Raw genomic sequence first — 72,089 nt, forward strand, 5'->3', positions numbered from 1 at the left:
GAATAAAATTGTATATGGATTCAACAGGTTGCATAACTGAGCCCTTGTGGTTCTCTGACTCAGCTAGGTTTAAGGTTTGACACGTAAAAACATTTGAATCATCTGTGAACTGCTAGTCATTCAAGGTCTGACGAATGAAAACTCATCCTGTGCTATCTGAAGCCTAATAAACTCCTTTCAACGTTGAACTTTGAGCAAATAAGGATCAGTTAGATGTTACAGTTCTTACCTTTAATCGCCTCAAGGCAGATGACACACAAAACTGGACGATCAGTGAACTGAAGGACTTTCACGGCTACTTCAATTTGATGTACACGTGCAGTGCTAGAGATGAATGGTGTGGGCGAAGTCGAAATAGGACTGGAGATCTTATGCAACACAAAAGACAGAATGATAAATTAGCCCACCTCTGTCTTCTGATTGTTATGTTAGTATAACAAGACACGGGATTTGTATCATCAGTGTCATTCTATGAATATTGCTGATGTAACCATGGTAACCATATTAGAACCCGTTCAGTAGCAAGATCGACGGAAAGGGTGACTTCTGTTTTACTACAGGCAGTCCATACTATACTTTAGCACCATGATTAGTTTCAAACAAACAAACAAGCATCGCCAAATTCTATTCCCAATTGTAATCGATCTCAGCAAAGTAAGCGAATTACACATAATTAACCCAGGAGTATCTATAGAATATTTACAATTAAAATCGGGAACCTTTCATGCAATGGGAAGGGGGGGGGGACAAAGGAATACGCATGACAAAGTTACTTTAGAGGCGCGTTTATAGTAAGATGAAATCCAGTGTATTGAGGAAAACCTATCTTTAAAAAGGCACAAAAGTTAAACATTGTATAGGATACGGAGCTTCCTTCTGTTCCTGTCAACGTAAAATTGTCAGTCAGCCCACCTACGACTCTAGTACGAGTGTAGATTTAGCTCCGATGATCAGTGAATGGGATGGCACTTCACCTTATTGTCCTCTCTGCCAGTTCCATCGATTGTCTAGTTTTGTTGATCGGATAAGCGAACAAGTATGACTTACTTACCAATTATCGTATCCGGCCAACATATCGATGTTTCCCAGATTAAAAGACAATGATGTCATGGTTGTTTGCTTAGGAAAGCGACGTGGATGTAAAGAAAGCTGGACGGATTCCGTGTTTATGTCCACAAATATCGAGGCCGTGTTTCCAACAAAGGAGTGTTCCGATTTTTGGCGTTTGGCACAAGAAGTCATTTTTGTGAAGGTCGTGAGGGTTATTGTTCGAATATTCAAATTCGATGGTTTAATAATAGCAGTGGAATGGGTTGGTGATAAAGGGTTCATTGATGTAATTATGTTTTTAAACCATACAGTTAATTTGTTGATCTTAAGACAACAACGATTCACGGGGGCTTTCACACGACACACAAGTAAACTGACATCTTTGTCGATGTAAAGAGAAGCTAATGATGAAAATTACCACAATGATGATTGATGGCGCTTCTTCAATTGAGTGCCAAGACTGATGATGCTATTATCGGCGGTAGCACTTTGCGTCACGGTCCAGTCATGCCATGCATAGCTATAGGTTGCAACTTACAATCTTGGAATTTTTCACATCCATCTTTTCGGGGGTGGCGGCTAATTCTACTGGTTAATACAGACCTACATGAACAGAAACATAAATGTGAAGCGACTACAAAATACAATAATGTTCGTATTAACCTTGGCACAAGATTCAGTGAATTTTGAAATACACCAAAACCTTGGGCCATTATATAAAATCACAAAAGTTTTGTTATGATTGCTTAAGATGTTCCTTCTGGCGGGAAGGAAGGTGGACTTTTTTTAACGATATTTATTTACCCTTGTCCGTTCAGCAAGGTCATAAGTAAAGTGTCGACAAAATTGGTTTGATTAATTCCGCGGAACTAATTGTAACGGGTTAAGGTAACCCAGTGGACTGCGCTTTACCTGTAGGTTGAGTAACAACGCAAGTCATACAGTACTGATGTGCACTGTTTCGTATCCGCATGATACTTATTTGAAATTTTTTGTATGATTTCACGCCTACATAGCAAAAAAGTTAACTATTAATAAGTGTGCATATCAAGACTTAGCAAATATATTATAGGTCTGATGAAGTTAATAGATGAAATGAATCATGGGATAATCTATAAAATGATGTCATTCTCTGTCATTTAATGATGTAACCTTGATTGGTTCTCGACGTTCAACTTAATTAAGCCATGACACAATTACGGCGTGGTGTTGTGTCCCCGTCAAACACATTGATTCATTATCAATTGTTCCCAACGTCTTAATTATGGTGTTCGACAGCTGACAATAAAACTACAAATTACTGAACTATAGTATTACATGAAAGACTGCATATGGTCTCAGTCTCCGTGTTTTAGACAAAACATTTCATCTGAAAAAAAAAATCTGAAGGTATACCGTCATGTTTTCTGTCACTTGCGCACATATAGTCATTTCTGAGTCTTGACGACCATACAATGGTAGTCTATATTGCTACCCGTGGTATCGAACCATCTCTTTCAAGAGAGATTTTGATATTCGATGTGGGTAGCACAAGTTAGGCCGCTATACAATGTATGCATGCGCGTTTCAATGGTATTAAACATTACAACTACTTGCGCTTAATACTTTATATTTTTCAGAGCGGTAAAGAATGCTTCAATATCAACTTTCCATTAACCAAAAGACCGAAAGTCGTAAAAACTAACCACCACCTAAGTATTGTGAGGCATAAAGTAAAATCGAAATTTAAACGAAAGAAGTATTATCAATGACCACTGGTGTCCAAATATTGATAAAAATCATGTCAGTATATGATATTACTCAAGGAAAAAATTTCCGGTTTTAGTAGATACAGACGTCGACGTGCTGGTTTTGAATTATTGAGGACTGGTTCGGATTGTCCTCGCAATAGTATCCTTTTGTAATTGAAATAGCTGGTACATGTGTTGTTCCCACGAGGATCACGAGTTCAGATCGATAGCAGTAAATCGGATCTTGCCCTTGTCTAGGTCGATGCTAACATTACCAATTGCCTTCGAACAAAGCTAAATTCTCTTAGCATTGATGGGGAGGAGTGGAATCCATTCCTGGACGAGGTCAGTAGTAATTAAAAGTCAAAAGTAAACACTTGGTCAGTAGATCTGTTATGGCCATACAATTGTTCAAGAATTGCTTACAATTTATAAAACAACGTACAATCAATGACATTGATGTTAGTGAGTCTTTATATTCAGTTTTGCCATGTGTTAGGGTTTCATATGTTTTTGTTGTCATGGACTGTCATGTCACCAGGATGGTATTTACCATTGGCAAACTAAAAGTGTTCGACGATGTGACGAACCATGCAACCAGTCAACTACCCAGCAAAACAACTGACCAATCATCCAACACGTCAATCATTAAGTGTATACACGCATGCATCCACCGATCCATCCACACACACACACACACACACACACACACACACACGTCACCATTCCATTAAATTCATCTACTCGTCCATCCATGATAGCATCAAGCCATTACCGAATTTCAACCTCCACTCCACCACCCATCTATCGACCTACTACATCTATCAACACGTACATTCATTACAATTCCAGGATGAAAGCCATATTTGTTCTTGCTATTATTTATAAAGTCAAGACTTAACGTTTTCTTCTGTCGAGTTTTAGCAAACTCTACATTCTCAGCAATGTTTACATTCTTTTATCGTCTTCTTTTCAAGGGCAGACTAAGTTAATATAAACTACTGCAACAGTGGTGTGTGCAGAAATTAAAAGACTGTTCTAAATCTTTTACATTTTATCCTTGGAACAGCCATAATTCATTCTTCGAATCACCCAGAAACTGAAGAACTCGTAAATTTGATTACTAAGTACTAAATATAAAGTGTTTGTTTGTTGTAATTCGTCATCACTACTCTACTCAACACATTAAGACTGACCTTCATAGATGATACAAACCATCCAGAAATACCAGTAAGTTATATGTGCATGCACTCGATAAAAATAGCGAGGCCAAGCTAGCTAATTTGTTGCCTTCATTACAATAATACTACTACATTTGCAAATAATACTACTAAATATGCACATAATACTACTAGATATGCAAATTTTCATTTTACGGGTTTGTGCTCATCGTTTTACAATTATTGCTCCTGGCATGGACCTGTAACGGCACAACGGCCTTTTATACTTCAACTCCTCGGAGAACATGCAATCTTTTCCGTCTCTCTAAGTTCATAAAATGAATCCTTTACATGCAAACCGCTATCCTTGCAGGTCAACGTTCTCATTCACACAGCAGTGTGGTAGTTCAAATCTTGCCAATGGGCATTAGACATATCATTCAGAGACAACTAGTAAACGGTGAAGTGAGAACAGATTCTGAGACATGTATTGAATTCTAATTAACCATTTGACCATCATGACTTCTGTATCTATACATTCCCTATCAGACTGGTGAGTATTTAAGTCCCTTCCTCGTTACAGAATATACAGAATCACGCATACAAGTGTTTATTAGGAACAGAATCCTTTTAATTTCTGTTATAAAGAGAACGTGACAAAACAGTTACACAAAGACTGTCGTTATTTTCGTTTGCCATTGTCTTGGACAGCTGACAAATGTACTTGTAAGACAGTAAAGATGTTTGATTTATTTAGAAATAAAAATAACTTCATTTTTCATATAACTATTTAACACGGGTGAAGTTGCACCCACTGTAGTGAACAAAGACGAAGATCTCAATTGGTCGACTTTTATATACTTTTTACATTTTTTATTGTTTGCTTCTATTTAGAATTCGAAAAAAGACACGTTTGTCACATAGCTAGGACTATTTTTGGAGCTCATCTACTGGGAAGTTGTATTACACAGCAATGGTAATTCCTTCAACCTTTTTCTTCAAACTATCCACACTTTTACAAAAAAACAAACTTTTTTGTAATCTTAAATGTTTAACACCCCCCCCCCCCACGCAGTTGGAGTACACTATGTGTAAGAAATGTTATACAAGCTTTATATTTCTCCGAAGATGACCACTCCATGCACCGTATACATGTAGGAACCCACCGTGTCACTGTTAGCGCCCTCACTCATTTATCAGCCCATAGCCTTTGTTTGAACAATGTTTGGGAATGTTTTTTATCTATTCATACATAACTAGAAACACACCAATTTGATAAATAAAAGATACAGGTGAATAACTTTATTTCAATGGTACTTTTCTTTCTTTACCCAGTACCAACTATCTGATGGAAAGTTGCTGTGAAAATACACAAGACATGCTGATTTTCATAAGCTGTCTGTTGTAAAACTGTTTTATTGATGGTGAAACATGTCATTGGCTTTTGTCATACATATATTTACATAATTAAATCCTGTTGTTGATTATAAGGTACAGGATATAATATGACAGATTGATAATTTCCTCCGGGTTGACAGATCACTAAATCTTACCACCAACTAACATGTAAAATTGAGAATTACTGGCCTTGCAGGTATACAGGATTACTTATGCCATATACTAGTATGACATAGAGGGTCTGCAATCTGATACAGTCCCAGCACCCTCTAATGGTACTGTTTATAGAGGGCATGATGCAGCGTCACAATAAACAGCGCCACCTAGTGATGATGTATAGTAAGGACAAACTCTTGGAAATAACTGTGAATGTTGATATCCAGAGATATTTGATTACAGTGATAGCCTCTCCAGAGGGCGCTATTGATAGGAAGGGGTTCCTGCATCTATTCTATTCACAAGGCAAGATTCCATGGAATACATCATCCTAAAATGGCGCAAAATTGAATTTGATACGAACAATGGCAGTTACATATTGACATTTTTTTAAGTTGTAAAATTTTGTACTCATACAAATCAGATAATATGGTCTTCTACAACATAATATAAAAATATTGCAATACACTTTAAATTTGTGCTACAGTCAAAATAACAATAAATAACGGAAAATACTACGACAGAACTCGAAAGTGAAAAACTTGCAATCCGACTGCTTCCACAGAAAAAATGTATATTCCGCCTATCGTTAATGACACAGGAATAACGCTGCTCAGTTTGTTATTTTTAATTTGTAGGAAAAAAAAGTACTTTGTGGTTTCATTTACTGAACACTGCTTCATCAGTACATATTACTGAAATTAACTTCATTTGTCATTACCTCTAAATGCACTATTAATCAATGACATATTTTCATTGCTCTACAAAATTACATCATTAAAATTTGCATAAATAAATTTTGAGGACGACAAAAGCCAGGTATGTTTTAAGCAAAGGGTACCGTGACTTCAAGAAATAACACTTGGCCAACAATTGCTGGGGATTTTGTCTGTTGTCCATACTGACTGACAAAACTTTGGGGGTGGGGGTGGGGGTGGGGGTAGCATATTTTAAATAATAATATGCAAGAAACCTTTTCACACAAAGTTAAAAATACAAAATGGACCCTGAACTGCAGTTCACGACTAAAATACAAAATTGGACCCTGAAGTTCACGACTACGTCATTTTAATGGAGGCAACATGATGTTATACTTCAGTAAGAAATATTTATACATAAACAGGCAAGATTATAATTTGTGGAAAACAAATAGTTGAATGACATCTTCTGACGCTAAATTTTTACAAAAATAAATCATGGAAGTTATCCTTGTTAATAGTTTTACTATAGAATCTGACTGTATTTGTTGCAATTGCTGAGATTCAAGAATGTATCTAACAAACCTGAAAATTACTGGAATATGAAATCTTGTAAAACTTATTTGATTTAGAAAAATGTGAAATGTTAAAAAGAATAATCATATTCATAACTTGACAGATGATGGGTCAAAGTTTTGATTTTACATGATAGCCACCTGAATACCAAAGAAAGGTCAAGACAGCTAGCTATGGTCAAACTTTGATTTTCCAGATAGCATAGTGAATACCTAAGAAAGCTCAATGGTGATGGTTAAGATTTTGAGTTTTATGTTAGCTAAGGAAAAACCTGAAAAAGATCAACATAACTTAGTACTTGATGTCAATCAAGTTATTTGAAACTATAGTGTTTTACACCCTTGGTTGTAATCTTTGTTTATAAAGTTCAGCCAGCATAAGTGCTGTTTGATAAATCATGTCCCTTCGACTGACGCCAGTAAAGGCCACGTGCCAATCAGATTGATGGATGTTTGGAAAATTGTGATGGATTACTTCACCGACTGTAACAGCCAGTCCCGACCATCGAAGGTTGTAATCTGAACTTGTTCTGTCCTGTGCCTGGCTTACATATTCAGAGGCAATTGGTGTGGACTGTGTGAAGGAATCTAGATGGATGTTGTTTAGAGGGTCATCAAGGAGGACATAGCCAATGTCAAACCATCTGTAGTAAAAGTGAGAAAATATGGACAAAACATAAATGAAAGTGCCAATGACACTGAAACACAACTGATTACTAAGTCTCACTTGTATATTATTTGCGGATTTCTACAAATGAATAAATTCTTTGTTGCCTGGTTAATATTTCACTTTTCAACTGTCTAATTCTACATATATTTTGATTCTGGACTTCAAAGTCCTTGTGCATTAAATTTAGTTTGAGATATTCCACAAATATTGGATTTTTCCAGACAAATATGCTTATCATTTAGCCAAAAGTAATATGGCACAAAAATAATTCAGTCATATTTGTCTCTTGTTCTGTATCAACTTGGCCTTGCTTAACTACTACAAGGTATTTCAATATGAAAGAAATGGCTTACTTTGGGCAATTGACTCTGGAGATCAAGTTTTTGCACTGTCATATTTCAGGATAAATGTCGGTCTTTTGTGAGATTAGAAGAGTAATAGAAACAACCCGTGTGATGATGTGAGATGTCGGATCATGTGGAGCACATATTGGTAAACCATGAGTCTGTAATCTATGTATAATTCTAGGTAAATACTGTACCATTCCTAGGTGGGTGTTGTCACATGTATAGTTAGTTCCATCCAAGCAGCTAGACAATAAAGAAGTAGTGAAATGCTCTCTCCCTCTGGAGACCCACCTGAATCAGTGTATAAGCTACCCTGAGAGTCTCTCAGTTCGCAGTTCGAAATGGATAATAAGAACAGTAACATAATATTTATGCATACATGTTCTTTTTTTTCATTTTTTTTTCAACTGACTAACCGCCCCATCATTTTCAGAATGTAAGATGAGAAATAACTTAAAAGAGTTGCCATTATAACAACTTACTTGTCAGGCAGTAATTCAACAATAAAGCTCTCTACAGCTATGCAAGGTTGTTTTTCATGAATTGCTTCACTTCGACGTAGATTTTCAATTCTTTCTTCAGCTCCTTTCACACCTGATGCAAAGCCTTCTGGTTGGGGTGCAATGTTGGGCTGTGATGCCATCCCTGTCACCGTGGCCCTACCAAAAACTTTCTGAAAAGCATCTCTGATTGCTCCCACTTTGACTTCCTTCTCTGATGTCACAATAAAGTCTATCTCTCCACCTGAACCTATCATTACCAAAAAAAACCCAATAAATGAAACAATGACATCCTGACACCGTTATCTCTAACATTTAATGACATATTTGCAATTTACTCAAGACTGTTTCCATGGTTGGATAAGGGTAAAAAATTGTGACTTGTGAAAGAAGCATTACAGTTGAATTAGTCTAGTTCCTATATGAAACGAGTTATAATTACTATGATCATCTCCACCTACTACGTCTAGTCAGTCATTACTCTAGCACAGAAATCTGTGCTACCCCCAGCAGTGTTCATATAAATGTGATGACATTATCACATCGTCACATGATTTTAGTCAAAACAGCTGTACTAATTGAATATTAATGAGCCATTGTCTGAAGTAAGCCTATTAAAACTGCCTATTAATTTGTGATGTAGAACTATTGACATGTGCCGTTTACCCTTCACCCAGCATGGCCAGATTAACAATAAAATGTTTAACTTTGACTAGGCGTAGGGAGTGGAGATGATTGTAGTAATCGTAACTCATATCATATATAGCAACTAGACTACAGTTAAATGAACTACTCCAGATCTCTTTAAATAACTGAAATGCCTATTTTAAAATATACCAAATACATAGAAAATTGAATACTTACGAATAATTGGAGCCATTCCTGGGTCCAGGGTGGTTATCATTGTATCTACTGAACTCTACAACAAAAGATCAAATACTGGCTGTTAGCAACGAGTGGCTAGAAGATTCTGTATTTAAATTAGTAGTGTGTTGTCACACATTAGCTAACAAACATTATTGATGATGTTCTTATCTTTTTTCAAGTACTTCTGTGGTAAATGAGTATAATAACCCCTTCAAGTTCAATCTTGGACTAGTTTTGGGATTTTTCAAAAAAATTTGTTTCAATTTTAACATAATTGGTTCTGTTTTCCTGTGTTTCCCCTTAAGGTGATTGTAACGAAATCAAATTTGTGAACTCAGAAATTACACAGGAACCATGAGAAACATCCTATGTAATTTCTTTGTTCACAGTGTAGGTAATTTCCATGCAGTTGCCATTTTCTACTGCCATTCCTTCCTGAAAGCTGCTCTAGCTGCAACTGGAACTTTTTTTGAAACTGTTTTGTTCGATAATGACTTACTCAAAATATCGTATACCCTGAACATTATTGAATCACTTGTGGGTAAACACATAGTATGGTGCAATATATAAAATCAAATTGATTTTTGGGTCCTGCAGTAATATTTCATATGATGCTAGACAGTTACAATAGTACAAGAAGGTCGACTTATTCTCCCAGCGCCTACAGTTATGCATGTGAAGTGTGTGGACTGGAAGTTATGGTGTCGACCAAGAAATCAAATGTTTTGTTATTTTTATGATGTACCTAGGCAGTAATATGCTATTTCAAGTACTGAGAATTGAAAATAGGGTTTCAGTTGCAAACTGTTCCACTTTATAATCATTTGTGATATACAACTTTTAGTGCTTACCTTTGTTTTTTCTACTACCTTCTGCACAAAAGTGCTTCCTGACAACCATCCCCACATACCACCCCCATCGTCATGACTTTGTTCAGCTGGTTGTGTGTATGGCATACCACCCATGTCAGGGAGCGCTACACTGGATTGATAGGGGGACTGCATGGGAGGAGGTGGCATCTGTAGAAAGAGAAGTCAGAAAAAAATTAGCTCCAGTTTTTACAGCACCCTCTTCAACTTAGTATGAAAAGTCTACCTGTCATATCAGGTTTTCTTTCAACTGGTATCTAATGGGCATTACAATACTTTATCTTACAGACTAATGGGTGGACTTGGCTCCCTTGGTTTATCACTGTGTACATAGGTTCCTTTTTGTTTGATCTGGGGTTGGTGCATGCTCATTCTATTGGGGATTGGATACCCGAACAGCACGACTGATTTTGTTGGTTATAGATGGTCAAACATGGCTGTGGGGAGCAATAAACGTTATCTGAATGTTTATATTTCCGTTATATGTACTTAAATTAGCAAAATAACGTACTTGCATATGAAGCTAAGAGTTGAAATATTAGAGTAGCTGTGCAAGTTTTATATCATCTATTGGGAGAGGTCTCATTTTAATTGGTGAACACTGTTGATACTGTTGCTGAACCCCTAACTTACTTGGTTCTGTCAATGAACCCTAACTTACTCAATATTGATACTGAACCTTTCACTTTCTTACTATTCTTGCTGAACCCCTTACTTACTTGATGATATTTCTGAACCACTAACTTACTTGATGATATTTCTGAACCACTAACTTACTTGATACTGTTGCTGAACCCCTAACTTACTTGATATTGTTGCTGAACCACTAACTTACTTGATATTGTTGCCAAACCACTAACTTACTTGAGATTTGTTGCTGAACCCCTAACTTACTTGATATTGTTGCTGAACCCCTAACGTACTTGATATTGTTGCTGACCCCCTAACTAACTTGACATTGTTGCCGAACCCCTAACTTACTTTATATTGTTGCTGAGCACCACTGCTGATGCCATGATCACTGTCATGACTGACAGGCTGTTGATGGGGACTGTACATCTCAGGCTGTTGTGAAGGTGGGGGAGGGGTGTATATTTGTGGTTGAGTGCCTGGTGCTGACTGTGTCAAGGTGGGTCCACTGGGTATTGTCATTGGTCCTGACAAACTTATAGAAGTCTGGGGGATTGTGTTCACCATTGGTACTGGATAAAGAGTAAAAAGACATGTCATTGATCAGTGTTTAGGTATCAATTATAGATTTTAAAATAAATGTGACAGCAAGAAACAAAACTCTTATATTTTCACAATCTCTGTAAACACTGGATTTATCTGTGAACAAAATGAACAGCTGATGATCACAAATGACAAATAAGGTGGTGATTTTAAAAGTGAAAATCACACTCAAATCATCCAATATGAGACATGTAAAATAGAATATACATTATTAGCAACACTTTCTTACCTTAGGTAGTAAGTAGATAGTTTGAAAATTTTTTGGTGTTTGTGTTAATGCAAATACCTTCTGAACCTAAATGACTTTATACAGGTCTACTAAATGTGTTTTAAACTTGTTTTGTTATTCTTATTATAGGGGTCCTTCTTTCCTAGATGACCCCCTCCCACAGATTTTGATGAACAACTCCATACCTGCATGCCAAGTGTAGTGAATGTTGTGTATGATTCTCAAATAACTTCTACTTGATGTTGAGTCTACATTTCAATTAAAGACAGTAACTTTCAGCAAATATTTGGTGTTGATACTTTCAGATTTTAGTTTCACCATATATGACCAGAACATGTGCACCAATCCATTTTAACACTTGCAAGTAAGTTAGGGAGTTCGAGAAGTGTTCACAAGGGAAAGTGATTAAACATCTCTGTCTTACTGTGATAGGAAGCTAGGACACCTTACAAGTTACAGATCATATTCACATCAATAAATTGTCAAACTTTTTTCCAATTCACCCAAAGGTTACTAAGTATTGTAACCGTTGGGTACATTGGAAAAAGTTTGACAATTTATTCATATGAATGTGATCTGTACGGTGCCCTAGTTTCCTATCACAGTAAGACATAGATGTTTAGTCATATCAGCAAGGTAAATACAAATACATTAAATGTACACACACGCACACACACACACGCGCGCACGCGCGCGCACACATACAACACACATACAAAACAAACACACACACACACTATTACCCCCCCCCCCCCCCCATCCCCAACACACACATAAAACAATCAAAGAAGATACGTTTATGTGGTTGAAGTCAGGATGGTTTCAAAACTGTCCAGGGGTACTCTCCAAGGTCATACCGATAGCATGCTTTCTGTGTCTTGTGTACATGTCAACATGGTTACTAACCTACAACACTTGAATAACTCACCTTCCCCAACTTTGTTGACATCATCCATACTAACCGATGCTAGTGTTGTTGTATCTGACACTGGAGGCACTGGTTGCATGAGTGTAGTCGGGGATGAAGGTTCACTAAACTGTTCCTCCCCACTGCTTGCCTCTTCCATCATCTTGAAAGAATCTTAGACAAACGTTCCAAAAATTTACAAAACTTCCAAACCTAAAATAAAATAAATATACCATTTTTAGCAGACAGTTGAAGACTTACGGGAGGGGTTGAAATTCTGGAGAGAATCAAAATTTCAGTCAATTCTGATGATGTCGAGGAACATTATATACATTTTAGTATCAAATTTTAAAAAAATTTATAAAATTTTACACTGTACACTTCAGTCTTTGTCAACAGACTGACCCACTTTTCAGTACACGTGACCTTAAGGACACACAAACAAAAACCTAATAAAACTGTAGTGTGCAGTCAAAAACTTCAGGTACAGTTTTCAAGTTTAATTCGATAATGTGGTTTATGGGTTATCAGTGGCCGAGTGGTTAAATCACTTGCCTCTTAAGAGTCAGGGTTCGAACTCATTCAGGGTTTGATTAAATTTACCACACTGTAAGAAGAGTAAGACTCAGAGTAAGAAGTGTGTCGTTCAGTTTGACTCTACCACGAACAACACAGGTTTCGCCAGGTACAAGTGCAGTAACACTGAACCCATGAGGGATGGCCCTCACTGGACTTCTTGGGAGACAAGTGTTCATATACTTACAGAACTATCCAGTTTAAATAAAGATTATTATTATTATTATTATTAACTCAGTTGAATTTTCATTTCAAGATATACATTTTAGCTTTCAAGGTAAGGCAGAGTGGGCATCCACATCATCTTTACAACCTAGATGTGACTCTTATGAGTTTTTGTTCTTGTGCTTTTCTTGGGTGTGTTTTTTTTCATTTTGGTATTGTGTCGCAAAGTACAATCATTTCCTATAAAAAGAATAGTGCGCAAAGGTCACGATTGGACTTGGTGGTCTGTACAATAACTTCAATAAGTACTTCGCAATCATTGATCATAGCTTAAGCTGTCTAATCTCAATACAAATATATAACAATAATTATGAGCAAAAATAAATAAGACAAAACAAAAACAAACAAATGACTTTGAAGGGTTATTACCATAGATTGTATTTTGGATACACAGATGGTGGGGGGGGGGGGCTTAAGTCACTGAGTTCAACAAAATCAGTGTTGTGGGTGTTTTATGAGACCATATTGCATGAGTATGAACTGTCAGAACATATGCTATACACCCCATAATCTTTTGCGCTGGCACAGTATGGAAAGCTTCTTGAGATAGTAACACCAACTCCCTGGGCAAAGATATACAGCCTACACAGAGTACTGTCAAACAGCTGTATCTTCACATCCTTAAATATATATAATATTACTCTCTATATAAGTTTATTTGAGTACATGTAATAAAACCCTGGGGAGTTGTTAATGGTACAAAACATAAAATAAAATAATAACAAAACTAATAAACTATCTAAAAGAAGCATTACATAACATAATAAAATCCATGAACTACAAAAGCTATTCAATGAAAAGAAAGAGAAAAATAATGTATGGTACTTAGACAGAATTGTGCATATAATATAATAATAATTGTGCTCACACAACGTACATGCAGTTATTTTCGACATATGTAATTCTTTGTTTTACAGTTGGGTGCCATGGAAATGCTAGTTAAATTATGACTTAATCAAATCAACACTTTCTCCTTCGAAGTTCACGATAAAGTTCATCACATGTTTATTGTGCCGGACTTCGATGATATTATTATTATTGATCAGTGACACAGACAGACCTCGTAAAACTTTTGACAGCATACTGTACGTACTCCCGAACTCCTTTGTATGGAATCGCTATTCTAGCGTGTCTACACGCTATCTGCAAGGTCTTGCATTTTTCGTAAAATTCCACCGATTGTGAACAGCGACAAACTCACCAAAATGACCCGGATTCCTCGTGTGCTGGTAACGACTAGCGTCTAGTCTTAGGCACAGTAAAGTGTCATGATTCGACCGAACGCCTGTGCTCTGACCTTGAGAACTTCTACGTTTCGTATATATATATACTTCGCACAGTGGTGGGTACATTTTGACCTCAGTCGATTAATACAACCCGCATTTGATGAAAATATATAGAAATATATTATTAACTCACCTGCAGCTCTGAAACTGGACCAGATGTAGTAATATGGTCGCCACAGTGTGACGTCACATGCCACGTCTGTCCACAGTTCGCCCTCAACACGTAATGAGGTGTTTCTTTTGTTTTCGAGAATACAGTTGGCAATATATTGGACAAGTTATTAACACTCTCCATAGGCAGCGCCTCCTTCAGGTCATTTCAAGGAAGCGCCGCATATGGAGAGTGCACATACATGTATAAATACATAAATCACCGAGTGTGAAGGGCTCATTCGTGGCATGGATATACCTTAGGCGAAAATATCTAGACACTGGTAGCCGTTTCCTGCCGCAACCAAAGCGGCAATCAAATAATGGTTCATTACTTTCTTCATTTCCTTTTTCGGAGATGGGGTGGGGGAGGGTGGGTGGTTGAAACTATCCTATGTTTATGATTATAATATCTTTTTTGTCATTATTTACGACGGAATGCCCTTAAAAAGCTCATGTGACTTTTAGTAATAAGGGAGCGATCAGTTTTTACGGCCGGGGCTTTTTGTTCATGTTGTTCTTAAAAATAGTGACCCTCCTGCAATTCACCCACAAAACAAACAACCCCCCCCCTGACAAAAAACAAAACAACTAATCCCTCCACAAGAAACATTCTTCTTGTTCTTGCAAAAGACACTCTATTCTCAAAGCATAATACGGCACACTGTATAGTTAATTTTATGATAACATAACATAACATAACATAACATAACATAACATAACATAACATAACATAACATAACATAACATAACATAACATAACATAACATAACATAACATAAAAGAAAAGCAGCAGTTAAACGTTTCATTGGTTAAAGTATTTAAATGAGGGGTGGGGTGGAGCCCAGACGTTGAATTTGCGGTTTTTACTTGAATATTGAAATAACAATTCATTTGAATATCATGGTGAACAAACATGGTTAAAACCACGTGATCACAGCGTGTGCGTCACAGTGTGACTGTACATTAAAATCGACTTTAAAATACGAGATCCCTTGTCTGCCATGAGTTCGAAGTACGCAGTGACAAACAAGTATATGAGCAATTCGATATCTACCAAATTCTTTGCATGGTTTTCTGATTCTGAAATTTAGAGAGAGAGAGAGAGAGAGAGAGAGAGAGAGAGAGAGAGAGAGAGAGAGAGAGAGAGAGAGAGAGAGAGAGAGAGAGAGAGAGAGAGAGAGAGAGTCAGACAGACAGACAGAGACAGACAGACAGACAGACAGACAGACAGACAGACAGACAGACAGACAGACAGACAGACAGACAGACAGACAGACAGACAGACAGACAGACAGACAGACAGACAGACAGAGAATATGAGTAAACTGCGATTATTTGTGCCCTAGTATATAATATGTTTACTCGGTTATCCTGGAGCAGTCGATGTTAAATTCTTCAATTAAGTAAGCGACGCGTGATCAGTTGAAATGCCATAAATCAGTAAAAAAATGCATGGTTACTCACTTGCTCACAGTGGCATTCTTAAAGTAGTTTCTGGTGAATTATGACAAAGCCTATAAACTGAGATCTATCTACGTCTTCGATTATGACGGTGTCTGTAACTAATAGTATCTCTACTTGCTTCTCCACTCGTTTCTGTAATCACATAATATATGTCCAAGAATTTGGAAAGAAACAGACATGTCATGGGCAGGTAAGAAGTCCTGAACATTGATTTAGTTAAACTTGAGCCAGCAGTGGAGTCTCTTTTAGTGCGTGAAAAACACATGTAACACACAGTGGCTAGTGTCTGAGGTTTATTTTCAAATCATGACTGAATGCGTTGACCCTGTATGTCATATTGAAACATAAACGTTCAAAATTTAACCTTGATAATCCTTGATGCTATAAGACCTAGCTATTTCCAAAAATACAAACATCAACAACAACAACAACAACAACAACAACAACAACAACAACAACAACAACAAACCCTCCAAAACATAGTCATAAAATACTTTGATCAGAATCCAGAAATGGTTTATAATATACCGTGTATATCAAGATACTGTGGTGGAGGTTCAACTGAATGACACTACTTTCGAAATGACTCACGTCAAACGACTCGCGATTTATGCAAATTCTCCGAACACACAAAATTACTAATGGTTACCGAGAAGAGGAAAATACAAAAACAAACCTTAGCTTTGATCTGGAGCTATATCGTCCATATATGGTCAGACCAGGGTATTTATTTCGTTTGCGCGACTGTTTACCTTGCTCAACATCTAAGTTTGCGATCGAGGAGAAACATAACTTTGTGCGGTTCTCGAGCTAAGCTATGGGTCGCTACTACACTAGAGAAATGCTTATGGTTTGCATATACCAATGGGTGAAAAGAGCCACAACAAAACTGCTTATGAAGACTTTCTGCGCGGTGAAATTCTGTGCGCATTTTTGGTGCCAGGAGAAAGAAGGTGAGAAAAAAAATGGACTTTTTTTGATAATTGAAGAGCTCCCGACACCAAATTACACAGACGATATAATACTTTTCTTCGAGCTCACGATAAGGCCACAGGCCCAAAAAGCAAACAATAATACAAACGTTCATAGAGGGAAATTCCTCTCTATTTTTCATTGCAAAATAAATAAATGAAGCTAAATTATTTAGATAAGTTATATTATCTGAATTCAAAAGTGAAATGAACTTATCATAGGAAGGGTTTAAACAAAACCACCTTGGTAACATTTCATTACAAAGGTCCTTGTAGGACGGACAAATTGCTAAGAAATGATACTCGTCCTCAATACAGTACAAATCATGTATAATACAGTATTTACAAAATCTTTGGTTAACAGGAACGTTTTCACGTCGTCCCCCTCAATTTGCAAAGGATGCGAAGAGCAGCGAAATCTTGACAGTGCTGTTCTAAATTTACACATTTAAACACAACTTAAATATCTCTCTGGTTCAAGCATTGATTTGAAAGTGTGGTAGGAACGAAGCCTAGGAGATGATTATATCTTCGTGCCAGATCTGACTAGCACAGTCTTTTAACCTTTGAGTGAATTCAGACAAAAACTGACTAGTGGAGCCTGGTTCAACCATGTATGGCCGAATTCAAGATTTACCATTAAAAGGCCAGTAAAAAACTTACAGATATGAACATTACATATTTTAGCATATCATACAGATCGGATAATTAATATATTTTTGATAAAACAATGTAAAGTTTCAATATTAGGCAGTACCAATTACACAAACACAATCCTAATATAAGTATTTTTACATTACTTTAGTTTTACCCTCAGACCACCATTGGTGGTGTGAACTCAGTAAGTTACACAAACTACCCAAGAAAACAGGCCAACTTTCCAGTTACTCATGAAAATACACGATTTGTCCACTACAAATGCAATGCAATACAATACAATACAATACAATACAATACAATACAATACAATACAATACAATACAATACAATACAATACAATACAATACATTACAATACCATACAATGCAATACAATACAATACAATACAATACAATGTAATGCAATGCAATAAAAAATAGACTTACTTAATGGCTTTTCTATTCTTTATGTCCATAAAATAAATTCATAAAATACACACACACACACACACACACACACACACACACACACACACACACACACACACACACACACACACACACACACACACACACACAAAACTACTGCTATTTACATTCGTCATTTGCTTTTGTTGTATGAATTCAAAACGTTTACTGGCAATCCTTCACTAATATTAATCATACTCGTGTATGTATTTTGAATAAATGTTGTGTTGTTTTTTGTTCAACAGGTGACCCTACTACACCTGACAGTTATGGAGCCACCCAGGAGCTTTCAGAATGCATGTCTATCCAGGAGACTCACGAAGTCGAATGTATCAGTGAAACTGGAGAGAGAGAAAGCAACTCATCGAGCCTGGTCACTTTGAGTTTGGTACTTCGGCGACGATAACCGAGAATACTCCAAGGATGACTGTCCAAATCGGCCCCGTACAAGGCAGAGGAATTTACTTTACTGGTACCACACTTTACCAGAATACAGTTGTCGATATGCCATAGGTCATTTGCTTTCACACAAGATGGCATCTGGATTGAATGGAGGCATATGCTTGAATTTTATGATAGTGCTAAAGTGCTAGTTTATGTACAGTAGTTGCCTTTCTAGAAATTAGAGCCATATCATTAACCATAGCTCTCAAGTATGCTTATATATATGTGTTATTTTTATTATTATTGTTTTTTATACTTATCGAAATACACCATTCAAATAGTGTACTTGAATGAATTGGTTTATCTGTTGAGATTGGCATATCGTTGAGATGAACATAACCGTTTACGAAGGAATTAATTGTTGGTAAAGAGGCATAAGTGACAATTTGAAAATATATTGTCGCTTATTGAGTTTTCATTCGCATTGTCGTCATAATTAACCAGAAATCTAGCCCAGAAACTTCCACTTGTCTTGGTGCTACTATCTCAAGAAATTCTCTCCATACTAACACAAAGGCAAGTCTCTGAACTAGCAGAATATCGTGTAAACATTAAACTATTTGCTTGCTTTGAGTTTTACAATCAAGCCAAAACGTCTCCGAAGACTTTGACTATTAACTTTAGTGAAAATATCAAGAATTACGAGTTATACATTGATTTATACGAGTAGTGGTATGGAGTGCACAAGTGGTTTTTATATGTTAGCTTCTCTACCTTAATCTTTTCCAAATCAGTACGCAGCAATTCCAGCTCGAGTACACCTCAAATTCCACAGAAGAGCAAAACACACACACAGTTAATTGTATACAAAAAATAGCCTATCCATCACTCCTCTTTGAAACCCCCTTGTTGTTTACAGTTTTGGATACAGTTCGTAAGAAGAAGAGGAACTTTCCAAAAGGACTATTTTGTCTCTGGTTTTCCCCGTTTCTTATAGAGAACAAATCCATCGCGTGATTTCCACAAGAATTCATTTGGTCTCATGATGTATGCTGTTTATATTTTAAAAAAACGAAGAAGGTTCGTTTGGAAATTTATGTTGGCAAGTGATGCTTACAATAAAATAAGTGGTATCGGATAAAAGAAGGTGAATATTTATATCGTCAACTTTAAAGGGCAGGTCAAAGTTGTCGCTTCTTTCATTTGCCCTCAAGACACATACAATTTTATAGCCTACATGGGTTCTTTCAAAATTAAATGACGCCTTACGTTGACTACTGAAATATATATAGTAAGATAGGTGGTCTGAGATGGCATGTAGAACCTCGTCGGGTTTTCAGGATTGGAAATTCCCTTTGAGTATTTCGCGCGCTTTTAAACGTCACGTGACTGTAACGGCCAATGGCCTTTATCATTTTTACACTCCTTATTTCAAAACAGAAGAAAAAGAATTTCTTAAAATAATAGTTAACCAATTACATAAACTTCATAATGAGAATGTATATGTACATGTATAAGGATACATGATCTTTCTGACAACAGTTTGTATTTCGAGCTCTTGCTGTAATAGATACATACCTTCATATGCAGTCTATTCGATAATTGAATTTGCCTTGCTGTGGAACGAACGCTTATTCATAATGGTCTCTGTCAGTAGTTTGATAATTTACTAGACTTTACTCTCCATCCAGGTAACGTTTAATCCAGTTATACATCCATGATATTATGATCACCCACAATTTTAGACCGCTGACCACGGACCACTATGAGAAGTGGGGTACAACGCTTTTCTCCTACGGATGTACCTCAATTAACACGGCTCACGTGATTGCACTTTCTTACGTGCTATGTACTTACATCTATATTCTGCATTCATTCTGTGAATTATTTATACACATGTATATATGCTCAGGAATTAAGCAAAATTGGTTTTATTGTTAACTTCATGACTGTACTTCTCCTATGTAATATCGTTGCCATCGAATTTTCTTTACAACTGGGGCAAACACCTCCGTGTGCGAGCCTTGGTTTCAGCAGCACAGCTTCTTCTGGGTGATACATTACTACCGAATCTATTAAACTTTCTGTTGTTGGTCGCAAAAAAAATTCATTTGCACAATATTAAGTAGTTGTAACGATAAGGTGCCGGACTTTACATTCTTCATATCTTTTGTACACAGTATACCATTGCCAATAGTAAAGGCAAACTCCATAAACACCTGGAAAAATGGCGTAATTTTCTTTTAAATTAGCTTTTTGTTCCGGTGACAGTATAAAGGAATTAATTTCTGAACTGCGATTATTTTCAGCCAAATATTTCCAGTGAAGTAAATTGTATCTTCTGATTGCAATAAAATCATATCTTTTTTTATATAATTGATGCTAAGGCATATATAATTGATGCTAAGAATGCACGTACACTTCAAATTAAAAATAATTTGGTACATGCGTTAGCCATGACAAAGCGTATATGTTGAAATAAAGTCTGTTGATGTACTTTATAGTTTTAATGAGTGATTTGCATTATTAATTATTTGCCATACTTAAGCTATTTTTTTAATGAATGCACACTTCAAATTCCGCAACATTTGGTACATACGTCAACCATAAAGCACAGATGTTCTAAAAAGCTAGTTGGCATACTTTTTATCTTTAATGGGTAATTTGCATAATTAATCATTTTCAATAATTAAGCTATATCTTAAGACTACACACTTCAAATTCAATATAATTTGGCACTTACATCAACCATGACAAAGCATACACATCCTCTTGACATAGCTTTTACTTTTAATTAATCATTTTGCATAAATTAATGATTTTGGCAATTAGGCTGCAAGCTTCAATATTTCATATAATTTACTACATATATCCATCCTAATAATGCGCACCTGCCATATTAAGTTTGTTGACACAGCTTTTAGTACATAAGTAAATGAGTCACAAATCACTACATTTCGGCAATTAAAATGTATCTGAAGAATGCAAGCTTTAGATTTCATAGTGTATTCATTGATGCTAACAAAGTGGACGTTTGTCATAGTTTTTGATAGTATTAAGTTTGCCGGTGGCATTTAAAGTTGTTTTGGCAATTAGGACTTATACCAAGAAAGACTGCGCCAAATTTGATGAAACTTGCCACCGATATGGATCATACAGAGATATGATAATTCCTAATGAAATTTTGTGCTGTCAATTAATTGCTCATTTGCATAATTAACGAACTTTAGCAATTATGGCCCATTCCAAGAAAGACAGCGATATGTAGCCAGGACTGTACCGAATTCAAGTGAACTTGCTACATATATTGATTACACAAAGGTATGACAGTATAGAAAGACATTTCAAAGTCTCAGCAAAGACATTATCAACATTTGCCCTCACAGGGGAGCATTTTCAGTTCAACTCTAGTTTTTCTAGGCCTAAGTATGGTCAGCCTACCAACAGATCATGTGATACCTTCGTAACCCATGTGATTCAGTCGGGGTCAATACTCTGTCGTGGCCTTATTTGAACTGTTCTATACGATTTTTTTTGTACGTGTGTACGTCCCGCGCATGATGGCATCACAGATGACTTCGTTGTTGTCGTCTCCTACTCACTATCTTCAAAGTCAGGTTGCCTACCTCAGCCACACAGACAGGGCTGAGAAGGTGTACGAGCTATGTTCAACTGAAATTCCCCAAGAAATCATTTCAGGCGCCAAAGGCGACATAGAACAATTCTACTACCTGGGCGTAGGTAGTGGGTCAGGTAGGTGACGTTTTGCGCTGAGTCACAGTCTGGGTAAACCACTTGATTTCGCACGGGTGGTTGGGGGGGGGGGGGGGGGGGGCTGGAGGATTTGAATCCAACATGTTTTTTTTCAACCACCATGACAGCAAGCATTTTTTTGCCTAGTAGGGGTACAGCAATTTTTTTTGGGGAACTTAACTTTGTCACTTCTGTCGGGTCATGGCGTGTCACCTCATGTAGGATATTATTGACAACCCTAGCCCCTACTTGCTAGATCAGGTAGCCATACTTTGCAGTACATGTCCGTTTAATGGCTTGGTTAATAGATTTCGGGATTGTTTGTATGACTGCTACAGCACAGATGTCCTTGTACAGATTTATATTGGTCATGTTAGATGTGCCATAGAAAGACGACATTGAAACTTATATACGAGAACATTTAGAGAGATCTATATGATGTTGATGTACACTAAGAAATGATTGACACTTTGTGAACCCTGCACCATGACGTGTAGTTTTCCTGCGTAATATATAATTGATCAAAGCTAAAATGGATAAATGCCACGCCCACATGAAGTTAAGGAATTATTGATTTACTACACTTTCCAAAGGAGATCGATGGACGCAAAGGGATCGGATAAAATTGGTAAATTGACATTGTGACGTCATCTTTCAGTGTTCACAGCAGAAATAATGTGTTAAGAAAGACAACCCGTTACCTTTTCACTGAGTCCAAGTTTTGTAACAGATTTAAACATTCAATCATAAGCTGACAATACACAAAAATGCTCTCATAGGCTATGATATACATTACATTCTTACGTGCATTCTCTCAATCTTTTATATCCAGGCGAAGCTGATATAAAAGTTCTAATTCAGCTGACAAAGCGATATCCAAAAATCAAAGCAACAATTATGGAGCCTTCACCTGCTATGATATCCAATTTTAAGGAGAATATCACCAAAGTGGGGTCGGCACTGGAGGGAGTAGAGTTTGAATGGAAGACTATGACGTTAGAAGAATACATGGAAGGTGACGATAACAACCAATGCTTTCACTGCATAATTCTCATTGGTGTTACGGCTTACTTTGAGGATATTGAAAAGGCAATGAAGGACCTGTACAAGATATTGGAGAAGAATGCAACTATTGTTATCATTAATAATTCGGGTAATTCTTTATTCACATCTATTATAATAATTATTAGTTGAAGGTTTGATTGGATATTATTCGTAGCAGCTTATTAATGTTTTGTGTGGCGTTATCCTAATACTCAAGACGTCAATACACAAGTTAGTGAAGCTTGCAACACACGACAGCGACTGTAAGATACGTCCTGACGTTCCGCCCTCATCGGCCTGGGAGGAGTTGGCCGATGTGTGAGGGCGCCCCGTCACGGCGTTCCTTGCAGCCTACACAAGGCAATGGTAACACAATGGTCGTCTATATACTTCCTCAAGTCCCTGGGAGCATCACAGGCACTTGTGACCTCCTCCCCTCCCCGTGTGACCCGAAATATATATGTTTCAGAATATAATAAAATATTGACATATTTCAAGTTGGCCGATAATATGTGAAACGGTTAAAATAACGCGCGTTTCTCGGATCGTGTAAGTCCACACACTACGTAATATAGAAAGTTTATGGGATATATTACGCGGTGTGTGGACTTGTAACACGATCCAAGAAATCCGTGTTATTTTTACCCCTTCACATATTTTCGACCACCAAATATGACAATATTATTGATATTTTGTTATATTGGAAACATATCTCGGGTCTGTGGGGAGAGCATTATTATTGCAACAACCCGTCCAATCATCATACATGTGGGTTGACTTGGGCACAATCGTGGTTCAAATCTTGTCATTTTGTCTCATGTTTTGCCGTATTTTCGATAGTAAGATCACATATATATGATTTTGATTGGAGTAACCGACTCACCGTAGGGAAGCTTTGATTTTTGAACTATATGTCTTTTTAGTGTGTGCGTGGGGGGGGGGGGGAAACGATGGGTGCGTGAGGGTGGTTGGGTGGTATACATTAATTCTGTGACTATATATGCATGGTGTTTGCATAATAACATAATGGTGAAAGGGGAAGTAAACAGTTGCCGAGTATAAACCGATTTTTAATAGATGCCCTTAAAAATTGTATTTCTTCTCACAAAGTTGTGTGTGATTACTGTACACACACTACTAATTGACTGTGCATATGTTTTTGTCAACAGAGAAAAACGTCTTTGATGCAATACGACAGAAATTCCCAACCCTCCTCTTTAGTCACAAAAGGGTTCCAACTGACAGATTGGTTGCCGTATTTAATGAAATTGGGGCCAGTGTCAGAGTATCGGATATGGAGGCAGCCATCGACATCACTTTGTGTTTACAGGAGGATTCAGAAATCGGAAACTCGATCTTAGATCTTTTGACCCATGTTCTGAATTTTAGAGAAACGGCGCCTGGAGATTTATTTCGAGACGTTTTCCAGGTTCTTCAAGGTCCAGAACTTATATCACGTAAAAGAAATGATAGTGTATTTATCAATGACAACAAGGATGTAATAATTGTTCAACAGGCCTGATAGTTGTCTTAGGGTACTTTTACCGAGTCTGTATACAAAGTCAGTTGATTCGAGAGAAAAAAAGACAAGCTACTATGGAATGTGTATGAAATGTTTATTGATTATTAATTAACATTAAAAAACATATCGATGAGAAAATACAAATATCAAAGACAAAGTGTAGAAAATTCAAATGTCAAAGAATTAGATTTAAATAAAAACAAAACAAGATTATCAATGGAAAAAAATATCAAAGAGAAAATTTACAGTAAGGGCGATAACATACAAATATACTCTCACAAATACCTGCATCAATTGCGTCAATTCATGGAATTGTCACGTGACTGATGGTCATAACATGGTCAAACAACGGACATATGAGATGTGACTTGTTAAAAAATCGTCTTTTGTAAGCATTATTTCCTTTAGTGAGAATAAACCACCGCCTTTAAGTTGTATTAACAGATGCGTGATTGTGTGTGTGTGTGTGTGTGTGTGTGCGCACGAGTGCATGTATGTGTGTGACTGGCTGTGTGCGTGCTCGTCACGGTGTGAGCAGGGTGCACGCGCGCGCGTGTGTGTATAGATTCAGGAAAATGTTCCTGGCTACAGACGTGTCGCCAAGTCTCACCTAGGCTGCCTCAGTAGGGCCAAATTATCAATAGTCATGCGACAAAAAAGGTAATATGAAAGAAAATCACCACTTCTACCATTTGACTGTTCATTTGACATTTTCAAAAATAATCGGATTTCATTTTCCGTAGCCATGGTGGAAAAATAATGGCACTGGCTTGCAAGGCTGGAAAGGCTGGAAAAGAGCGACTCGTGTAGTGTTAATAAGTTTGGATGAAAAAACAACAACAACTTATTAATTATCACGACGGGCCATTACTTTCGTAAGCGTCAGATTTACAGTTTCAACGAAGTAAATGAGAACTGTTCAAAATTGTTCTCCGACAAACGCTTGCAACATGATGGCTCGTCAGAATGAACGTCTTTTTGGCGGTCAAAATGCATATACGGATAACTTCATCAGGGGGTGTTACATTTTGCTGCAGCATGATGAGAAACAAAATATACTTTTTGAATCGTGGCATTTACATGCTGTCGTTTGATGACTTCGGCCGCTGATTCTGGAGTGCGAGTGAAGTAGGATGTAATTTTGCTGCAATTCATCAAGAACAATTCGGAAGGATTAAGGACTTTAGAATATGAAGGATTAAGATATGTCAAATTTAATCAGATATCTTTTAAATGACTACAAGCACTAATCTGAGAATGAACTCACCTGTTGAACGTGTATAAAGTTATTCTCAGAATCAGAATCAGATTGAACTCACCTGTTGAACGTGTATAAAGTTAGTTTCAGAATCAGAATCAGTTTGAACTCACCTGTTGAACGTGTGTAAAGTTAGTTTCAGAATCAGAATCAGTTTGAACTCACCTGTTGAACCACGGATAACTATTATCTGTGGTTGAACGTGTATAAAGTTATTCTCAGAATCAGAATCAGATTGAACTCACCTGTTGAACGTGTATAAAGTTATTCTCAGAATCAGAATCAGTTTGAACTCACCTGTTGAACGTGTGTAAAGTTAGTTTCAGAATCAGAATCAGTTTGAACTCACCTGTTGAACGTGTATAAAGTTATTCTCAGAATCAGAATCAGATTGAACTCACCTGTTGAACGTGTATAAAGTTAGTTTCAGAATCAGAATCAGTTTGAACTCACCTGTTGAACCACGGATAACTATTATCTGTGGTTGAACGTGTATAAAGTTAGTTTCAGAATCAGAATCAGTTTGAACTCACCTGTTGAACGTGTATAAAGTTAGTCTCAGAATCAGAATCAGATTGGATGCCAGCTTGAGGCTCTCATATATAGTCTCAGATACGGAACATTACAATGATACCGAACAAAGTTAGTTAAACAAAGAGGTAATGTAACTGAGACTTTAGGAAATGGTCTCACTTTCTACCCACCATAAATATGTGTTACTTCTACTATATATTTATAAATAAGATTAAAATACAAGGCAGTGTTACAGGTACATTATTGGAAATAGTGCCTACCAACAAACACACATTAGCTGAACAACTTCAACCTACTACAAATGTCTTTATTATAACGTGCTTTTCTCTCTATTTCTGGTCATTTTTCCCCAATAAAAAATTGTAAGTGCCGAAAAATGTCCTCTTTTGTCAAGTAGGTGAGATACGGGGCCATTCTCTGAAGTCTCAATGGTGTTATTATTTCTTATTTGACTGTTTTGTTGAGTGTTCCGTAGCTGAGAGTATATTACGGCTGAATCTGAGGCTCAATATGAGTATAGATCACCAATTCAAGTGATTCTGAATTTGAATCTGAGTCCAATTTTGCACACGTCCTCTCGATACAATCTCATGTGCATGTGACCTTTTCCACATTTCAGCACACGTCATGTTATAATTTATCATTGAAGTAAGTTACTATGAACAAGAAGTCGTCTGACTGGACAAAAATCTTTCTAATATTACTACATTTTATCACAGACAACTCTATTCTTGTCTGTGATTTTATCGTCTGACTTACCGTGGACGAAAAGGACACTTCTGCACACAGTATGTTTTTGCTATGATCGTATAAATGATTTGACATAGAAATGGTGGCGGGTCTATGATGTGGCAGCGTCGGATAGTTGACTCGTTCCCTCGGTCCTCCCCTTATAATTACTGAAGACTTCCTAAATGAATGGAGAATATAAATGAAGGCTCGAAAATTTGCAAACTTTTGACCTCGGGAAATCCTGTTCAAGTTCAATCCTTCTCGATTTTTGAGTAACCGCCCTCCACCCCGACTTTTAGCTGTGTATTTTTCAATATACACCCTCAGCTGAGATTCCTCCGACCCCCCCCCCCGTCGTAAATAATGACGGCTCCCTAAACCACGACCCATATAAATATTTCTATGTAGATGTTCCTATTCTGTCATTTATAATAGTGTGTCTTTTTTCCAAAGAAATAATGTATGTTGTATTTTTCTGTATGAATTCTTTTTAAAATTGCGTCTTCTCTCCCAACGTACAAGATGTAATGGTTTCGTCCATGAGTCGGCTGTTTGAATATGATAATTATTCATGAAATTATACTACCTGTCGAGCTACGAAGGCTGTGAATGGCGTCCACGCGACCGTGATATATCATGATTCCTATAAATAAACTGGAACCAGCAGACGACACCAAGCTGCCACCATAAGTACAGCAAGGCGGGAAATACAGCTGATATTAGTGTACTGCTTAACATACAGATAAACATGGATGGCCTGGTGTGGACGAAAGTTATAGCCTTGCTTGGTTTACTGTTATTGGTAATAGTCTTTGGTCTATTGCCACTCAAATTAGCCAGCGCATTCTCGACTCGAGATGGAAAAGGGAGGACTGGAGCTCAGAGAATACTGCCGTTACTTAGTTGTTTTGCTGGTGGAGTTTTCCTAACGACTTGTCTTATGGATCTCCTTCCAGAAGTACAGGATCAATTCAGCGAGGTGTTCGAAAAAACGGGCGTGGATATGGACTATCCCATAGCCGAACTTGTTATAACAATCGGATTCCTGTTAATCCTAGCCGTTGAACAGACAGTGCTGGGCTGCAAAGAAAGATCGCCAACAGCGTCTAGGAAGCCATTTAGACGGGACAAAAAACGTGCAATAGATGGATATGAGTCGAGTGACGACGACTTAGACGAAACGAGAACCGAAAACAACTTTGCAACGAGATTACGTTCCTATGCACTGCTAGTAGCATTATCGTTGCATTCTTTATTCGAAGGCTTGGCGATAGGTTTACGCAATGAGAGTGGGGGAGTGTTGAGACTTTTTGCAGCAGTGGCCATACATAAATGTATTTTAGCTTTTAGTCTTGGACTCAAACTAGTACAGAGTAAAATGAAAACGTGGTCGGTCGTAATGTCATGTGTCTGTTTTGCTTTGACCTCGCCACTGGGTGTGTGTTTGGGGATCTTGTGTCAAACAATAGCTTCTGATTTAACTAGTGCGATCATAACAGCCGTACTGCAGGCACTGGCAAATGGCACGTTGCTTTATATCACCTTTCTAGAAGTCCTAGCTCACGAGCTTAATACAGCAGGGGATAGGTTTTGGAAAGTTGTAACGGTCACGATTGGTGTTACGAGTATGGCTGCATTGGTCATAATCAGTGAATGATGTACCTTTAACCCTAACCATGGAGGTAGGAAGGTGTTTCTCCCTCCATTGTCATTATGCCCTAATAGTAAACAACACACGCCTATCTACCTAAACACGTTATATGTCTACGTTTAGTTCTCCATGCCTTTTGTTGGACTTGATACTTGGTCAAATTATACAAACAAAAACAAACCATTTATTTTACTGGGAAGCACACTCTATAATTTTAATCAAATATTGATGGATGATTCCACCCACATGTTTCAGAATTACGTTCTTATCAAATTTCGCAGCATATCTCGTTTTTCTGCAAAATGCACAAATGACAGATGGAAGATTATTATTCACAAAGAGGAAATATTGTCCCAAAAGACAAATGAAATTTGATCATAATGATCACTCTTTTCGTTTTTATTGAATTTGCCATTTATGCAGGTGCGTAGCTTAGGCACTCTCGCTGTTCAAGTTGTTACATGCCACTGCATACTCCGTGGCTATACTAAAATAGCAGGACCACTGGATTGTGACAGTTTAGCAATGATATTTGGAATATAAAGATATACTACATTGTGTTTTGGGGGGATAATATTTTGGGGATAATTCCAATATCTCAATAATGAAATAGTAAACCAAAGCCTGGAATACATGCTACTCTATGAGGCTTTATTTCACGTACTTATTTATAGTTCTACAACGTATCAGCATGCAGCATGGATTCCAGGCCATAGTAAAGATAGCAAATTGACATTTGCCAGAAATTTTAAAATTTTCATTTTCATATCAGCATTACACAGGCATGTATATATATATATATATATATATATATATATATATATATATATATATATATATATATATATATATATAGTTTTGTAAAACTATTACGCTCTACCACTGCGGTATAGAGCACTGTCTTAGCAGATTGATACTCACCGAGTTATATATATATATATATATATATATATATATATATATATATATATATATATATATATATATATATATATATATATATATATATATAATAAAGAAGTCTCACTGGAGAGAACAGTGCCCGATGAAATATTAATAGCCGAGCATTATATAGACGTTATACAAGGAATCAGGAGATCACAAGGAACGCTGAACCTTACGATTATTTATGTTTGACAAGCTAAATTAATCATCTCAAGCGTGAGTCTCCGAGTTTAACGAGTCTTTATATAGCTACACAATTTATCATTGAATATACTGGGATAGGATATCGCATAAATACGTATGTAAGAGAGCAGAACCTTTACGACTGTGTGTCTTGATAAACTGCAATAAACACTAAGTGTGTTTAGTGTACAACATCACGCTGAATGAAGTAAAGCGAAATTAAGTGCATAGATTAAAAATGTATGTAATTACATGTCTATTGTCGAAACTGGAAAAGAATTAAGCGATAGCAATTATTTTAGCATTGTCTCACTTTATTTGAATACACGAAACTTTACATAATAGCAACCATTGTTCCTTTGTATATGACAGATATTGTAATACTGCCAATTTTAGACTGATGCAATATTAAACGAAAACAGAGCCGAGGAGGCAGCTGCCGAATACGGCTATGCATTTACAGCCCAGAGTGATGGTCAATTTACGATGACATATAATCCCTTCTAACGTTTCCATGGCAATATATATTGTATAGAAAGTATGATACAGTTTTGTCAAATGTAATGAATTATTTATAGCCAATTTGGAATGAAATTAAAACAGAAAATGTATACCATGACACCAACTGTGTACGAGACTTTGTACGTTAGGGATGAATGAATAAATAGTCTAATTATATTCATTCCATGCTATCAAAACTCCATTTTTAATTAAATTGTTTGCGGGGGGTCATTAATAAGAAATTAAGTGCTACGTGCATAGTGTTATTAATTTTGATCACGTCAATTTTATTTATTATTTTATTTTTATCATTTCAAATTGTGGCATGTCACGTGTGTATCTGTCATTAAGATCGTGAATTAAACTCTCGACACGTTGCATGGCGGTGTATTAATTCCCTGATCGTTAACAACATTAAATAACATATTTTGATATATTTTTGGAAGCCAGAGGCACTTTATATAAGTGATGATGCGGTATGAATATGTACTCATCAAATATGGTCTATATTTTTAAGATAACAACATCTGCCAACGAGGATAATTAGTTTTGTGATGTGAGTGGGCTGTTGTACAAGTGTTGTGTCAATAGCTGATATTGTCCTGTCAAAATGCTCTATGTATACACAAGTAACACACACACATACACACACGACACACACAAGCTCTTATATAGCGCTTTCTCAGACTCAAAACGCCTTACAATTATTACCCATGTACGGACCAATCGCGGCACAACGGCCCTTCATACAGCACTTCCTCAATTAACTCTCTGTGAGTCATACAATCCATTGCGACCGCCTTTCTATTCGAATAGCACTGCAACTTCTGTCCTAAGAGGTTGCAAAATACACACCTGGATTGACTGGGGCAAAATCATGGTTCAAAAACTTTGCCCGGGGACGTCTTTAGCTTCCCAGAAACAAACGACAACGTACGAAGGGGGGCGAACCTGCAACGTCGTAGATTCAAAGCCAGCCTCTCCAACCGTACCGCCATGGCCATCTTGCCGCCATTTAACGTACATAACAGCCTGTTGGGTAAATTGATGCAGAATGCTAAAAAGAATTTTATTCCCCTGTTATAATATTTGGACCTCAGATAATGTATAAGCTTTAGCTTATAGTAAATTCAATGCCATTTCTTAAACCGGTACGGTATTATTGCATGGAGTTCTTCGACACATATAGAGATTCCCAATCATTGCATCATCAGACTACACACCGTCTGCTAAAAATGTAAATCATTGAAACTCCACGTCTGCTTGCTATTGGGAGACATTTATAGCAATATACGAAATAGACTTAACCTAGCGATTAAACCTCACAGTTTTTACAAAGTATTATTTTCATGTGAATGCAGTATACATTTCGTAGTCATAAAATTAAAAAGTAAATCGTCCTCGTTCAATGCAGTGTTCTCCCCCACTATAGAGAAAGAACGGTGTAAACACCATCCTTCAAAAGCCATCCTTGAGCTTTAGCAATCTTTGAAAGACAAAATCATAATATTTTCACATAAACAGAAATGGCTGATCCTCAATGTACATGTGTGTATGTGTTAAAATAAACATGTCAGAGTTTGTTCCAGTGTTGAAGACATGCATATTATATGCTGATAACTTTGCAAATTACCATGTTATTTATATGTAAATCATTATGCAAATTAGCCGCCATCCTTGTCATCTATCCTTGGGAGAACACTTCAGTGTTAACACACAGTGCTTTGTGGAGTATTTGGAGTAAGCGTCTATTTTAATGTGTTTTGTCTGTTGTTTGTTTTGGTATGGATTATTATTTATAATCTGAAATAAAGTGATGATAATAATAGTAATAATAATACTAATAATATAAAAGTAAATCGTCTTTGTTCAGTGTATATATATATGTATGTATGTCTCTGTTTTGCGAAATACTAGGACGAAAATTCTTTTCCTCCTTTTAATTCTGAATAACACAAACTGCCATGCTGCATGAATATTGTGGTGTACACGACAACTTGTACGGTGGCAGAAATTTGACATTATAGGACGCGACGCAACCATACATTCGGCCAAAAATATACAGGATGATGTTCATTACAAATTTTATAACTACATGAAATTTAATTTACATGTAAATTTAATTTATATGTTAAATGCGGTATTAAATCGCTATCAACAGGTGGGTTAATTCTCAGACAGAAAGACTCTTAATCAGTTTTATTTCCGGTCTATTCTGAAAATACAAAATGTATCTAGTAACTTATATATTCAACTGTGGGAAATACAATGGAAGACTTGGCTTGAAACAAAGTGTCGTGAAAGATTAACATCAATTGCTATATTTTATCGTCTGGCGACAAAAATCTTACTAAAACTGTTTCTTTAATCACTTGGCGGACGCTGAGACGGTATTCCGTCTGCAGTCAAAATGTTGCGCAGTCCAAGGTTTTTGTCGGTGTTTCGTCGCAAAATTATAGACATTGTAACATGCATGTTGGTCGATTAAAATGTAACAAGAGAGTGGGGAGGGGGTGTCTTTTATTCATGATCGGAACTTTTTATTTCCCTTTATTCATGAAAAGATCAAATTTATTTCCACGATTTTCTGTAAGTCGTGACCGAAAACTAGTCTGTAAGGTAAGCCCTGATGGGGCGCCCTCAGAGTCATACATCGGAGAGAGCAGACCGCCGACACGACATGTAACTACGTAAAAAAAGACAGAGCAACATAACGAACTTTATACAGACAATGTTTCCAAGTTAAAATCCTAAATTTAGTGTGTTTATGTACAGTTGTCATTCTGTGAGAGTTAACTAGGATACTAAACATAGAAATAGGATGGGTTGGGGTGTCTCATCATATATGCCTATCTAAGACGCGTTCAATTTGCACAATCATAATCATGATTGGTAATCACAGTAATCATGCCCCGAACCATGATTGATGTGATTACAAGATGGCGGACAACGTAATATCATAAGTGGATCGCGCGCGCGTGGCTGACGGCAAGTTAGAAATGACAGAAAACATGATGTAAATAAATTGTGTTCGCTCAGATTGTAATCATTTTGACGATGTAAAACCATTTAGTTTTAAGAAATGTGTGGAGCTTTTTGAAATGTTTACATGTAAGTAATCATGATCGTTTCCGGAAATGACGTCAGATTAATGACAATCATGATTGCGCAAATCGAACGCGCCCCAGGTCACCCTAGCCAAGAAATTAATGTCATCCAACTATCATACAGCGTACGCTACGAAGTGTTTATGTCTTGGTATCACTCAGACAAAATGGATTTTAGTTTTTACCACTTTTTCTTATATTCAGTAGTGAGACGACACCAGCTTGCAGGTGTACCTGGGTCTTAAATTAAACTTACTGTTTGTACAACTTCAAACCTAATCTGTAAAGTATGCCGTGAAGGGGCGCCCTCACTCATCGGTCAACATATTTCATAAATAGAACAGGTTGTCGAGGAAGGGGGCGACACGACGTATCTTACAGTCTACTTCCAACCTTGATCTAGGAAAAAAATAAAAAAACCGTTGACTTACGTCATGGGCTTGAACTATGACCTACTGTGTTGTGTACTAGGACTTTTAATGTAACGTGATGTAATGCCTTGTAATGTTATGTCATATTTGAGTTATTTCAATGAAGATACGAGTTGAATCTGTATGTGTGCTCATAGCCGTATAAACAAACAAAATCATCCCAAACCAGTGACTTCCAAACATCTTTGTTAAAAATTACTCTGTGTATCCATTTCCATATCTTTGTGTTATCTTAGATCGACTGACGACTTCTACACTATTTGGTTTTCATTTGTAAAAATGTTTTATTTTACCTTTCTCTGTAACTTATGGAGACAACATGAAATGGTAGAAAGACATTCAAATTAGGCAAAAACGTTTACATAAGAAAATCATGAAATGATAATCACAAAAGGTGATCCAGACATCAGACATCACTTTCGATTGACTGTCTTGATACATCGTTGATGGCGCTTTACATGAAGCGCGCCATCAACGACTGTATACGGTTTACGGTCGTTACCGCTTTCACAGCATGTGTAAGTCATGTCAGGACAAAGTCTTATAATGTTAAAGGTTATATAATATATGAATTAATCACCAGGAACGTCAAGTGACATTGATCTCCTCCCACTTGACATTGAATCCCCCCCCCTACGAACCAAAAGTCCCAGTCTCGTGCAACTTAGTAAGGGACCGAAATATGGTTTTATTTATTGCTGAGTGTGATCCCCGTCCATGTGTCTATTGTTTTTTTTTAGTGTGTAGGTTTCTTCTTTTCGTTCTTTTTACTCGTTTGCCCTTTTTGGTTTCATGACTAATTCTTCTGGGTTTTCTGGCTTGAGTTCTAATGAGTAAGGTTTGCATTTTCCCATCTCAAAGTACTCGGCTGGCAATCTGCTCATCTCTTCCTCGGTGAGTGGTGTAAATACTTTATCGAAAGAATCCTTGGAATCCAACCAGAAGTCATACCACTCCTTGCCTGGTTGGAGGTTGGTCTAGAAAGATATGTATAACAAAACAAAAATGAATGACAAAATTGCATTAAAGGGACAAAGTCTGCGACTTAACGAATCTTTATGGTGTGACTTCTGGCGACGCGTATTTTGTCGATGCTACAAGCCTGTGGTCTTACCCCAGGGTACCCCCGAGAAGGTGCAGTGGGATGAGCCGCCCATTGCAAAAGGGGTAGTCAGTTTTTCATGAAAAAAAATAAAATCCTCGTCTGAAAATTCATTAAACGTGTACCTATACCATGCTTATGAAATGCCTCATATCTACCAATAAATGGTAAAATCTCACAAATCGCCAAAAAATGGCATGTGTGTAGCGCCCTCAATAGCTGAAAGGTGATACTTGTCTTACACTATTGATTGCATTGAAAGTATACAGTGTTCAAGGTAGAATGCATCTGGGGATGACTTTCACTGAAAAGCCAAATTTCTTACAATCTTTTCTGGGCCCTAAATTTGGGGTTCGCCGTCTTGTTTTGAAGGAAGAAATGGATGATCTTTTATTTTCCCATATCAAGCGTTTATATTGGATTCAAAAATGGCTTTTAAGTTTGATATCATTTTGATCTCTCTTTCAAACACTGAACGATGACCCCTGATTATTTCTTGATTTTAACTTAGAATGGGTTGAGTTTCATGAACAGATCTAGAGTAATAGCTTATTTCTGATTTACATTTAACGCCAATCGCGTATACGTACAGTTTGCTCGAGAGGGTGTGTTGCCATGTAGAAATCACATCGGAAAATATTAAATCTACTTACACATTTGTTCATGAAGTTTTTGAAGGTTCCCTTATTTTTGTCGGGGTTGTCTTCCGGGAAGTCTTTGACGTCAAATCGCAGTACCAGTGATTCAAGACACCGTGCAGCGTCGACGTATTTACCGTAATTGTAATATGAGAGGACTGGACGCAGGAAAGCTTGGCACTCCGAATCTCCAACGAACGGCCAGTGGACGAAAGATGTGGAATCCTGCCCCCAACGACCAAACCTGGAACAGAGAAAAATACGATAGATTGCGTTAGTCACTATTTGAAAGTAACGTCGTTTTTAGTATCCCAATAACTAATTTAAGTAACTAGTTTTTAAAATGACTTAGTTATCAACGAGCGATCCATTCAGTATTTGTGCACACATAAATATATTCCCTTTGAGGGGATGAGATTTAAGACTTTGATACAATTCCATCGCTGACGATTTCTCCACTGATGATAAGAATCGACACAAGGAGTTGATAATCTAGAGCAATCCTTGTCTGGGATTACATAAAATATCAACTATCATGCACCAGATAAAATTTTCACGTGTCACCATGCACTTTTAGTGTAGCCCAACTATCGTTAACTTTTTAATAAACATCAACAAGTTTTACTTACTTCTCAAAGCCATAGCTCAGGTTCATGATAAATAAATGTTTCTGTTCGGTGAAACGTTTTTGTTCCATGATGTATGCGACGGGTAAATCTTCAAAGTATTGGATCTTTTGACTGCTGTCTTCGGGTACAATAATGGCATCTCCAAGGAATGTATTTACTTGGTAGATACTGGCTGCTGTACTTGCACGTGCTGGAGTCAAAATAGAGAAATATTTCTGTATCATTTTTTTTTGTTTCATGTAAAGAATAAGATATGTTATTTTTGTGGTTACAAACAATGTTCAAAAATTTGTTAATAAAGTGGTTGATGACTCATGTTGCTGGAAGGTTTGCGTTCTACGTCACTCCGATAGATTAGAACTTGGTTCTTTATTTATTCACGGACAGATTGGAAATAGGGTACTGGCTAGTACTAGTAGACTTCAAACGTTATTGTATTCGTCATTTGAATAGTTACCCAGCTGCTGTTCACTGATAAACATTTGAACGTACTTACCGATCATCTTGTCTCCAACTGCATCTATGTCCCTTGGATACTCAATAATTGGAAAGGGTACTTTGTTGTACTTTTCTCTTAACAGATGGAAGAGAATGCGGATGTTGTAACGGAACCCGTGGATGAAGCCTGATGCAGCCTGTCGGTCGTTACTCTGCATAGCTGTACCAAGGTAATACATGTTCTTTACGTTGCCAACTTCCCAATTTGTCTTCAATACGGGGAACTTTCCGTCTTTCTTTGTGTCTATAAAAAGAAAAGCATACAAACAAAATTAGCATTTTCCGTTCACTAACACCTTCTGATTTAAATTGGGGTTTATCTTCTAACACCTGTTTGATAGTTTTGGTGATAGAAACGCAAGATTTCAAATAAAAACCATGGATAACCATTATTTGGTTTTCCGTATTCTCACTTTTAAAAGTGCAAGTTTTGAAAGAGGCAACCAAAACTTAGGATTATGATGTAAAATGTATCACATTTGCCTAGAAAATAAAAAACCCAAAAATAGATCAAAAGGTGTTCCCGTTGTCATCGAAATAGCCATGTAAACATTGAGCCCTTGCTCGAAAATTAATGTTTTCGAAACATTCAAATTGATGTATGCTAAAATGCTTACCTGGACAGATATCTGGTGCGAAAATGGACTTGTCGATGTAGTTCCAGCCAGTGCAGACGATGACTTTATCGTATGGCACGGTAGCACGGAAAACACCAGGTGGTGTCCAGTTAATAACTAAATCACTGAATGAAACATCGATGGCTCCATCGTCTCTCTTTGCCATTTTCTCCACCTTTGTACCGAGGTAAGCATGGAGGGATTTCAGCTGGTACATATCAAGTACTGTGTTGTTGATAGCTCTGATGTCACCTATAAATTAACCAGCAGATAGTCGAAATTACATCACATTCCCCCCTTTCCATTTTCAGAATTTTCCCTCTAATAATCACATATTCAAAGCTTAAGTAAGTAAATAAGTCAGTCAGTCAACAACCAACAAACTAACTAACTAACAAATCAACAAACTAGCCAACAAATTGCATTTGGTCGGTCGGTCGGTCGGTCGGTCGGTCGGTCGGTCGGTCGGTCGGTCGGTCGGTCGGTCGGTCGGTCGGTCGGTCGGTCGGTCGGTCGGTCGGTCGGTCGATCGATCGATCGATCGATCGATCGATCGATCAATCGATCAATCGATCAATCAATCAATCAATCAATCAATCAATCAATCAATCAATCAATCAATCAATCAATCAATCAATCAATCAATCAATCAATCAATCAATCAATCAATCAATCAATCAATCAATCAATCAATCAATCAATCAATCAATCAATCAAGTTATCTTACTTTTGGCGATTGATGATCACACAGACATCATAGTCTACTAATCAAAGAGCCGACACTTTAATTGTTTCGTCTGCACTAAAGTGTACGCTGCTTTCTTAAATAACTAAACACATACTCTTCACGTTCCCATATATAACCTACCTACGAAATGTGTATTCCATGCATATTTAGGTGGCTTCTCAGCATGGATATGGATGATGGAAGCATGTCCTGCAAGGTGATTAGCCACTTCAAGTGCACTGTTGCCACGACCTACTATGGCAACTCTCTTGCCCGCATATTGTTTCCTATCGATGTCATGATAGGCGTACGTGTCTGCTACCTCCACGCCTGGAATATCGGGCAACTTTTCGTTGATGGCCCCGGTTGCCATTAGCAACACTTTACATGTGAATTTCCTACCATCTTTGCCTCTCAAGTGGAAAAGTTCGCTATCGCCGTCTTCGTTCATCTTTTCGATGTATTCGATCTTTGTGTTGTATCGGATACGGATGTTAAGCTTGGCAGCGAAGTCATCTATGTATCGTACCAGTTCGCCGGCATCGGGGAAGAGATCCTCGGAGTAGTTTCTGAACAGGAGAGATGGGTCATCACACAGCAGGGAGTTCCAATCGTGCCTCATGTTATATTCATGTTCGGGAAAGGGATTGAATCGCTTGTTGATGGAGATGAGGAACCGATGACGGGGTTGCCAATGGAAAAATGAACCAGGTCTGTTGGCGCCTTCAATGATCAGATAGTCTGTGTTCGCCTTCTCCATGAAATGCCCCATCTGCAGACCACCTGGTCCTGCTCCGATGATAATGTATTCATGATGCTCTGTAAATGCAAACAATCACACTTTGTTATGAATAATATGATATGTTGTATCGAATTGGGCGATGGAAACAATAAATATGTTATCATTTGCAATTTGAGTATATATATTTATCATAACATGGTCGATGGTGGCGCCATCCACATGAGTCTGAACATAAATATACACTATACAGAAGGTGCAGCGAGCATGTAACTGATTGATGTAATTGATCTATCAATAAATCGATCGATCGATTGATTGATTCTATGATTAAATGATCGATTGAATGATTAATTTTTGTGGTGAGTAGTGAGATAAAACATATTTTTGTGTGATATTGATCAATTGACTGATTTTTGTGGTGACATAAAACTGTTTTTCCTTCTTTCACCAGCTAGTTTTATCTCTTTCAGCTGTATATAATTCACTCTTTAATGACTAAATAAAAACATCAATTGTCCATTCCTCTCCTGTTATCTAAATTAAAACATCCCTAATCTTACAATTACCAAGACACCGGTTGCATTAACATTTTGCTTTATCTCATATCTTCTGGGAAACTATCACATCGAACAAACATTAAGCTATGCACACGTGGCATGCAGCAGATTGTGGCAATGAGTGCATTACGTGAACATGTAGGTACGTTTCATAGGGGAGAATCCCCTGTTGGATGCACAGTGACTTTAGAAAAGAGAAATCCAACAATTGTTACCAGCATAATCGATAAATGGCGGTTTCCCTTTTATAATTGAACTAATATCAAAGTAGTGGATGTCGCAAAGTAATCAAGTCCAGTATGATGCCACTAAAAGTCGAGATCAGATGATCTGTTGTGAAAAGAAGAAGAAGAGAAGAAGAAGAAAAACTTCCGGCGGTACCAAATTTCAATGGAAAATTATACATGTAACGGAATTGAACTTTTAGTCTTGAAGACGAAATCATTATTACCTTTGAGACAATTAGATGCAGTTCAAATGGTAGCTAACCACATGATTAAACACAATGTCGACAGTTATCATTTGGTCAAAACCACTACAATTTTTGTTTTGTTTTTCTCGATAGACAGCGCATTGCTGAGTCTTATCCACACATCCATGTCTACGGTATTCCTTTCATGGAACGAGTGTTTAAGGATGAGATGCTGGGTCGTTGGTGAATTTTGGCCCTTTTTTTCTCAATTTGAAGCTTCATGGTATATGCCATCATTTGGTTAAAAGATTTTTTGAAAATCGTTCATTTTTCCATTAATAAATTTGAAATGAAAACAAATGACATGAACTCTAACACTATGTGTGTTTTATATGGTTTCATTCCTGAATGTTTATGTACAAGGATTTGCATACGTAAAGAAGATTGACAGGAACGTCGATTACAGAAGAGTGTCTTTACATATGCAAATGAGACATAGCTGGTAGGCCTCTGTGCAATGACTGACGTGACATTATCTCTTAGCTGTGTTGTTGTACAAAACCAATCAAACTCGGTAAATTTGGTTGTAACCAATAAAAATTAAAAAATACCTCCTTTGAACCCGGACTTATGCACGTTGATTTTGACCAGTGCATCGGCTAAAAACGTTACAGTAAAGCGGCCTACACTACACTGCAGCCTTCAAGTGTACTCGACGCGACGGCGATGTATTAGATGGCGGTTTTCAAGTACCATGCATGTAAAAAAACATACAAATCTCGAATATTTAACAGTATTGCAGGCTAATTGTTTTAGCCGATCGAAAAAAATTGATGTTTACAAAAATAAAACGATTTAATGAACACGTTGGCGCATCGAAAATGAACCAAGCTATCTTCCAGACTTGAGAGTTCACGTCAGATGCGTGACATTGCATCGGCGATTTCCGGGTATTACATTTCTGTAAGCTTCACAGAACGTGGCCGTAGACTAGCTTTGAACTTTCGCGTTGGTGGATTTTGACAACGTCCTCTTCACATACTATATTATATTATTAGGGTTAAGGTCCTATAAATTGTGGCAACCACACTCTAACGATCGGCTTATCACGGCTCGAATGATCCTTCGTGAACTTTCGAGACACCGAGTCACATGTACTGTAGTAGTGCGTAGCGTTGTTTATTTGCGTGTACGATGACGCTGTCTAAACGTAAACGGTTAGCCCGTCAATAATTTGGCACCGAGCGATCCTCAAGGCTATTAAAGTTATAAAACGGAGATTTTGAAGGTACAAGTAGTTTAAATAAATGAGGTAATGTCTACTACGACTCCGAGTAGCATAAAACGTCACTCGCAGTGGAAGAAAAACTGTTGACGTGAGTTCGTCAAGTACCATTATTTATACCGTAGTTTTGTAACACTCATTACAATTTGTATAAAATTCCCGATGTCGTTCGGTGTCGTGGTGTGGAAATTTAATTTCAGGGAAAAGGTTAACTTTTTTTTATTGTGTATCTTCAACGAAACACCAACAGCAATTGCGTAGCAATGCCTAATACATGAGCAGGGATATGGCTTCAAATCAGAACGTAGCCCATATTCGAGTCAAAACACAAACACCAACTGCGTAGAGCAAGGGCTTCGAATCCAAACCAGAAAGTATACTATGTAATGTCGAGAACGGCACGCGTACCGTATTAAAAGATTAAACCAAAGTCTCCACTCGTAGATGAATAATAGATAACATGACACCTTTATCGCGGGAAACAAACACGTTTCTATCTGTACCATTTCATGACCCTCCTAAAATACCCGATTTTCTTCATGTCTGTCGCAAAGCAACGTACACAACCAAACGGCAAGGATTTAGTAACATATTTGCAAGCCACAGAAAAAATCTGTTGCAATGTCTGTCGAATTTGAAAGCTTTTCAAAGCTTTTGTCGGGCGGAAGGAGTCCAATTGCATTTTTCTGCGTTCTTTATTTTGTATACTGTGTGAAGTTCAAAGCTATTTAACTTTGCGTCAGAACGTCCCAGCTGTGTCAAATTTGGAGACAATACTCGGAGACAGTGTGTCGAAAAAAGTTCCTCCGGATTGTTTAGTTCTTGAGGGAATCAAGAGATATTGCGTTGAGAAGTGTGAAAAGCGGTAATTTATGCAAAAAAACACAAAAATACAACTTTGGATGATTATAACAAGACAATGAGAGACAAAATAAAAATCAGGAGGAACGTTTTTTTTGTTTATGTACATAGCTTTCATTTCAATTCGAAAAGAGGACTATATTCAACTGTTTGTAAAAGTTAAATAGCTTTAAGTGAAAATCGTCGAAAAACACAGTTTTTGGGTATAGATCAATAATATGGTTAAAAATGTAAAAAAAAAAATCACCACAGAAACCACAACTTCATACAAAGACTCGAAAAATTGTATTTATCTTGTCTTTACTGTGAAATGTGATGGAGGAAAAATGAGCTGACGAACCTGCATCTCAACCTTAACTTGTACATTTACACTGGTGATGCAAAATGTAAAGTTGACTAAATTTTTGTAGAGTTTTGGAAATGAGAAAAGCCTTGAAAGAAAACCCCACGTCATTTGAACAATCTGATGAACACATACGAGTTATCATCAAGGTCAACATGCGTTTGCAGCAGCTTTGATTATAGTCACTTTGGGAACTCTAAACCTTGATGTGATGCACATGCAAGTTACTAAGTCTTTAACGATGGTTTCCCGGGTTTACAGCATGCTCACCAGTGGCTTCGATTTCAAACAGTGAAAATGTGATAAGGCCATAAAATGACAAAAACGCCATAAAATGACAAAAACGTATCCAAAATTATTCAAAAACACAACAAATGTTCTCCTTACCAGCCATAGTGGAATTGTCTTGAAAAAATCAACGATTTGGTAGTTCGGTAGTGCGGGAGTCGGCTTTGTGCGAGTAGACACACTGAACAGAGTCTACACAGATTGCCCGGGCTTGAACTCACTAGTGAGGCTGATAAACGTTGAGATCGAATTTTTATAGGCACGTCCTAGATAAATCAAACCACATTATCACCTTACATATACATTATCTGTACCACACGTGCCACAGAGTACCTGAACCAAGAACAACCGCCAATAGGTCAAGGGGCCTTGTGGTCTCATATAATTACTATAAGGACAAGGCAATGTTAATAGATCAATTTGAGGTAAGCTAGCCCGTACCTATAACCCACCTATAACCCACCTCTTCGATTTAAAGTCAGATTAGTTTTGTCATTACACTGTGTTGTTCTACCTATCAGCTAGCATCCATACCTGTACTGAATGGAGCCTTATTTTGTTTTTAGCATTTTGCAACAAGATCTGGTTGCATCTCATCAAATTCAGGTATGCCGCAAAAGGTGTTAAAGTGACGTCAGATTTTTTGCTTATTTATGGTAATTTATTCTAATTTATGTAAGTGATCGAAACACACATTTCGGTCAGTGTCAGGTATCTTATCAAGTACAAATTTAAAGGTGATTCAAAATGCTCACATTCACTATCGCTAATTTGCTAGACGACATGTTTGTGAAACGCATTCTGGTTTTAAAACTTTTAAAAAGCGTCTGTAAACACCTTAAAATGACCTTTTTTCAGTCAGTTCCCTTCGGATTTACTTCGAGAGTTTTCGGGTATTTCCGGTCCCACCTAGACCACGGGATTATATGACGTCATAAGGGGTTCTGGTTAGCACGTAGCCTATGACGAGCGTAGTCAACAGGTGAATAAAACTCAACAGCATTGTGAAAAAAATACATTGCTGGTTGTTGTAATAGACATCAGTAAACAAAAACTACAGTGTACATGTCTTATTAACCAACATTTACCGATATTTACTCACACTTTATGACTAATTATCAGTGTCTGTGGGTATAAATGCAACAATACTGTGTCCTCATATTATGGCAAAATAAATCAAAACGGCTAGACTAGATATACATAAACACTTGTAATGTTGCGTGTTTCACATTAAATGACTTTTATTTGTCTGATTTTTTTTATTATTTACCGACAAGAAGCATTACAATACTTTTGACCCGCATGACACGTCGACAGCATATTTTAGCCCACTTACTCGTACTCGCTGATGTCGCCTTTTGAACGGCCCATTTAGCAACAAAGTAAACACATTTATCTCGAATAAATATACTAGCTATTAGATTACCCATATTATCAGCAATACAATTGTAAAGAATTAAGGAAATTTCGGGAGTTTCGTGTTGTCATTTATATGACTTTAGCAACTCGTCTGGAAGAAAACTTGTATGGTATACATTTCAAAAACATGTCATCTAGCAAAATAGCAATAGTGAATGTGAGCATTTTGAATCACCTTTAACAACTGACAATATTCACCAAGGCAACAAGCATTCTATTTATCAGATGCATAAACTGCCGTGTTTATGTGGTTTATAATCTATATAATGACGCTTGTATGAATTTCTAATCACAGTTCAAGATGAGGCCAAGCTCTTTTCAGCTTGGCATCAATAAGTTGGACGTACCATTAGTACAGTCGTAAAGAGAATGCTGATCGGACTGAACAACACGGTGTACCGTGCAGTCTAATACACCATATACAAGTAAGAGGAGCTGATGCAACCAGAAACTCCAAAATATGAACTTTCTTTTCCTCTTAACTTTTGGCGTCTTGCATTTCAGGCTATTTTCTAGCGATTTGTTCAGGTGTCAAAGTTTGTACAATTTGGTCTTGACATTATAATTCGCCATTTTCTCTTTTAAATGAAAAAAATATGACAAGACGTAACCTTGACATTTTGAATGGGGAATTTTAACCCAAACTGGTTTATGAACCTGATTACAATACCAACATTGATTTTTAGAAAGAAAAATACCAATGTGATTATGATTACCCTAACTTCTATATAAAAGGGGAACCCCACTCCAAGAAATGAAGGCGTTTCATTATATAACTTTAGGTTCTGGAGAGTCATGTCATGGTTTTATGCCACCTATGTCATGCAAAATTTCAGAATAAAACACCAAGTTGAATTTGTTCCCTATTTGAATGTCTTTGCTGTAGGCCACATTGCTCATGATAAAATGTATAAGCTAAGGGTTCATATTATTACCTTCCGTGACGGCAGGTTATATTTTTGTCTGTCTGTCTGTCTGTCTGTCTGTCTGTCTGTCTGTCTGTCTGTCTGTCTGTCTGTCTGTCTGTCTGTCTGTCTGTCTGTCTGTCTGTCTGTCTGTCTGTCTGTCTGTCTGTCTGTCTGTCGGTCGGTCGGTCGGTCGGTCGGTCGGTCTGTCTGTTGACACGATATCACCAAATCTAATGAAACTCTGTACACTTCTTTCTTACACTAATGGCATGAACTGATTGGGTTTGGTAAACACCCTCTGAATATTAATGAGTCATTTGCGTAATTAACGTTTTAGGAATGCAAGCTTCAAATTCCATATACTAAATTGATTACAAAGTACACATGCAATGTAAAGCTTGTAGATGCAGCTTTTAGTAATTAATAATTAATGATATTCGGCAATTAAGCAACATCCTGAGACTTCAAGCTTTGAATTTCATAGTTCAATAATAACAAATTACAGGTGTCCTATAAACTTGTTGATGTAGCTGTTGATTTTTAAGAAACAATTTGCACTTCAAATTCCATATAAGTTTGTACATACTAGTATATTGATAATAACAAAGTGCACATACAGTATAAAGGCTTTAATACAGATGTAACTTTTTGATTTCAGTTAACTGATGATTTTTCATAAAGAATGTATGCTATAAATTTCGTATAATTTGACACATATACATGATGACACATGCTGATTAGTTTTGGTTAGTAGGCAATCTCTTAAGAATGCAATCTATTTTTAAATTATATATTATTTTGTACATACAGTGACAATAACAAAGCACAGTGTAATATAAAGCTTGTTGGCGGAGCTTTCAATTTTAATGAGTAATTTGCATAATTGGTTATTTTTCATAATTAGGCAATATCTTAATGTAAGCTACATATTTCGTATAATTCGACACGTTCATTGATATTGACACAGCGGATCTGCACTAAAAACTTGTTGACATGGCTTTTAATTTTAAATAGTAATTTGCATGATTAATTATGTTTGTCAATTGAGTAATATCTTAAGGATTCAATCTTCAAATGTATAATTTTCTGCATATATTGCACTTTCCCTCTAAAGCTTATTGATGTAGTATGTAATTGTAATTAATCAATTGCATAATTAATGATTTGGTTATTAGGCAGTTTCTTAAGGTTGTAAGCTCTACATTTCATATACTCTGGTATATTCATTGGAGATAATAAAACAAACGTGTCTGATATAGGAAATGATGTATTTTTAAAATACTTGGCAATTTGCATAATTATGAGTTTTGCTTCTTAAGAAATATATCTTGTGAATGCAAGCTCCAAATTCCATGTAATGTGGTACATGCATCGATGTATTTTGAGTCATTTGCATAGTTAATGTACACGTACCTATATCTCCTCAAGTTTTGGCCTTCACACGACGTGTGCATTCCTACAAACTCATACTTTTTTCTGTCTTTGTTCAACACTGTCTTATGTAATCCTGGTGAAGTCTTTGTCGTTTTTCTATAAATTAATTAGCATGCTTGGAATATTTACACAGATGTCGTTTTCCTTAAACATGTCATTCCAGAGCCGGTGAACGATTCCTAGCGAAATCGCCTTTACTCACTAGTCGTCATTGTTGTGTCCCTCCACACACGGTTCATTGAAGAAACAAATCCATGTATTACACTTTAGTTGCATTTTGCCTCTGTAAAATCTTTCGACAAGTGAAAATATATCCAAGACTTGGTCGTCAAACTATCCATCTCAGCTCAATTTAAAATGTCTCCCAGTTACTCATCGAGCGAATTAATTCAAGACACAAATTGTATATGTTGATCGTAATGAATCTTCTTATAATTCCATGCAGCTACGTGTGTTCCACCTTCTATCCCGTCAGGATAAACAGTAAACGCGTCGAGGAACATTTTCTGGTTTAAACTATAATCCAGCATTGGGTCACCCAGAATGTCAAATTCCTAGCTCACTCAATAATTTTCTCGCTAGTATTGCTTCACCAGTTCTTAACGAACAAGTCTTCATTGAAAGCATATTCCAAACATTTTAATCTAGCTAATCCAGACCCTGGACATATAAACTTATAGAAGCCATTTGACATTACCGTGAAGGTCACGAGGCTAAGTGATGTGCATATGTGGACTGCTGTATCTGACATCTGTGCCGGTTTTGTTGAAATGCATGTCAGAGGTTATATAATTTTTTAGTATACTTTTGGCTATTTAACCTTGAAAACAGAGTTCTGGCTCAAAAAGCTTATAATGGATAATTATTGGGCAAAATGATGTTTTTAAAATGAAAAAAAATGGCTACCAGTCGGTAATTACCGAAAAGGTCACGAATCATAATAATGAACATGAAAATGAACTTTAGTATTTGACATTGATGCCAGATTTGGTTGAATTGGCTAGTGCATTTCAGAGATATAGATGTACTCTTTGAAAATAGTTTGCCTGTTTGACCTTGAAGATGAATGTCAGGGTTGAAGGTCACGGTTTCATTAGAAAGCTGATCGTGGATAATGTGGGTGTAGATACTCAAATGATGCTTCTATCTGTCAAGCTCACAGAGTGTAATAGTAGGCAGAATGTGATTAAACACGACAACAGGGCCAAACCATTCAACCGAAACTCTGATATCAAGCTCTGCGACTTATTTCAAAAGACTTGTTGGATTTCACATTATACTTTAGGGGTGTTTTTCTATTAGATAGTGTGCTTTTCTCACTCGATGTGTTTGTTCGATATTACATTCCTACCTCCGACTGCGTTGTCGGTTGATACTACGGACAACATCGTGTTCGAAGTAGGAATGCTATATCTTTTGCACAGAATATATAGGTTAGCGGAGCGTAACCGTACCCAGTCCCTCCATATCCCATTCTACTCTGTCTATGTTTCATATGGTTTTATGTCCACGAGAGATAAAATATGAGACAACTAAGAGTTTTAAATAATACATACCAACCTGTGCAAACGCTCAAAGTACACAAGTTTTGCTATTTTAAAATTTGGCAATCCCTATTGTTTAGAATGTTTTTCTATTTGAAATTATTGTTCGTTGCGATTGGTTGACGGCAGTATTCTGTGTATTTGCACAATACCTGTGAAGATAATCCGAGATAAAAAGGTATTAAAATAAATTTATGAACGGTTATAAATCATGGACGAAAGGGCACATCGAGCTGCGATATTGCTGCTGTACTCCACGATGTTATTATTTGAGCGCGAGGCACGTCCAACAGCGAGGGCACATTTTGACATATATAGAACGGTATTTGGCAAACTTATAACATATACATATACAAGATATAAGACATAGGCCGATAATGGACAGTCATCTAAAAAATCCAGCAAAATCCTCTCATCTCTAATGCTTTCATTTCTTTTTTTTCATTACCTCTAGCTAGTTTTGGTTTTGGCTATCTGACCTCAGTTCACCTCGTACCCACGAGGAGTTTTTCCCATCTCACTTCTAAAATATATCAGTAAATCCGTAATGTCAAGAGCAGCGTGTCGCGATAATGTATTGAAGGCGATGTCAAGGTGAAGACAGGGCCGTAGCCTGACCAAATTGCCAGGGGGGGGGGGCAGAACTTTGTCTTGGTGCAATCATGCATTTAAAATTTAGAAAAGTGCTAATTTCAATAAATTTGCATGCAATTTACATAATATATATTTTAGCATACGCAATTAAATATCATATGTAAGGTCAGAAAACATAAAAAATGCTTGTCAACGGGTAACCTAACCCATCACATTGGGTAAGTAGGTCGATTTCATTTTTTTGACAACGATAAAACAAACCATATATAATGACAGCAAAATGTTTCAGGTCGAGTTTAGATAGAACTTATTCAGTCATCTTGATACTATCACATGCAATTTGTCTGCATAGCTACAGTTAGGAAATGTACACAATTTACGGTTAAACAAATGGTGTAGTTCCTCGCACCCTCTTTTCTCAAAAAATGTTAAGCCCCGCCAATTGAAACTCAAGCATTAGTTTAGCCACCCCTTCTCACCCAAATGTGAAAAAAATTGAAAATAAGACAGTGTAGGAGGCCATTTAGAGGCATAAAATATCAATCCATAGACATAATAAAATACCAGAATTGAAACAATTATGCTATGTATTACATATTATCTGGAAGTGTTTTTTGTTGTGGCAAAGCTGAAAGATATTATGCAGATGTGAACATGGTAAATGACTTCTCCCAAAGTTTAATTTCGTTCCAAAAAATGCGGAATAAAGAGCAAAACATTTCAAGACTTTCAGACTTTTGATGGCCAAATGGTCATAAACTTTTGTTCAATTCTTTTTAGTGCACATTGGATATTTAATCTCAATTCATGCTTGTATGCAACATTAGAGCCAAGTAAACCACTGTATAAGATATTATATAATTTGGAATAGACTCAAATGTATATTGTTACATGTACTATTCAGAAAATATAGCTTTTTCATTTTTTCTGGCCTGATGTCGTATCTTTCAAAGTAGTTGCCGAAAAGATGTCACATTCAAAGTAAAAAAAAATGGATGGTGCTTTCTCAAATAAGTAACACAACAAAATAATCATTTTCTTTACCGAACTCCCAAAACTGTTATGGCCTCGTTTATGTCGAACCCAAGGTGAACTCAGTGAATTCTCCTTGTCATTATCATTATAATGGAAATTGAAGTTTGGATTTTGATGTCGAAGGTACAGCTCTGTTTACAAATTCAGGGTCATGCTTTCCATAGCAAATTGTCGCTTCAAAATGAATTGCGGAATAACGCTAGTGTCAGTGTGCAATGAGATAATTTAATATATCAAACAACATTTTAACCAAAGACAACGACGAACACAATTATTGAAAGCAATATCTTCAAATAGTGGATCTTAAACTGCATACCTACAGTCTACATGTCTTATTAACCAACATTTACCAATATTTACTCACACTTTATGACTAATTGTCAGTGTCTGTGGGTATAAATGCTAAAATATTATGTCCCCATATTATGGCAAAATAAATCAAAACGGCTAGACTAGATATATATAAACACTTGTAATGTCGCGTGTTTCATATTCATTGACTTTAATTTATCTGATTTTTTATTATTTGCCGACAAGAAGCATTACGATACCGTCGTGACGTTTGACGGCATCCCCGAGGATGGCATATTTTAGCCCAATCGTACTCGCGTCGCCTTTTGAACGGCGCATTTAACAATAAAGTAAACATATTTCATCTCGAATAAATATACTAGCTATTAGAATACCAATAGGAAACTTCAAGAAGGTGTATCAGGACATGCAGTGCCACAATATATTTGTAATTGTTGGTCCCATAATACACTAATTGATTCGATTTGCTCCGAGCATATGGAAGCACGCTCCGAGTCATTGCATCATGTAAATGGAACTGTGACCGACATAATTTTGTTGTCCATATATAAAATGAGAGTGACCTGTAAATGTTTCACAGTTTTCGTTGTGGTCTTGTATTGTCACATGTTTGGCTTGTGAACGCAAGTTTACAATGTCATATATTATTTTCGGCCAGGGCTGTCTAGGGCGCAATACTCTAGTCCGAGTCTGAGACCCATGTAAAACCTCAGAAACTCGCATTCGGATCGGACTGAACAGAAGTAGGTCTCATCGACTTGTTGGGGACTCAAATTATTGCTTGTTTTTATCACGGTATACAGGTGATTATTATATATTTGATTATCGGTAGGTGGGTAGTGTTGTCAAGTTTTGTGCAGTCACCGCGGCCGCGGCGGTGATACGTAGGATAGCCTTCCGCCGATCAAAGCTGAAGCAGTGTATGTACATATATAATTGACTCGGGAGAGCACATTCGCGTCGGGTTGAATTTATCCGCGTGTTGATATAATCCATATTTATCAGATATATTGTAAAATTCTTCAAGTCGTACAAAAATAACGTCGCAAACATCAAAACAAACACTGAGAAATTGGACCGGACGTGGCTAAGTATCTAGTTGCAGGCTTTCTCTCATAACCATGTGCTGGGGTCACGACCAAGTTGATTGCCGCATGCCGACGTCAATATTGTCCAATCATATATAATATCATGAACACATCGCGATATTTGATTTGTTGGTTTCCTAAACTGTATACTTCGAATACCATGATTCGTTACAAAATTCTTCTAATTAATATTAAATAAGCTTGTTGTATGAAGTGATATCACAGAGGGAAGAGATCAGGTGTTCGAAAGAATACTATCAACACTACTGCATATTCCCGATCACAGAACTTGCAGACCGATGAACCTTCCCGATTTTCACAAAGTAATAACAGTAACCAAAGTTACCTTATATCCAGTGTGATAAACGTCTTCCAGCGCCTACGTCAGCCTCGTTTTAAGAATTCCTCAAACCTCATCACCCTGCGTCGTGAATCGTCATCATTCAGACCCCGTAATATTCAATTTACTTTATGGAATGCTCGTTCCATAGAAGGGAAGATACAATCTGTCTTTGATTCCATCATTCAAAATTCGACCAACGTATTTGTGGTGACTGAAACATGGTTTAAAGAATCTGACAAAACCATTGCAGCACGGTTATCATCGTCTCTAAGTGGTTACAAGATACACCAAGTTCCACGTACAAAACAAAGAGGTGAAGGCACGGCTGTCATTTTTAAGTCTAACTCGAAATTCGTCCTAAACAAGGTTTTGCCGTTCAAGTGTTTTGAGGTCATTGATGGTAACTTTAACTTTTCGTCATCTTTAGTTCGTCTTCTAGTTGTTTATCGGCCACCCAAAGGAACAATCAATGACTTTGTAGAAGAATTCTCCACCCTCTTAGAAAATGTGATTTGCGCAAATGGGAGACTACTCATCGTGGGTGATTTCAACATTCATGTTGACAATCCTGCAAATCCCGACAGCGAAAAGTTCCGTCTGATTTTCTTGATTCAGTGGGACTCACTCAACATGTGATTGGTCCAACACAGCAAGGGTCATACATTGGATCTGATTATCACTCGGACAACTGACCCTTGTGTAAATGAAATAAAATCTGATTGGATCTTGTCATCTGACCATGCTGCTCTTCACTTTTCATCTACATTTACGCGACCACGCCCACGAAAGATTCTCCAATCTTCGAGGAAATTGGCTAATATTGACACAAGTGTTCTCCAACATAAAATTGCATCATCGTCATTATCGAGTCTTTCAGAAGCCGACATGAGCGCTACTAAACTTGTGACCGCATACAACAATGTGATGACTACACAGTCATTAATGAGGTTGCACCTGTTGTTAACAAACAGGTTTTGGATAAAGCCCGCGCTCCGTGGTTCACAGAAGAATTGCTGTTGACACGTCAAAAACTTCGTCAGTCAGAAAGGCAATGGAGGAAGACAGGCCTAGTTGTCCATGAGCAAATGTTTAAATCTGCTCGAAATGTGTATATGGCCAAGTTGCGTGACGCACATTCGTTCTATCATCGCAATCGCATAGCTGGTGCCGATACCAAGAGTTTATTTCGAATAATTGATGACATTGCAGGCACTAAGGGTGCACTGGTTTCAAACTTACCGGACTTAGACTCAAATAAACTACCTGATGCCTTCGCAAATTTCTCCCGTTCCAAGATTGAAAAGATTCATGAGACTTTGGTATCTGTTCCACCCTCTGACCCTCTTGTAGACTCAAGTTTTAGTCTATGTTCTTTTGAAACTGTAACTATTGACTTTGTTGAGAAACTCATAAGTTCATTACCAACTAAATCATCATGTCACGATCCCATACCAACAATACTGATAAAACAGTGTTTGCATCAAGTCTCTCCAGCAATAACAGGTATTATCAATGCTTCACTTAAGTCTGGTGAATTTCCACACTCTTGTAAATCAGCAATTGTCCGCCCTTTACTGAAGAAGTCAGGTCTTGACAAAAATGTCTTGAAAAATTATCGACCAGTTTCAAATTTAACATATATTTCTAAATTGATTGAGAAATCCGTTTTGATTCAACTCAATTCGTATCTACGTAGTAACAACTTGTATGCAAAATGTCAGTCAGCGTATCGTGAGGGCCATAGTACTGAAACGGCACTCATTCGAGTCCAAAACGACGTGCTACGGGGCCCTCTTGATCGCCGGGATGATGTTATTTTAATTCTACTTGATTTGTCAGCTGCGTTCGATACCATCGACCATAGAATTTTGATACATAGATTGCGTAATAGAATCGGCATTCATGGTACTGTACTCAACTGGATTACTTCATATTTACAAGATAGAACAATGAGAGTAAGTGTTGGGTCGATGATGTCGGAAGCACAACCACTTGATTGCGGTGTTCCTCAGGGTTCTGTCCTTGGACCTGTGCTTTTTAGTTTGTACACAGCACCTCTTGAGGACATCATACTGAAACACGGTTTGGAGAGTATGTTTTATGCTGACGACTCTCAACTGTACATCGTTTGCTCCCGTGATAGTGTCCCAAGTGCAAAAATTGATAATTGTATCGATGAAATTAGACAGTGGATGAATGATAACATGCTAGCACTTAACGATAGAAAGACTGGGGTTATTAGATTCTCCTCTAAGTTTGGTAGTGGGGACCGACCACGGGAGTGTGATGTACATGTTGGAGGCGTCAGTGTGCATTCTTCTCCAATAGTTCGTGACCTTGGTGTCACATTTGATGTTTCGATGACGATGGTACCACACGTTTCAAGTGTGTGCAAATCAGCATCTTTTGCTTTGTGGAGGATCAGTAGAATCCGTAATCTTTTAGACCAACGATCAACAGAAACATTGGTCCATGCTTTTGTTACTTCTAGGCTTGATTACTGCAATAGTCTGCTTTATGCCTGCAAAGGTATCACATCACTAAATTACAGTCCATTCAGAATGCTGCTGCACGATTAGTAACCAAAACAAGGAAAGCGGAACATATTACACCAGTACTCAATATGCTGCATTGGCTTCCCTTACAGAAACGGGTTGAATTTAAAATCATGTGTTTAACTTATAAAGTTTTAAATAATAGGACACCTGTGTACCTTAGTGACCTCTTGAATGTTCGTTCTCCTGGCCGCACTCTTCGATCTACTACAGCAGGAGCAAAAACATTACAGCAGCCCTTAGTTAACACGGTGTTTTATGGTGACATGGCCTTTTCGTCATGTGCTCCACGTTTGTGGAATCGGCTGCCTGTTGCACTCCGTTCGAGTGAAAATTTTAATATTTTTAAATCGAATCTTAAAACATACCTTTTTAATGTATGGTTGTTTTATTCACTTTCTCTGATGTATTGTTTTTTAATGGTAGCTTAGTGCTGTAAGGCGCTTTGAGATGTTTTTACATGGAAAGCTTTTGTTTTTTTAAGAAATAAATATTATTATTATTATTATATCGCAACAAGGGAAACCATACAAGTTTTCTTCCAGACGAGTTGCTAAAGTCATATAAATGACAACACGAAACTCACGAAATTTCCTTAATTCTTTACAATTTTATTGCTGATAATATGGGTAATCTAATAGCTAGTATATTTATTCGAGATAAATATGTTTACTTTGTTGCTAAATGGGCCGTTCAAAAGGCGACATCAGCAAGTACGAGTAAGTGGGCTAAAATATGCTGTCGACGCGTCATGCAGGTCAAAAGTATCGTAATGCTTCTTGTCGGTAAATAATTTAAAAAATCAGACAAATAAAAGTCAATGAATGTGAAACACGCGACATTACAAGTGTTTATGTATATCTAGTCTAGCCGTTTTGATTTATTTTGCCATAATATGGGGACACAGTATTGTTGCATTTATACCCACAGACACTGGTAATTAGTCAGAAAGTGTGAGTAAATATCAGTAAATGTTGGTTAATAAGACATGTAGACTGTACTTTTTGTTTACTGATGTCTATTACAACAACCAGCAACGTACTTTTTCACAACGCTGTTGAGTTTTATTCACCTGTTGACTACGCTCGACGCTATGACGTCATATAATCCCGTGGCCTAGGTTGGACCGGAAATACCCGAAAACTCTCGAAGTAAATCCGAAGGGAACTGACTGAAAAAAGGTCATTTTAAGGTGTTTGCAGACGCTTTTTTAAAGTTTTAAAACCAGTATACATTTCACAAACATGTCGTCTAGCAAAATACCAGTAGTGAATGTGAGCATTTTGAATCACCTTTAATAGTTTTTCAGGGTCACCAAATATTCCAAAAAGAGATCTGCCGTTTATCAGCATGAAATGTTTTAATGAACAAGATGTAAATGAGATCGAGAGCATCTTCGGAGTCACGAGTCACTGCATGCAGCATAGCAGGCAACCTCATGTTGAACGACTTTTTCCGTCTTTTTTTTTGAATTTCACTCGCTGACATTATAATTGCGACTTGCTATCTTCAAATGAAGGAGACTTTCAAGACTACTGTTACTCGCGGAAAATGCACAGTGCATGTGCGCACTTCTTTTGTACTTTCCCGCGCAATTTTTTTTTAATTTGCTGCAAAATGTTACAATTTGTAACAGGACACATTTTAATTTAAAGTTAAGCCAGCGTACAATAGCGATATCATGTATAAGATACATATTAGCCATGAGTCAGTGTACAGTCACTTTAGTGAACTATCCATTGAAATCGCGCATGCTAGGAATCCTCACGTAAATAACGATTTTCATAGCATTGCTATGTATTCAAAAAGTAGCTTTTTTTTTTTTTTTTTCCAAAATCTCAGGGGGGCAGCTGCCCCACTTGCCCCCCCCCCCAGGCTACGGTACTGGAAGGTGTCGCGATAATGTATTGAACTACATATATGATGTATTAGTACAGTTGGATACCTCCGACCCGTACTAATGCGGTCAATCGCAACACTTGCAATAGCGTCTACAGATCTGAGATCGGTCTGTTATTTACGAGTAGATTTTTGAGATCATTCGAAATCGTGATCGTGTTTTGTGGGATTTTCCGACATCAGTTCAGATGAACAATCAGCTATTTCACAATCAATGCTAGCATTATTATGGATAGTTTTCAGCAACTTAAACACAAATAAAAAAAATTATAGTTAATTCTACAAGACCGGGAATTCCGATCTCATTTGTATGCCACACCTGTTCAGCTCACAAAAACAGCTCCGAAAAATAATCTTTTGAAACATTATGTTGGTGCACTCAAAATGTATGGGTCTTAGGTGTGATTTCTAATTGCCTCGTACCATAACCTTGTAATCTTAACCAGTAAATGCAAAGCTAACTATTCATAATTACATGATAAGTGAGAGAAAAAAAGAGTCAAAACAGACGATTGGCGGCCGACCTGAGCAGCCACAAGCTTACATTTATATTGTGCCAGGTTGGGGATTATGACGTCATAGGGAGGACGGGTTCATGCCATTTAGTATAGTAAGCAATGGCAGACAGTAGTAATTTTGACTTTGATATTCGTCAGAATTTATCTGAAAGTGACGAATCTTCTTTCAATTGCGACTTTACCATGAGTTTTTTATGTAGGTGTCGTGTCTTACAATAGCAGCAATAGTGAAAATGCTACTAGTGATTTTCGAGAGTACGTCGGGTTGATCATCGAATTCTATTGACCTCGATAAAACTCCATACTACTGTTACAAGTCGATTTAATCATTCTTGTAGCCTTTTCACAGCAGTGTTACTTCATTTAATATAAATCTCGTATTCCATTGAGCTTGTCAGAAGATCTACAAACTCTTTGTTTAACGATTTGAAAATCTAGTATTTTAACCACACCGCAAAAGCTGTTAGCAGAATTCAAATTTACAGAATAACATTACCAGAACTCATGTATGTGGTCAGAGTTCATGTATGTGGTCAGAGTTCAATTAAAGGCCTCTCTTTCAACAGTGACGTTTGGCGCGGCGTACCTGTTCCACAAGGCTGTTTTGGAGACTTGAAACCACTGAAGTAATGTTTACGATATATTTAGTGATGATGCATTACGTACATCGAGACTATGACCTACATTATTTGGTCGCTAATGCTCAGACCACTATAGTGGCCAGAGGTTAATCTTAACTCATGTATTCATTTACATAATGACTTCATTTGAATGATCATCTGTGACATCCCGCTGCCAACAACCTGGTTTGGCGGAGAAATTTTCAAATCGTAATACAAAGAGCAGATCTTTCCACAACAGCCAACATCAGACCGTGGACGAATATATAGTAGCTGTTACAAACAGGGAAAGTAAACAAATGAATTGGATTCATAACACTTGGCACAGCATGTATTGGAAGTACATTAACATTTGTTTTATTTTTATTTCTAAAGCACTTTCTCATTTAAAAATATTCAAGACTTTAAAGAATTACATTCTGTGTTTTGATAAGAACAGTTTTATGACCACTTTACACATTTCACTTTCACAAACAAATTTGAATGACCACATACTCCCTACTTTACCCTATGGAGGATATGAAGGTATAATGCCTATATGTGTCCAAGTTTGAACCCCTCTCTAAATATGGATAAACACAGTTCTATACACCCCCAGTCTAAATGACCACATACTCCCTACTTTACCCCAGGGAGGATATGAAGGTATAATGCCAATGTGTGTCCAAGTTTGAACCCCTCTCTAAATATGGATAACACAGTTCTATACACCCCCAGTCTAAATGGCCACATACTCCCTACTTTACCCTATGGGGATACAAAGGTATAATGCCAATGTGTGTCCAAGTTTGAACCCCTCTCTAAATATGGATAACACAGTTCTATACACCTCCAGTCTGAATGACCACATACTCCCTACTGTACCCTATGGAGGATATGAAGGTATAATGCCAATGTGTGTCCAAGTTTGAACCCCTCTCTAAATATGGATTAACACAGTTCTATACACCCCTAGTCTAAATGACCACATACTCCCTACTTTACCCATAGGAAGTGTATATCTGTATGCCACTGTTTAGCCAGCTTTTACCACCCCGGGTAAATAAAGATAAACTTGGCCATATATACACCCTGTAATATTACCATATTTCACAGCATCTATACCATGGGAAGTATATAGCTGTATGTTGATGTTTTGCCAGCTTTTTACCAACCCAGGTAAATGAGGATAAACGTGGCCGTATATACAGCCTGTGATATTACAACATTTCACAATGTTTATTATATATGATGTATATGGTTTGTATATGATGTATTTTACCCCTGGAAAAGGAAGGGAAATAATCACATTGTTCTACCTTTAACATGCGGGTCAAACATATTGTTAAAAGTGGTACTGTCCCAAGTTTACCACCCTGTCAAAGGCGGTGTTAATGTGAACGTGGACACAGGAGGATAAATATGAACACACATGGTACTTTGCCCATGTTATTTAGGTACTTTACCCCCCCTGTTAAAGTGGACTTTTTGTACAGTGGAACTACATATGTGATGTATTGGTATAGTGGGATACCTCCGACCCGTACTAATGCGGTCAATCGCAACACTTGCAATAGCGTCAACAGATCTGAGATCGGTCTGTTAATTACGAGTAGATTTCTGAGATCATTCGAAATCGTGATCATGTTTTGTGGGATTTTCCGACATCAGTTCAGATGAACAATCGGCTATTTTACAATCAATGCTAGCATTATTATGGATAGTTTTCAGCAACTTAAACACAAATAAAAAAAATTATAGTTAATTCTACAAGACCGGGAATTCCGATCTCATTTGTATGCCACACCTGTTCAGCTCACAAAAACAGCTCCGAAAAATAATCTTTTGAAACATTATGTTGGTGCACTCAAAATGTATGGGTCTTAGATGTGATTTCTAATTGCCTCGTACCATAACCTTGTAATCTTAACCAGTAAATGCAAAGCTAACTATTCATAATTGCATGATAAGTGAGAGAAAAAAAAGAGTCAAAACAGACGATTGGCGGCCGACCTGAGCAGCCACAAGCTTACAGGTTGGGGATTATGACGTCATAGGGAGGATGGGTTCATGCCATTTAGTATAGTAAGCAATGGCAGACAGTAGTAATTTTGACTTTGATATTCGTCAGAATTTATCTGAAAGGGACGAATCTTCTTTCAATTGCGACTTTACCATGAGTTTTTTATGTAGGTGTCGTGTCTTACAATAGCAGCAATAGTGAAAATGCTACTAGTGATTTTCGAGAGTATGTCGGGTTGATCATCGAATTCTATTGACCTCGATAAAACTCGATACTACTGTTACAAGTCGATTTAATCATTCTTGTAGCCTTTTTACAGCATTGTTACTTCATTTAATATAAATCTCGTATTCCATTGAGCTTGTCAGAAGATCTACAAACTCTTTGTTTAACGATTTGAAAATCTAGTATTTTAACACCACACCGCAAAAGCTGTTAGCAGAATTCAAATTTACAGAATCACATTACCAGAACTCATGTATGTGGTCAGAGTTCATGTATGTGGTCAGAGTTCATGTATGTGGTCAGAGTTCAATTAAAGGCCTCTAATTTTCGTTTGAATGGGCGCGTGTTCAGATGTAGAGGAGGCGATCAGGCTAAAAAATGTAAACATGTACCAAGAAGGTCAATTCAGGCAAAATAACGAAGGTAAAAGAGCAATGAACGATTAGCCGACATCTACATCGGATTTTAATCAGATTGTGCTAACCCGTACTTTCATGGTCATCGCAAACTCTTTCCCTCTCCCACTCCCCCTCTCCTCTCCATATTACCAAAAATACCAAACGATGAGAAAAACGAGATGATGTGAACACTGATAAAAAAATTCGGGTTTTTCGAATAATTTAACAAAGCTATTCGCACAATTACCATAAAATCAAAACTCTTTGCAAGGAGCGAGATTCTAAACACAAATTATACGCAAATCAGAGAAGCGTTATGTACGCACCATGTATATGACATGCGTTTCCGTAAAGAAGAGTAATGAAATGGTTGTGTGTGTGTGTGTGTGTGTGTGTGTGTGTGTGTCTGCCTTGCCTGTCTGTCTGTCTGTCTGCCTGTCTGTCTGCCTGCCTGTCTGTCTTTTTCTTTCTTTCTTTCTTTCTTTCTTTCTTTCTTTCTTCCTTTCTTTCTTTCTTTCTTTCTTTCTTTCTATATGTGTGTGTGTATGTATGTATGTATGTATGTATGTGTGTATGCATGTATGTATGTATGTATGTATGTATGTATGTATGTATGTGTGTGTGTGTATGTACAATGTATGTATGTATGTATGTATGTATGTATGTATGTATGTATGTAGTTATATGTACGTATATGTGTGTGTATGTATGCATGCATGTATGTATGTATGTATGTATGTATGTAAGTGTGTGTGTATGTGTATATGTGTGTGTGTGTGTGTGTGTGTGTGTGTGTATGTGTGTCTATCTGTTTCGATGTCTAAATAACTACTGCATCAATGTTATTGAAATTTGCTTCACATCTTCCTTATATGGTAATGGAAAGAATTGATTAGGTTTTGATAAACAACCATGAATGTTAATAGACTATCTAATTAACGACTATCAGTAACTAGTCGATATCTTAAGAATGCAAGCTTCAAATTTCATATCATTTGGTACAAGTATCGCGACTGTACCAGACCGTATGCATACTCCATGGATCCAAAGCTTGTTGATGTGGCTTTTAGTTCATAAGAGTTATTTGCATTTTACGGATCATGATTTTCGGTAATTAGACAATCTTAAGAATGCAAGCTTGATATTTCACATAATTTGTATGTAGATCGATTTTAACAAGTTATTTGCATAATTAAAGATATCTGGTAATTAGGCAATTTAATGCAAGCTTCAAATTTTATGTAACAAAGCCTTCATGTCCAATATTGTTTGATTAATTTGCATAATTAATGGGTTTTATCGTTAATTAGGGAATATCTGAAGGCATGCTTCTAATGTCATTTAATTCAATTTGGTATATATGTAGATAATAACATCATATAGGAACAGTAAATCTTCGTACTTAAGGACGTTCAGTTTACCCTTGGTCTCAATGTGAAACAATCGACCACAGAACAACATACATTCTGGTGCTATATTGGTCACGCGATGTTTGCCAACATCAATAAGGTCACCATCAAATTAGATTTATCAAAATCAGATAGTAATGCGTAATAACCAAACTATGACCTCATCTTGCACAGCATTGCAATAAGGAGTTTTCAATCAAGTAGTAAATGTAATTAAGGGCGACCGCAATTGAGTCAGTCAGTCGGTCGGTTAAAAGGCATATTAAAAAATAAGTGTAGGTGCACATGTTGGTGAATATACTTTTTCCTATAATCGTACATTGATATTCTGAATGACTTAGAAATAACAATTACAGTCTTAAGGAAACTTTCAACTACTTGTTCTCAAATTTCAGCAGGAAACTATAATTATCGCTAAGTTACGTTCTCTTGGGGTCGCCATCGTTAACTCGTGATGTGTTCTAATCCTGCTGTAGAGGGCGTTATTTATTTTATTATTTCGAGTCTTGAGAAACACAGAATTAAGTAAAGCCGCCCTAATAGAAATGTTTTCGGAAAGAGTGCTTACATCGCCTAGGATAATACCCAGCTGTAATGACTTCGATCTAAGATTTTCAATAAAGATTAGAAAATTTCAGTTGCTGTTTGTTATAAATTTTCAATATCGATAATGTTGGATGTTCAATGGTCCATTCATCTAGAACAATGTCCCATTGGCAGCCCTTTTAATTGGAACCATCACGAGGAAAACTTTTGAACTCGATGCAGGTACGTAGATATACATTTGGGTCACGTGGACACCAGTCTCTCGGGTGGTATGAATGGCAATGACACAAAACCAACAAGAGAATTTCTTAACGTGCGCCTCGGAAATAAAAAAACAAACTGTTGCTGTTAATTTGTCTAAGAAAACCCTATCCCATTCTCAGTTGAGAGATGAAATCAGAGGTCACCATACAAATGTTAAGAATATAAGTCAAAATTTTATCATAAAAATGTTTGAGATTAAAAAGAACAACAAAAGTAAGCCGTGAAAAGAGAATTTGAAGAAAAATATGTCAAAAGTTACTGCATTATTGCGGTAGACCCACTCCAGGGTCAAATTTCAATATTTATTTATTTATTTATAGAAACAGAGTGAACAGCCCACACTTCAGTTTTAGGTATGATATATTTCTTATATAATTGGTCTCTGAACGCCAGAATGACAGGTTCGATAAATCAGCACGTCGTTCATGGGTGCTGTACGAAATACACATGTCGGTTCTCGTACTACATCTGAATCACTATGAGTCAATCAAACAATGTGAACTTACCTAATCTTGGCTTTACCCATGTCTGAGATCTACAAATATGTGGTGTAGAGTGGAGCACTGACTTGTTTGAACCACAAGATGGTGGTGGTAGTGGTATAGACGTAGTTGATTGATTGATTGATTGGTTGGTTTTTGGTTGGTTGGTTGGTTGGTTGGTTGGTTGGTTGGTTGGTTGGTTGGTTGGTTGGTTGGTTGGTTGGTTGGTTGGTTGGTTGGTTGGTTGGTTGATTGATTGATTGATTGATTGATTGATTGATTGATTGATTGATTGATTGATTGATTGATTGATTGATTGATTGATTGATTGATTGATTGATTGATTGATCGATCGATCGATCGATTCGGAGATTGATTGATCGATTGATTGATCGATCGATCGATCGATTCTGGGATTGATTGATGGATCGAGACGATTTGTAAAGTGATGACGTAGAAATTAGTCGAATTTAGGAAAATAATGTGACAAACGTAGATACGTACGTATGCAAGGCCTGAATAAAGCGTTGCCAAGTTAACAGTTTGGTGTACGATGCATTTGACGTACAAAATGTCCGGAACAAGCATGGCAAGTACATGTATAACAGTAAGCAAACTAGTTGAGTGAGACACTGACAGAACACATTGTTGAACAGTATACCATTGAACTCATCTGAGTACGTGGCCGCTTCTGTCAAGGAAACCGTGGCCGTGGACCCAACTTGGATGGAAATGTTACGAGAGAATAATCTTTCATATTCCAAAGTAGAAATAAATAAATAAAAATAGCTATTAAAAGACAACACACACAAACATACACGTATGCATACATACATACATACATACATACATACATACGTACGTACGTACATACATACATACATACATACATACATACATACATACATACATACATACATACATACATACATACGTACGTACGTACGTACGTACGTCCTGGGTCAACAAAGTGCACACGTGTCACATTAGTTCATACCATTATAAAGGCAAAATGTTGCAAAAAAAACCCTGTCATGTGTAGTTTGTGCGTGCTTGTATAAAACAGAGCCAGTGAACGGCAACTTGAAACGGGCTGTTTGATATGTTCGTCAGTCTCAGGAATATGAACTCCACATGATGATGACAGAGTCAAATATTATTACCCAAAAAAGGTATGGCACTATCTATGACATTATGTAGGAATCGCTAAACGAACTTTTTATTATGATAAATTCCGACAGTCTGTGTCTAGTTGCAGTATCATTGTAAATTGTTTTATTGTTTCTTTTAGACAAAATGTAACAAGAAGTTGGGATCTTGCTATTTTAGTGTTCGATAAGAGAGAGAGGTTAGGATTAGCTCCGCTGTCTCAACTTATCCATGACATCTCTCTAATCTCACCATAACGTATATATTTTCACAAAATGTCTTCAAATCGACCTTATTGCCTCGACCTTTTACCGTGTTATTTAGGTAAACATGTCTCGTAAACCAAATCTTGCACGTATCGTTAACTTATGTTGATCCTAATTTGTGTAAGGTGACACCAAGAGTTTATTTATCACATGACTCTATCGCAATAATAGATCCATGTTTATCACGACTTGACTTGTACCTAGGTATAATATACAATGAGTTACCTTTGTCTTCACTGAAAGTTGTATAATCTGTCTTCTTGCCCAAAGACTTTAATTTCTCAACTTTCTGATCAAAGCAATGACAAGTGGACTAATAATGGTGACGGAACTTGGTTCTTGTGCAATCATCCCGAAACGACGTTTGCTGAGGCAAAATGGGGATGCATATGCCCCATAATAGTTTAGTAGTCTGAGACCCTTTGAACACCGTATCGTAAACATGTCAAACACAACATCTTTACAGCCACAGACCCTACACGAAATAGGGTCTATGTTGTTACAACCTGGCGTTCAAACATTGAGTTTAACGCACTGTTTCTGTTACCTATCTATTAACCCACCGCAATATATAATGACCTGTCATACTGTGGTAGCAGCCTCAGAGGTACTTTGATGGACAGTTGCCAACTAATGACTGTCGTTGTGTGACCAATCTGCACGTACATATGTGGCTTGAACCATACTAAGTATTTGTTGAAACACTACCCTGCATATTTATTTACTTTTTGGTTTACTTGTGATTAAATGTCTATATATGGTCATTTCCTGTACGTAAAACATCAAGGTTTTTTTCCCCCTTCATTTTTTTCATTTATTTTCAATTTTTATGAAAACTCCAACTTTCCGAACTACCCCAGGGACATGAATTTTGCAATATATGTTTGGATGTTTGAATTTTGTGCAACGCGAGTCAACACAATGAGATGGAAATCATTTCCAGAAGGTTTCTGTAATTGGTAAAACTGTTTCGGTAGAAGTTAGCGGCGCCAGTTCTGATTCTGCCGGGGAACGTATTTATATATACGCCATTGAATAATGCCCTCAAGTGGTGACCTTGAATCGACAGATGTATAGTAACATGTTAGTGTATCTTCTTCGATTCAATCAATTACAATGGTCTGATAACGTTACATTTACATGACTTGACTGTGTGGTACTAGATTTTTATACTTTAGCATTTTTCAACATTTTGTACTTTACGCTGACTAAACTTGTTAACTAGCATGTCCACACACAATATGATTGTCAGAGCTCAATGTGAAATGCCTTCCATAACCATTGTTTTTCCTATATCCTTTGTTATCACCATATTGAGATATTGCATAACTATCAAAATCCGTTAATTATGCAAATTGCTCATTGAAATTTAAAACTATACTATCAAATGCTACTGGACATATACATTTTGTTATCATCGATGAATGTACCAAAGGACATGGAAATTGAAGCTTGCGTTCATAAGATTATGGTTACTTTCCAAAATCATTAATTATGCAAATCACTTCATTAAACGAGATTTAAACTAAAATGCCCTCTGTAGGGATTGATGTTCTTATATTCGTTGTTATCATCAATGTATACACTACATTAAGATATTGCTTAAGTACTAAAAGCATTAATTATGCAAATGACTCGATATTTAACGAAGTACATCATCAATCAATATTCGACATATCATATGGAATTTGTAATTTATATTCTTAAGATACACATACATCGGTGGTGCTATAGGAATGGGCGAAACATGCATACATGAATAAACTGTAAACATATTGAAAAACTATCCATAGATGTCGGAATGTGTGTATTTTATGAAATTTTAGATTTTAGTGATTTTATCAATTTTTGACGATTTCTAGCTTTTAAGGAAATATGTTGACCCTTTTTTTCTTTTCACAGTAGATTTATTGTTATATATTCTATTCACATGCAAATTTTTTCTTTGAAATCTACTGTAGAATGAAACTAGTAGACCTCCTTTATCAACTGCACAAACAGAATAAAACGCAAACTTTGGTGTTTTTTTATTTCCCAAAAGCTCACGAAGTTATAATCGCAGCAATCTGATTAAAATCCGCGCTGCGGCCATCAAGACGAAAACGTAAACATCAATTGAAGCAAAAATACCGAGGTAAAATAACAATCGGATTTTAATCAGATTGTAATCACAGTGAAGTTTACAAATGTCAAGAACAAAATTGAACGTGACCGACTAGACGTAGACGCATGCGCAACATAAACTTGCGTGACCAATACGTGCTACATGCAATGAAATTTTAACTGCATATGGTATCTAATTTCAAGGTTACGACGTGTTACAGTTGGAACAACATAACTATCCCAGTTCCTAAAAGGCAGTTAGTAGGATTCAATCATTCCTAGACACAACCCAATCAGTCATTCACCATAAGTTTCACCATCGTCCCCCGCGTGATGGCGGTATACACCACTCAATGGAACCAGGCATTTATTATATACACAGTGTGTATGTTGGCACAAACAAGGAAGAAATTGTCTGTGATGTTGGTGGCCAGCAACCAAATCAAGTTACACAAGTTCCTCCCAATGTTCTCAAAGGACTTTTGTGCTGGCATCGTCGTAAACCACAGCCTCTTGTACGACACCGTCGAAAACGCACCGTCAAAAGGTTATTTCACAGTATGACGGAAGAAATAACAGCTCTGGTTTGCGAGAATGTTGTGCTGGTTATGCCAAAATGTTAGTGTCTGTCACCTAGCTATGATTTACCGCTATCATATTCTGCGACCGTCATGTACGGAACCGGAAATACAACCTTTTCATGCAGTGGCTAAAATAAACAGACAACAATAAAATAAACAAGTATTTAAAATACAAAAAATGTACCACTCTAGCAACAATAGACACCATACTTTTAGTCCAACTAAACTAACATTTTTGTTATCATGCTCCCCTAAAGTGATCACGGCATTACTGACAAAATATTTTTATATTTAAACAATATGAATGTTTAATATTGAAATAAGAAGAATGAGAGTGAGTTAGTGAATGCATGAGACGACATTTGTCATAATGCAAATAATGGAGCGAGATTATCATAATTTGGACTGGTTTGTAAACTAAGTAAAGAAGAACTCGGATTTGCAAATAAGAGAATTAGAAATCTCTACATAGATGAGATCATTACTATGAGAAAGACAGAAAAAATGTCACCTGAATTAATAAAAGAAAAGGCTAAGACAGGAAATCAGATACATAAATACAACAATGAATTTTTTGCATTAAATGATAGACTACCGTTGAAAGAAATATTAAAAGATCCTAACTTAAAACCGAGAAATAAATTTGTGTTACTTTTTAAAAGAAATGGATCCCGGGGTTACTAGTGTGTCATTAGTCACTGTATTAGGATTAGTTATAACATCAGTGGGTATAACTTTAGTGACCCAACAACTACTGGAGGTGATAATAAACCAAATGATGGATTGCCTAGTAAAGCATATAATGCAGTTAAATCAACTATATAAAACGTGTATCAGAATATAGCTAAATTCAGTAGGCTGTAAAGCAGCGACAGCTTTACCTTGGGTGTAATAGGATCTGTAGTAGCATGTACTAGCATGTATTCTAAAAAAAATAGCTGGAAGTGCAGTTGGTTTTTGTAGCGGAATAAACGTGACTGCTTTAGTTGGTTTGACAATATATATTTTCAAAGGACACGTGTTCTAAAAAGCTAGTTGGTGTAGTTTTCAGTTTTAATTACTAATTTGTATAATTAATGATTTTGAGTAATTAGTGTCATGTAATTTGGTACATATATCAAACATAACAATGCAAACATGTCATATAAAATTTGTCGACATAGCTTTTACGCCAGATAATTTGGCGCATACATCAACCATGACAAAGCACACATATCCTACAAGGCCTGTTGGTATAGTTTTTAGTTTTATCGAGCAATTTGCAGAATTAATGATTTTCGGTAATTAGGCTATATCTTAAGAATGAAGACTTCAAATTTCAGTTAACTAGGTACATACATCAACCATAATAAATCACACGTGTTTGGTGTAGTTTTTATGTAGTAGTTTTCATAAATAATCTGTTTTGACAATTGGGCAATATCTTTAAAATGCAAGCTTTAATTTTTAGATAATTTGGTATATGCATTGATTGGTAAAGAAGTACATGTCATGAGGTGTCCTTTAAAGCTTAAGTTATTGATTCAGCTTATAATCGTAATAATCAATTTGCATAATTAATGATTTTTCGAAAGTTTGGCATTATTTTAATATGCAAGCTCAAAACATTTCATATAGTTTCATATGATTAATTTTCAAATGAAGGGGCACATCATATATAATACCTATACTATAGCTCAGAATTTTGCATTCAACAATGTGTGTAAGACTAAAACTCTAGTTTTGCCCTTACGGGAGGCATTCTACATCTGGTTCTTTAAAGTAGAGAAATGCGAACAAACATTTCCATTAATGTTGAAACCCCAGTAGCTGTAAATCCGTAAAAGTAATGATTTTAGGATGGCTAATTATTGGGTTTTTTAATTGTTTTTTTAGTATTTGCCCCAACATATATGTATCCCATTACTCTGTATCTCTGTAGACAGCCCGTAAATTTTACAACCAATAGAATATGTTATATTTTAATTAGGTATCACTTACTGGGAAATTGAATTGAGTGAGCACTTGAAAAGAAGTACGGTTTATGTCCTTTGCTAGTTCCGACTCCAGTGCGTCTTAATAAAAATGTATGAGTGGATTTACATAGTTTTATTGATAAATTCACCTGACGTCCTAGCCATTACAGCAACCTTAACGTGGCACAAGCTGAGTTTATAAGCTTTTTACTTACGTGACAATACTTAAATAAAAACACATTCCAGTGTAATGTTATGTTATGTTGATTCGTGTCTTCTATAACATTACAACTGTATTATGACATTGTTATAAAAGATTGCTGAGTAGGAATTCCCTGAAGATTTGATACATTTGATAAATTATGTCATCGGGTAGTTAATGACATATCTTAAAACCAGGTTTGAGTCCAGTCAATATAATTGCAAATGGTTGTGAAGTATGCTTCAGTCAGTAAGTACGATACTGCGAGTACCATTCAAATATACTTGCCGCAAAAACTACACCCAAATACGTATAAACTCAGACTGTGCTCCTTTAATTAGCAACCACTGGGATAAAACAAATGACATACAATTCGTTAGTTGTTAGGCCGCACTTTAAAATGACTGGTACCGCTATCCTTATAAGTCTAAGTTGGTTTCCCTTTTCTAGCAGTGTGCTCTATACAGATACCGGGCCTTTACCGTTTCACAAGCACAGCATGGCACTAGACAATATGTACAACTTTATTCCTGGTAACGTCCTGTGTGAGTGAACCCAAGTCCTATTATTCTAAGGGTTCGTGTTTTCGTTATTATTTTTTTCAATCAAGCATTTTAATTTTAATCAAAGTTAGCATAACATAGAGTATATGACCTAGATAATATCCAACCCACGCATTCAAAAATTATAGCTTTAATGTGTTCGTCGTATAACATTTGGTGATTAATACATTAGGAGGTAGGCTTCATCAGTACCTATTGAATTGCACATGCGTAATTCAAAGAATAGCCCGATTCATGACTTTTATAATAATATTAGAATTAATATTTGATCAATTGGTTGAGACTGGATATGGAAAAAAATTAGCCATGCACTGTGTTTATCTTATATACTTTTAAGAATCTGGATAAAACATTGCATGTATCTGATGAATTATTTTGACCGTTTAGAAGTAAGGGTACACATCTTTTTGTCTAGTGTTTTGGATACTATCTTAGGGTTTCCGTTGATCAGAAAGGCTGTGATATTGTTACTTGGGATTTATAATTTGATATGTTTCGGACTGAGATGTTAGCAATATTAATAATCCATTACATGCTGCCGTCAGACACTTAGTATCATATAATATTTATCACGTCAGAATCGAATTTCACTTTGTGAGTGTCAGTGAGTGGCTTAACGCGTTGCTACGTTGATGACGAAGGTCGTTCTGACAGTACAGAGAGATTTGAGCATTGCAAAATGACAACGATGGACCCGATCCTACGAAGGTAATTATAACATGGCTATTGATTCACCTGACTCCAGCCCTTAAGACTAGACTTACATTCCCACTTGATACTTTACGCAGAGGTCATTGTTACTACATGCCGTTGTTTAAAACGTTGTATTTTATAATATTAGTTTACATGTAAATGTGTGTATTGAACTAAAACATTGGACACGTGTGGGGCGCCCCCTGGCTAGTATTTAGTTGATCGAAAGGAGCGTCAGACATCGATGTTGTCGATAAAAGACAAGTTACCTTTGTAGCCGTACTGCGTTGCGGGGTTCCCTTGCGTTTTTACTCACGGAAACCCCATTAGCAGACAGTTGTCAGCTATCTTAGTGTTTCCCAGACACGGCGTAGATCAGTAGTGAAAACTTCAAACGATGTCCTTTCTGTAAGTACATTTTTAAGTATGTATGTAATAAATTATATTTGTTGTTGCAATTCATATGACATACCAAGTTCAGATGTTGAATATTAGTTATTTATTAACGTGTCAGACTATACCGGCAACTTATGACTATCATATAGGTTGACTATTCAAAGAAAAATCAATATATTATATGAAAATAGTGGCATTCTCGTCTATGTTGCCTTTACGTGTGTTATATTGTATCATGATACTGTTTCATGTCAGTATATTATGCATCGACGATTCATATATTCATCTGTCTGTCTGTCTGTCTGTCTGTCTGTCTGTCTGTCTGTCTGTCTGTCTGTCTGTCTGTCTGTCTGCCTTTCTGTCTGTCTGTCTGTCTGTCTGTCTGTCTGTCTGTCTGGCACTCTGTCTCCTCTCTGTCTGGCACTCTGTCTGTCTGTCTATCTATATATCTGTCTGTCTGTCTGTCTGTCTGTCTGTCTGTCTGTCTGTCTGTCTCTCGCGCCCTCGTCACTACTACACATATTTTTTTATTAAGTATATCGGAAATTATTTTAAATAGTTTCTCTTTTATAAGTGAGCTTTCTGGCTCACGGTGCAACTCATAACAACTGTATCGCATGTCACTTCAATAAAATCGTTTCCATGATAAAATCATCTTCGTCACATAATTATCAACTCTCTACTTAATAATATAATATGATATATGTACACAATATTGCAACTTAATATTATATATGTACACAATAGTGCAACTTAATATTTATTCATTAATTTAGTAATTCGAGATGCCTAAAGTTGAAAGGCGGGTGGCGTTACTAGCAGGTAGTCTGACATTTTAGGGCTGTTTTTGTATACCTATGTCGTTTATATTTCACAGAAAACTTCCACATTTTAGACTTAGAATTCGAAAGCTTGTTCAATAGACCTTTATGATTTAAAATGTTATCCTCTCTTCAGCATGACGTTCACAAACTATTAAGCACTCAAATAAAACCATTAGTATCTTTATGAGGTAAACATACATACATACATACATACATACATACATACATACATACATACATACATACATACATACATACATAGACAGACAGATAGACAGACAGAGACAGACAGGCAGACAGACAGACAGACAGACAGACAGACAGACAGACAGACAGACAGACAGACAAACAAACATAAACACAAACACAGACACAGACACAGACACAAACACAGACACATACACAGACACAGACACAGACACAGACACAGACACAGACAGATTAATAATATAGACAGAGACATGGATATACACTGTCAGTTAGACGAACAAAGATGATGTAACTAGTCATACATTGAATTTGGTATATTACTCTTCAACGGGACTTGGAGGCTATCAAACAAAAGAAAGCATTGGGAATCCTCCCATGGACATATTAGTATTAAAATAAGAAGCACTGGTAAAAATTTGCATAGGTCCAATATAGTTATTACAGTTTGATCGCCAGGTAGCCTCTGTTCTAAGTGACACGACGATTAATGACACGCCCACATATATGTTTGAAAATATTTTACTGTACATGTAGCTACAGGTTACGCCAGCCATTTTGTTCACCCCTGCAAAACCGACACAGTTCGGTCCATAAATTAAACAACCTCGCCATGGGCTATATTCTCAGTACCACAATTG

At 36.8% G+C, this 72,089-nt stretch overlaps 4 protein-coding genes and 1 pseudogene across 4 annotated transcripts in view; 3 read left to right on the forward strand and 2 right to left on the reverse strand.

The window, feature by feature from the left end:
• Positions 1–4,740: 4,740 nt before the first annotated feature.
• LOC144443373 (protein PRRC1-like) lies at positions 4,741–14,655 on the reverse strand. The gene is made up of 7 exons (XM_078132840.1): positions 14,610–14,655; positions 12,411–12,602; positions 11,002–11,222; positions 10,003–10,170; positions 9,149–9,203; positions 8,267–8,534; positions 4,741–7,411 (listed from the first exon to the last, which is right to left on the reverse strand). The coding sequence occupies exons 2-7, from the start codon at positions 12,550–12,552 to the stop codon at positions 7,102–7,104; spliced, it is 1,164 nt and encodes a 387-aa protein (XP_077988966.1). The 5' UTR covers positions 12,553–12,602; positions 14,610–14,655; the 3' UTR covers positions 4,741–7,101.
• Positions 14,656–22,114: 7,459 nt separating this feature from the next.
• Positions 22,115–24,873, forward strand: LOC144443684 (histamine N-methyltransferase-like). The gene is made up of 3 exons (XM_078133225.1): positions 22,115–22,307; positions 23,140–23,460; positions 24,521–24,873. The coding sequence occupies exons 1-3, from the start codon at positions 22,115–22,117 to the stop codon at positions 24,871–24,873; spliced, it is 867 nt and encodes a 288-aa protein (XP_077989351.1).
• A 3,272-nt stretch (positions 24,874–28,145) lies between these two features.
• LOC144443685 (zinc transporter ZIP1 pseudogene) lies at positions 28,146–29,054 on the forward strand (annotated as a pseudogene).
• Positions 29,055–34,982: 5,928 nt separating this feature from the next.
• LOC144443686 (FAD-dependent oxidoreductase domain-containing protein 2-like) lies at positions 34,983–45,512 on the reverse strand. The gene is made up of 7 exons (XM_078133226.1): positions 45,504–45,512; positions 38,568–39,243; positions 37,700–37,951; positions 37,081–37,326; positions 36,585–36,774; positions 35,971–36,199; positions 34,983–35,192 (listed from the first exon to the last, which is right to left on the reverse strand). Exons 1-7 carry the CDS (start codon positions 45,510–45,512, stop codon positions 34,983–34,985), a joined length of 1,812 nt encoding a protein of 603 aa, XP_077989352.1.
• A 24,869-nt stretch (positions 45,513–70,381) lies between these two features.
• LOC144443831 (QRFP-like peptide receptor) overlaps positions 70,382–72,089 on the forward strand; it is a 3,847-nt gene continuing 2,139 nt past the window's right edge. The window contains exon 1 of the mRNA XM_078133393.1: positions 70,382–70,429. Coding sequence (XP_077989519.1) covers positions 70,419–70,429 — 11 coding nt within the window. The 5' untranslated portion in view covers positions 70,382–70,418. The remainder of the gene's footprint in view (positions 70,430–72,089) is intronic.

Source organism: Glandiceps talaboti, chromosome 12, assembly GCF_964340395.1.
Source record: "Glandiceps talaboti chromosome 12, keGlaTala1.1, whole genome shotgun sequence".
Classification (NCBI taxonomy): Eukaryota; Metazoa; Hemichordata; class Enteropneusta; family Spengelidae; genus Glandiceps; species Glandiceps talaboti.

What these genes read in the sequence shown, in the direction of transcription:
- LOC144443684 (XM_078133225.1), top strand. Translation starts at nt 22,115, where the DNA reads ATGGCATCACAGATGACTTCGTTGTTGTCGTCTCCTACTCACTATCTT. An exon ending in GGGCGTAGGTAGTGGGTCAG is followed by an intron (nt 22,308 to 23,139) that starts GTAGGTGACGTT and finishes TTTTATATCCAG; the next exon opens with GCGAAGCTGATATAAAAGTT. An exon ending in TGTTATCATTAATAATTCGG is followed by an intron (nt 23,461 to 24,520) that starts GTAATTCTTTAT and finishes TTTTGTCAACAG; the next exon opens with AGAAAAACGTCTTTGATGCA.
- LOC144443686 (XM_078133226.1), bottom strand. An exon ending in AGTTGGAGACAAGATGATCG is followed by an intron (nt 36,775 to 37,080) that starts GTAAGTACGTTC and finishes TTTTGACTCCAG; the next exon opens with CACGTGCAAGTACAGCAGCC. An exon ending in AAAACTTCATGAACAAATGT is followed by an intron (nt 35,193 to 35,970) that starts GTAAGTAGATTT and finishes ATATCTTTCTAG; the next exon opens with ACCAACCTCCAACCAGGCAA.
- LOC144443373 (XM_078132840.1), bottom strand. Translation starts at nt 12,552, where the DNA reads ATGATGGAAGAGGCAAGCAGTGGGGAGGAACAGTTTAGTGAACCTTCA. An exon ending in TGTCAACAAAGTTGGGGAAG is followed by an intron (nt 11,223 to 12,410) that starts GTGAGTTATTCA and finishes CTCTTTATCCAG; the next exon opens with TACCAATGGTGAACACAATC. An exon ending in GTTGAATTACTGCCTGACAA is followed by an intron (nt 7,412 to 8,266) that starts GTAAGTTGTTAT and finishes CTTTTACTACAG; the next exon opens with ATGGTTTGACATTGGCTATG.